Genomic DNA, 72,089 nt, shown 5'->3' on the forward strand with positions numbered 1-72,089 from the left:
AACTTGTTTTCATAGGAATATTACCAGGAGAAGATGGTCAAAAAATTTAAGTTTCTTTCACTCATTCTCTTTTAAAAAAAATAAGATAATACCTGCTCACTCTACCTCAAATAATGTGATATATTTTTCATATCATGAAACATGAAAATTTAAAGTCACTGTCTCCTTGAATTAATATTCTTTTTATTTTAAAACACTTTTTTCTCATGTTCAACCTCTTATTAGAGTTCATTTTTCTGAATTTATTGTAGGATTTTAAAATAACACGTCTTACATTTATTTCTCAAGTGAATATATTATGATTTTAATTCTGAAAAGAAAGATATGGGGGATTTCTAGTATTACTCATTTTGCATTATATTTTAGTGAATAAATACAAGTAAGCCTGGGGAAATGAGGATTTTTTATTCTTTCTTTCTTCTTCTTTTTTTAAATACGGAAAGCTTTTACTCCCCTGTCTTCTGCTTTCTGTGTAATGTAATGAATTTTTCCAATGAAGCCTACTGCATTCACACCATTTTCTAAGACCTGAGAATATGCTCTCTGCACCCTAAAAATAAGTTTCCTCACTATTTTCCAGACCTGGCATGTTTTAATGAAAATGCTTGCACAGAAGCTAGCCCGTTACTTTGCTTTACGCCTTTCATGACATTGATGCTTTTCTGCTCTATTTCCTAGGTCATCCCATGTGATTAACAGATTTCTTTTGGTTTCTTGTGTGCTACCTTTTTTTCTGTAAGTCACTGTGAACATTCATTTAATTATTTTTTGATAATCAGTGATCTACAATTATAAACATTTGCAATATAAATAACCTATTAATGACATCATTACCAGCAGTAGCTAGCAGTGAGTCCCCTCTGACTGTGTGATACACTGTGTGTTAGTTACTCCAGGAAACCCCAACCCCCACCCAGATTTAGGTCATAGCACTTGGATTTTGTGATTTGAACTTTTTAAAGAATGAGACTATGTGATTCAATGGGTAATCCAGGCAAAGGAAGTCTAGCATTTGATAATTGCATCTGCTTAATTGTGTTTATGTTATTTAATTGTGCTGTGCTTTCTTTCCATGCAATGTCCCCTTCTCCATGCCTTTTCCTGGTTGATTCTATTATAATTTATCTATACCTCTATTATGTTATCAGTATTTAGATAGTAGTAAATTGCTATAAGGTCCAACTCCCATTTTAAAATGTAGGTGGCCTCAAAAATCAACAGTGTCTTGGTCATCTTTGTTTATCCTGTGTATACTTAACATACATTTGCCAAATTACATTAAATTGATTGGAATAAGGAACTAAATAGGACATTCACTAACCTAGTCATGAGGTGGCTTGATAAAATGCTTTGGAAAATAATCATAATACTACAATACCCTTTCCTCTTTATTCACTTCCAAAACTCACCTCAGATAGATGTGTCAGGAATTTAACAGATCCTTTAAATTCTGAATATTTATTAAGACTGTACTCAATGTGACAGGGTATTGAAAATCTACATTTTGAGCTAATATTAGCGGAGTCATTATACCCTTCTGTATAAATACTCGCAAGTGAAATGAAAGATAACATGTAAACTCAATGTACATACCTTGCATGTTCCCAGACAGTTTTATTCCAAATTACTTTTTTCATGAATCTTGTAGCCCATTTTCAAAGTTTCTTTGTTCTTGATCTAGATTTTAGTGAGGAAAGATATTTGGCCTTTTTTCTCATTTAAGTGTTTAGGTTTTTAATTTAAAAACAGGATTTTTTCAGTTGTGTGATATCAATGGTATTTCTGACTCAGTAGAACCTTTCTATCCTTAATGGGACCATGAACCAATCTACTCCTGGTGGATGTTTGGTCACTTCTCCAGAGACAGTCATCAATACTAATGACTCATGGTCACCCCATTGTTTTTGTTTTTAGTGTTTGTTTGTTGGTTGGTTTGGAAAGCAGATGGACCTCCCATTAGGGAATGTCTTAGAAGTTTATCAATTTTCTGGGCCTGAACCTATGTTATAATCCTTATTGCTATTCTCCTTTTATTTAATCTCTGACTCATGATGACATTTAATGCAAATACAGATAATAATTTTTGTAGTAAGCAGTAAAGTTTGTGGGTAATTTATAAGGTAAGATAAATTTTGAAAAATTAAATATATAAAAAAGAAAAAAATTCATGGTACCCATAAATGCAATTTGATGAATAGAAAGATCTCAAAGCATATAACTGGGGAGTATATATATACACTTTTTTGTTTATGTATTATACTTTGGTTATTTTTTATATCAGTGGAGATAATGAGATTATTAAAATTAAGAGACAATGAGTCACAAATGGAAAAAGCACACATATACATTAAAAAATATATATATATTGCTTTAAGTCTTAGCCTTGATACTTACCAAATATATGGCCTTGGGAAAATCACTTGTTTGAGCTTCTCAATCCTAAACTGTTCAACACAGCTAAAGATAATATTCAAAAATTTGTTCTGTTGATTTGTTAAACCAAAATTAAGAATCGATACTCACATCATCATAAATAATGAAGTACCTCTCATATAGTCTCACTTCTCTTTATTTTTTATATTCTCCCTTATTTGTTTTGGCATGCAAATGTATTCCCATTAAAATGAGCCAGTTAAGATGGGAATACTAACAATGGTAGCTCCTTTAGTTGGGTGTTATGTATAATGCAACACAATCTATCTTTAGCTCTCATAAGAGCTCTTCAAAGTATAGTTGGATTTTCTCTGAAAAATGATAATTAATTACATGCTACTTCATGTCTAAGCACTAAACCAATTGAGAACTCAATAGAGGTGTCTCAGAGGGATTAAAATATCAGCTTTTTAGTTGGAAAGCAAAAGTGGATGATGCAACTACAAATGGGCCTTTTGGTATAGTACTTTACCTGCTGAATTTGGACCACATTCCCCACCTGCAGGTAAATAAAATACTCAGAAAAGACTCCTTGCCAGATGCATGAGAGAAACTCTGTCTCTCCTACACTCTGAACTCAGAACATCTCTAGATTCTAAATTTTGACTGCCTCAGGCCTCTAACTCTGCTGCTAGAAGAAAACCTTCAAACCAGATCAAGAGCATTAATGCATATAGGAAGAGAATGCTTTAGTTCTACACCCAAGATATTGTGGACAACAGATGGGAAGTTACTTTAATAACTTAACCCTTCCCAATAGAAGGATGTGACCAATGTTGTCAGAATCTTCCTACCTGTCTAATCAGATAAATCAATTTCTACCTCCTGCATGGAGATGTATATAGCACAAGGGGTATAGAGATAGATAATTCCAAGGTGTTGCTTCAACACTGTTCTTTCCTAGGGAGTAGAGTGGATATCAGCTGGTGGCAAGGGGAATGAGGGGCAAAGAGGAATGTGGTTCTCTCTAGTAGAAGTTATTATTTCTTCCAATTTACAGATAAGATCACCTGGCTTCAGAGTAGTTAAGTCACTTGCACAAGGTTTCACAGGGAGTGAATGATAGAGCAAAGATTCCAATCCAAATTTTCAGATTCCCATAATCCACATTCTTTAAAGGTAGCTAAAGAGACAGATACAACAAACTGATGTGAAAAAAAGTGTTTTGGGACATTGCAGCTGCATATCACCAATAACCAAGTGCAGATATTTATCTAATTTTGAGGATCATTATGCAAATCAAATGAGCTAATGCATATTAAAGTGATTTATAAACTTAAAGTTATGAACATATTACTGATTATTATCACAGTTAATGTCTCTCTACATCAACTTCTTTTCTATAGTATAAAGTTAATGATTCTTGCCTTGGCTGCATCTTGTATTGCTGTGAGGATTAAACATAATAATGTACCTGCAAGTTCTGTGGAAGCGGTAAAGCACTATACAAATGAAGGTTAGCATTATTGATTTGTATGTTAATTGTTAGTCCTCAAACAAGAGTTAGTTAATGCTTTAATGATGGGAATTTGAACTACAAAATCTGTTAGAAAATGCTGTTATAAAGTAAATAGAAGTTGAGACCATAATTTCAGGTGAACAAATATGGCCAGGAAACTGGTTAGACTAATTGAACATTGCATCTTATTGATTTTGTGATTTCTTTCTACTTTCTAGCTCAGAATGCAGAGAAGCTAAAAGGTGTAGACATTGGAAAATATCCATGTAAATCCAATTCATCAACCTGATGGCTCTCTTACTACTCAAAATGTGGTCCCTGGACCAGTAGCTAGTGAATATAGATCACAACCTAGCTTGTTAAAAATAAAAAATCTCAGATCCACTCTAGACCTACTGAATCAGAATTTTCAGAAACCCTACTCTATTGGAAGTAAAAACAAAAACAAAAACAAAAAACAATGACTCATTATACCACTAAAAGTACAAATGATTATTGGATTTCTGTAACACAATCAGGAAACTTTTCCTTTCATAGTATTTATGATATACTCAATATCCTTAATACTGTAATTGTCATGTACCATAGTAATAATTATTTAGGAGAACACAAATACTAGACATCTGGCCAGATTTTTTCTTTTATTTTATGTTGGCACTTTCTCTTAAAATAATATACTTATTTTCTCTTAAATAATAAACTTAGTTTCCAGTTATTCTTCAAATCTCCCTAAATTCACACATTCATTCCTTTTTCCAATAATCATTTTGAATGGTGATACCAAATATTCTACTATATTCTGAGTATATAATGGAAATTGAGATTGTATGGTCTCTTAATCTCATGGTGCCTATAGTTCAATGGTGGAAGATGGGGACAAATAAAGAAACACAAAAGTATAATGAGAAAAGAGCTATGAAGGTAACAGGATGGAGGGGCAGGTGCTACTTCGATGCAGTTGTCTGGGCAGGCCATCCAATGCAGTAGCATTGTGTCAGCTTTGAAGGATGAGAAGAAGGTAGCCAATCAATAATGAAGCAGTGGCAAGACTTCTAAAGCTTTAAGGATGAAAAGAACTTGATATGTTCCAGAAACTAAAGGGAGGCTAGCATCTCTGGAATGGGTTGGGTGAGATGGATAGTGGTCAGAGATGAGTTTAGAAAGATAGGCAGAGCCTAGATTAGATAGTCTTACAGGCCATGGTTAAGAGTTTGCAACTTGAAGTGAATAAGAAGTCATTGATGTGCTTGAAGTAGGTGGGAAAGTTGTGAAGGTGGACAGTTGCAATTGAAACAGTCCAATTTATATTTGAAAAAAAAATTCCTCTGGCTACTGTATGGATCATAAAGTGGATAGGGACATGTTGGGAGCCTGCAGGAGTAATACAGTCATCTTGGATGAAGGTTATAGGTAGATTTTAGGAATATTCATATTGGTGGTGTGCCCTCAAATCCATTGCTCATCCTTCCCCCTTTCTGTTCTGCATTTCAGATGGTTTCCTGCTGTATGTGGCTTCCACTGACACAGGCACTCGTTGGAGACTGGAAGGAAAGAGAATATTTCCGCAGGTGTAGCATTTTGCCCATGGTTCCAGCTAACTCCATACTGGCCACTTTGTTTCCAGCTTCTACCAGATGCTCCTAGCCTCTAGTTCCCATTGACACCACATCCCTCCTTGACTCTGCTGCTGATCTTTTTGTTGCATCACCAATTTCTGTTTAGCTTTTCAGCTCTTCTATTACCTGTGTAACCAATTCCTTGCATTGGATTTCCTTTGTTATAAGCACATATGTGATTTCTCCCTTAAGGTTTAACCCTACAGGATGTAGAGAAACAGAAGGGAAAGAATCAAGAATGTCACCCAGATTTTGATTTTGATTGATTAGGCCCAGAGATTGGGCATGGATTTGAAAAGGAGAGGTCAGTAATTCACTTTTGGACATGCTGGTCTTGATACATTCAAATGCAAACATCTAAGAGGTCTCAAATTCATACCAGATTGTGAGTTATGAATTTCTAAGTCATCAGATAGTGATGTTGCTTGTAGCCATGGGAATGGAGGGATTACCCAAGGGGGAAAACCACAGAGATAAGAGAAAAGGGATTTGGATTGAATCCTAAAGAATGTGGGGTTGGCTAGTAGAGAGAGAATCTGTAAAAGATATTAAGAAAGAGTTGAGGATTTCCTGGATTCAGGTTAGTAAAACATCTAGAATACACAGAATATCTCCAAATGTATCTTTCACATTATATAAATTATGCTGTCATATGAAATACCAACATATAATTGGCAACACAAAACCAGTAAAACTAGCTACAGTACCTGAAAAATAAAAGACAAACAACAATCTTTACAAGTGATTAATTCCATCTTGCATGTAAAATAACTTGGCACTCTTGGTTCTGATGTACATTTTGATTTTGATTTATGTGCCCTTGAACAATGGAAGGACTGAAGCCTGCAGTTCAGCAGCCTCCGTTGAAAGGCCCAATCTAGTCCAGAGGGTCCATACAGCTGAAATGCAGCCTATTCTCTTCTAGCCAAACTGTACACCCTGGTTCAGATCTATCTCTGCTGGAGTAAGGAGCCTTTCTGTAAACCTCTACCCAGATGGGAGAACGTTTTTCTAACACCCACAGAAATATCTGTGCATTAGCAGTGGCAGGGCCAAGTGTGCTGTACCAACCTCAATTGTAGGCTGAACCACCAGTGATGTCAAGTCTTAGCCAAAGTCTAGGCCACACTGCTGAGGAGAAGAGATTCTCAGTTTTTCTCAAGGTATGGTCTTAAGATTAACTGCACCAGAATCACCCAAGAAGGCAAATTCCAGGACCCACACTAAAACTCGAAGAATTCAAATATGTAGGAGTATGGTCCAGGTCTTCAATCTTTTACAGGCCTATCAGGGTGTTCTTACACATGTTACAAATAGAAAACAACTGCTCTGGGGATACCAGGATGTCCCAGTGATGCAGAATCAGTTTGTGGAAGATCTGCTTGTCTCTGGTTTTGAAGACGTGGTCATACACTTTTTGAAGACTGAAGAAAGAAACATATCACATTGGTTCTGCACCATTTTGAGGGTGGAGGTTGATACAAACTTTTAAGTCATCTTAAATTACTCCTTCAGCCTCCTGTCATCCTGTCAGATCCCTCCTGAAAGTTCTTACAGAGAGTTGTTAGGAAAGTGCACAGACTAAATCCATGCCTACTTACAGGTGAATTTAATGTATGATATTTAAGCACATTTTATTTATCTATTAATTATTTTTTAAGTTTTATTTGAATTCCAGTTAGTTAATATTCAGTGTAATATTAGTTTCAGGTGTACAATATAGTGATTCAACACTTCCATACAACACCTGGTGCCCATCACAAGTGCCCTCCTTCATCCCCATCACCTATTTAACCCATCCCTCCACCCGCTTCCCCTCTGGTAACCAGCAGTTTGTTTTCTATAGTCAAGAGTCTGTTTCTTGGTTTGCTTCTCTCTTTTTTTCCCCTTTGCTTGTTTGTTTTGTTTCTTAAATTCCACATATGAGGGAAATCATATAGTATTTGTCTTTCTCTGACTTATTTCACTTAGCATAACACTCTTTAGATCTATCCATATCATTGCAAATGGCAAGATTTCATTCTTTTTTATAGCTGAATAATATTCCATTGCACATATATACCACCCCTTCTTCATCCATTCATTAGTCAATGGACACTTTGGCTGTTTCCATATTTTTGGCTATTGTAGACATAAACTGTGATAAACATTGGGGTGCATGTATCCTTTGAATTAGTATTTTTGTATTCTTTGGGTAAATACCCAATAGTGTAATTGTTGGATCATAGGGTAGTTCAATTTTTAAGTTTTTGAGGAAACTCCGTACTGTTTTCCGGAGTGGTTATATCAGTTTACATTCCTACCAACAGCATAAGAGGGTTCCCTTTTCTATACATCTTTGCCAATACCTGTTATACCTTGTGTTGTTGATTTTAGCCATTCTGACAGGTGTGAGGTGATATCTCATTGTATTTCCCTGATAATCAGTGACATTGAGCATCATTTCATGTGTCTATTGGTCATCTGTACGTCTTCTTTGGAAAAATGTCTATTCATGTCTTCTGCCCATTTTTAATTGGATTATTTGTTTTTTGGGTGTTGAGTTTTATAAGTTCTTTATATATTCCTGGGTTGCAAGGGTGGTTCAATATTCTCAATCAATGTGATATACACATTAATAAAAGAAAGGATAAGAACCATATGATCATTTCAATAGATGCAGAATAAATATTTGAGAAAGTACAACATCCATTCATGATGAAAACCCTCAACAAAGTAGGTTTAGAGGGAACATACCTCAACATAATAAAGGCCATATATGAAAAATGCCAGGTAATTTCATCCTCAGTGGTGGAGAACTGAGAGCTTTTCCTCCACAGTCAGGAACAAGACAGGGATGTCCACTCTCACCACTGTTATTTAACATAGTACTGGAAGTCCCAGCTACAGCAATTAGACAACAAAAAGAAATAAAAGACATCCAAATCAGCGAGGAAGAAGTAGAACTTCACTATTTGCAGATGACATGATCCTCTATGTAAAAAACTTGAAATATTCCACCAAAAAACCTGCTAGAACTATTAAATGAATTCAGTAAAGTCTCAGGATACAAAATCAACATACAGAATATTGCATTTCTATATGCTAATCATGAAGCAGCAGAAAGAGAAACTAAGGAATCAATCCCATGTACAATTGTACCAAAAACAATAAGATACCTAGGAATAAACCTAACCAAAGAGGTAAAAGACTTGTACTCTGAAAACTATAAAACACCGATGAAAGAAATTGAAGATGACTCAAAGAAATGGAAAGACATTCCGTGCTTATGAATTGGAAGAACAAACATTGTTAAAATGTCTATACTACCTAAAGCAATCTACCCATTTAATGCAATCCCTATCAAAATGCCGCCAGCATTTTTCACAGAGCTAGAACAAACAATCCTAAAATCTGTATGGAATCTCAAAAGACCTCAAGTAGTCAAAACAACCTTGAAAAAGAAGAGCAAAGCTGGAAGCATCACAATTCTGGACTTCAAGTTATATTACAAAGCTATAGCGATTGAAATAGGATGTAACTGGCACAAAAATAGACACATAGATCAATGGAACAGACTGGAAAATCAAGAATGAACCCACAACTATACAGTCAATTAATCTTCGACAAAGGAGGAAAGAATGTCAAATGGGAAAAGAGCAGTCTCTTCAACAAATGATGTTGGGAAAACAGCACAGCAACCTGCAAAAGTATGAAATTGGACCATTTTCTTAGACCACACACAAACATAAATTCAAAGTGGATTAAAGGCCTAAATGTGAGACCTGAAACCATAAAAATCCTAAAGAACACAGGCAGTAACCTCTTTGACTTCAGCTGTAGCAACTTCTTTCTAGATATGTTTCCCGAGGAAGGGAAACAAAAGCAAAAATGCACTATTGGGACTTCATCAAAATAAAAACTTCTGCACAGTGAAGGAAACAATCAACAAAACTAAAAGGCAACCTACAGAATGGGAGAAGATATTTGCAAATGACATATATGATAAAGAGTTAGTATCCAAAATATATAAAGCACATTTTAGAGTAGAATTTTAAAAGAATGATTTGTTCACCCCCAAATGATCCCATTGCTAGTGCTTTCCTCCTGGACTCTTCTACACCCACCCACCATCCTGCATTTGATGAATAAGGGCTACCCCTTAGAGTTGCCCTGACTGATCAACCATGTTCCTGCTGCTCTTCTCCCTCCCTACCATAACATCTTGTTTGTGTCCTCCAGGACCCCAACTCCAGGCTGTAATTATCTTTGTCAGTTGTTTGTTTACTTTTGTTCTCTACTTGTCCCATTAGAATGTATTCAACATGAGAATATTAATCTCATTTCCCTTGTCAACCACCAAAAATCCAATGCCTGGCATGGAGTAGGCAGTCAGTGTATATTTGTTGTATGAATAAACACAGAGAAATAGACCTCTACAGGAAGAATTTAGAGTTGGGAGATTTACTTGTCCTCTTTCAATTTTGCTTCTGAAACAAAATGATTCTTAATAAGAGAGATGTAAGTTAAGCTTGCTTCAGTATTAGGAGAAAGTCGTGGGCAACTTTCAGAAGTCATTGTTAGTGCAGTAGTTCTGGGCATCTCCAGGAAGTTCTTCCAGTTAAAGAATTCAGAATGCAGGGGCTATAGAAATCACGATGATGAGTACCTTCTCTGATACTTCAAATATTAATTTGTAATGAAGACCCATGGAAGCAACCCTGATGTTTGCCCAGTTTCTCTGCACTCCTCAGAGAGCATATGCCTGCCTTCCTAAAGAAGATGCATGTCTGGAGGGAGGTGAGACAGCCATTAAACCCAGAAGGTATTTGTCCTCCTTTCTTTTGACATTTTATTGCCCTTTAACTCATTTGTGAAAGATATCAAAGCGGAATCAGACTAGGGAATAAAGGCCTTCTCATTGAAATGGCCGATCTGCATGGATCTCTTTGTTCTTCCCTGTAGAAGGTCTTTTTTGAACAGTACATGAAGAGACAATTTATGAAGAAAGAAAGTTTGGAAAATTTTACATCCACAGATAAAGTATCAGAGCAAAAATACACAGATTCCATTTAGGAAGATGAAATTATTTTCAAACCCAAATTATAAAATTATTCCTGGCTGAAAGTATTAGTAAAGCAAAAAATGGAATATGTCCATTAGTGGTGTGGTTGGTTATTTTAGAATGTAGGAGAAACAAAAGCATAGTTGTCAATGACCCTCTAATTGCTGTCGGGGGTGGGATGGGGGCAAATGCATCACTTACAGGGGCTTAAACCCCAGCTAGGGTACTTTGGCCATTATTTGTCTTTAACTTCCACTCTGCAGGGTAAGAGGAAATAGTAGATGCTCTTTCCCCCCATCAGTTTTTAAATCTCTGCCTTTTACAATGCTCCTTTCTGATACAGAACTTGGTAGTCATACATGTAAAAGACCTGTATTTATGAAACATGGAACAGGGTTTGGGATACCAGGAGGTTTTAAATATAACACATTTATAATTATAATTATATGTATTAAGTATTCTTGTTTAATTCATATTGTTAGGATATATTTCTATGGATTTTGAATTGCATTTCTTTTAGTAGCATTAGGTAGGAAGTTTACAAATAAAGAAAAATATGAAAAAGGAAAAAAAAAGGAAAAAAAAATCATGACCTATACTAACTTGAACCAGGAATAAACACTGCTGATATTTTAGCAAATTTCCTTATAGTATCTCTGCAGAGATATGTATGGTACATATGCATATATACATGCAAATGTCTATATAACTCACTTATATATTAAGCCCAAATGTCTAAGCACATCTTGTAGCACATGAGAATATAATGAGGTCACTTTCATATATTCAATAAATAAAATCAATGCCTAGTATGTCCAATGCATTGTCTTAGTCACTAGGGGCCTAACAGTGAACAGAATCCCCAAATCTCCGCCGTCAGGGAGTTGATCTAGGAAAAGAGTCATTAACTTTCAATACCAGCAGTTACAGTGTTTAAGCCTTAATTTTCGTCTTTCTTTACGAATTTTTCTGCAAGTCTGTCCTGTGCTCAGAGGAACAATCATTATACTTCTACAGCTCCAGCAGTCCTGGGGTTAGACACTCTGAGAAGGCCAGTGATTTGGTTCCTGGTGATCATTTCTAAATTGCTCAGCACTGCTCAAGGAGGTAACTGTACATATTATTTCAAGTGATGCAGCTCTGGCCCTGGAACAACGCTGGGGCCTGTTAGACTGGAAACCTGAAGAGCTGCCTAAAATCCTTTCCTTTAATCTGGCCCTTCTGCTACCATCCCTGGCCTTCAAAGAGGGGAGAGTGTTTATTCTTTGCTTTTCCAGCCCAAGAGCAGGACAGACTCTTTTCTTCATTCCTTATGGCTCTATAGTGATTTCACACATTACAAAATTCTACTTAGGTTCAGGAATACATGCCAGGAAGTAAAATATAGAGAATAACTTACAAAGTTCTATTAGATTAGGCTACTCTTGGGGTCTGCAGACTTAAGACCAAGGAAACCCTGGTCAGATACCTCTCTGCCCAGCTCCTGTTTGCCACTCTGCAATTCTCCTTCTTATAAAGGATTGTGCGCATGCAGGACTGTCCAAAGCCCAGAAAGCAAAAGAAATTCCTTTCTCATTGCCTAAAGTTTACCTTTACATCTCTAATTTCTTATGCTAGGATTTGCCATATCCTAAGATCCTCTTTCAGAGGATCTCATTTTGTAGACCTAGTTGGGTCCCAATTCTTTGACCAGACAGAACAATCAAATACCCCATGTAACACCAGTATGTATTGATTAGATAAAACTAAATATTTATAGAGCCCAGCACTCCACTGTGATTCCTTTGGTTAGTCTTATATCCTCCATGAATTGGTCATTCTTATATCTCTCTATATTCTTCCTCTGGTTTTCAAAATCTCAATTCCAGATTTTCCGGGAGCAACTGTTTAAACAAAAATATGTGTGCATATGCACATGGGCTCATACATGTGTGCGCACACTCATACACATGCACGCACTTTCTGTCCAGGAGAATAAACAAAATATCCAGGTATTGAATATTCTAAATCTTTAGACAGCTATGACACTTTAACAAAGAAACAAAAAAGCATTTAGAGACAAAACCACTTAAAAAATATACATAATTTACATCACATTCACAGTCAGGTAAATACCGTCTTCACACATTTCTCCAAGGTAATGACTGGGACGTATTTTACATTCATGAAACTAAAGTGGACTTCTAGAAAAAAAAACATACATTTTCAAAAAAATTGAAAGTTTTTATTGCATATGCATTACATTTTATTACATATACATATATTTTTAAGAAACTGTTGTTATATCCTATTGACTTTGTATAATAAACTTTTCATTAAACCTTATATGTGAGTATTTTCCCATGTCATTAATGATTTTCAAAAACTTCATTTTAGTGGCTACATCCATAATGTGGATGTACAACTTACTTTATCACCTTTCTTTTGTTTAGAGGAACTGTATTCGTTTCCATTTTTGTTTCCTACTACAAACAACATTGGAATGGTTATCTGTATACATTTGCTTGCTTCATTGATTATTTCCTTAAAATATATTCTTACGGGTGACGTTGTGTCACAGGATCTTAAGGTTGAACCTCAAGAAGATGAGTCCTTATTTCCTTGGCCCTACTACATAGTAATTTATTTTTTTCTGTGGAATTGATGAGACTAATAACTTATGCTCAATTACTAAGCAACGTTTGTCAAGGCTACAGTTAAGATCTTAAATGTTCATGCTTATGGTATCCCTTTAGGAAAGTGTTGTTTAAACAACTGGTATTTACTAATAACTAATTTAATTATTCATATACATTTATTTAATGTAATCACAATAAAAATTCTCATTTTCAGGTATAATGCAAAGTGAATCTAAATATCGAATTCTTAAAAGGGTAACATATAGTTGTCTGTGACTCTATACAGGTCTCAGAAAGTGTAAGCAGATAGCAGATTCTGCCTGGGGTCTATGCCTATGATTTCTGGATCATTATTGAAAGGACTCAGCTTCCATGAATGGTCTTCTTTTGACTCTGAAAGGGGTATTAACATCAGATGAAGTGAAGCCGGCTCCGTGAAGAGAGTCCAGCCCCGCGGTGCTGCAGTTGTAACACATTTCTTATGCAATGTCGTTCCGTGCTGATTACGGCGTGTTGATTACTCACATCTGGGACTTGTATTTGATTAGGCTCCCTGAATTTTGCTCTTCTTCCCATTTCTAATTGTCTCTTTCCTCAATCTTCTCTTTCTTTGTAGTCATTTAATTTCATTTTAGTCTGTAGTCCATTTGATGGCTTCTCTAAAGTAAATTTTTGATTTCTTTGAGTTCTTTTTCCAAGGTTCTTCTCTGCCCTTTCTGCTATGTTTGGACCTTTGATTGAGTAAGTAAACATTCGGAGATGTATATGATTCTATAGTCACTTGCTGTCACCAGGGAAATGTTTGTAATTGAACAGGTATGATTTTCATTTCATCTCTGAATACTTACTCCATCAGATTAGCTAGAGTGATCAAAATAAAGCTGTTTGACCTTTAGAAATTACACTTAGGTGTGGTGTCTTTCTCTGTCTCTGCATCTCTGTCTCTGTCTCAGTCTCTCTCTCTCTAAATAGATGATGGATAGCTACATAGATGATTGATAGGTAGATAGATAATCATAGGTATAGAGTGCCATATACCTAGTAAACACTAAGTATTCATGAGTTACTTCTGTATTCCAAAATTTTTACATTTTAATTTAGTAAAGTAAATTTTTTTTATATTTTAGTTTAGATATGTAAATTAAAGGCCCTAAAACTGAATTATCTCTGAAATACTTAAGTGAAAATTTTTATAGGTTATGAAACTCCATGTTAGTCAGTACCTTCATTTTACATATTTTTTTTATTTTGCATATTTAAACACAAATAATCTAGGTCAACTTTCATTGTAAATTAACACATTTTCTGTGCTTGCCTTTGGCTAAGTGATATAGATACACAATTTAAAATATTCCCTGCTTACCCAAGGAGTCCTGACTGAGGCTAACAATGAATTCTTACCAGTATGCTAAACTAGGGTGCTAGACAGTCTTTTGGAGTCTGAGAGGACACTGTTTTCCTTGTATAACAAATGACAATACAGTTCCCGTCTCACAACATAAACAGGACAAACTTTCATATTGTTAGTCACACACAGGTTACACTCTTTTTTTTTTTTTCTAAGATTTTATTTGACAGAGAGAGACACAGCAAGAGAGGGAACACAAGCAGGGGGAGTGGGAGAGGGAGAAGCAGACTTCCCGCTGAGCAGGGAGCCCGATGTGGGGCTCCATCCCAGGACCCTGGGATCATGACCTGAGTGGAAGGCAGATGCTTAACGACTGAGCCACCCTAGTGCCCCCATAGGCTACACTCTTACCTTGGTGTTTAAAGCTGGAATTTTAGAGAGTTTTAATGTTTTTTTGAGATACCACTTAAACACATTTAATAGTATAGCCCTTGAACGATGATTGGAGATCTGAGAAGAATAATGACTTAGCACCAGCCACCAGTCAACTGTCTTCTATTCAACAACTCATCCAATAAATATCTCTTGAGCATCCACTACTTGCCAGCCATCATTTTATGTTTTGGGGAGGTATCAGTAAATAAACAAAAATTCTTATGCTTGTGGCACTCTAATATTCAAAGTCAATTTTATCAAATGTCATCCAGTTAAAGGAATAGTTTACCTATTACTCCCTATTTGTACACATAATGTTGGGCCTTGCCAAAAAGATTATAAAGTGATTGTGTAACAGGGAAAGAAATATCTTGGGATAAAAAATTTGCAGATCACATAATCTACCATGTTACACATATCCAGTGAAAAATAGAGATTATAAAAATAGCAAAATTATAATTACTGTTAGGATTTTATACTTTATTAAGAAATTACTAATATCTTGAGAATACAGAAGGTCATTTGACTTGCCCAAGGACATGCAGAATGCCAGCTTTTTGTTAGGAATATTACATTCCAGGTTTTTTAGAGTCAGCACAATTATTTTTGCAAAGAGGGAATTGTCAGCTGATTTTCATGATATCATATTGTTTATTCTGCTATTAAGCTAAAGACTATTATTGTTAACGTGACAGGTGCTAGTCTGTTTTGTTTAAATTATACAAATGTCTTGAACGATGGAAATAATGCAAAATGTTTAAACAGGCACACACACATTCAATATATGGTTAATTAAAATAAAAAATAATGATGAGGGGCGCCTGGGTGGCTCAGTTGGTTAAGCGTCTGCCTTCGGCTCAGGTCATGATCCCGGGGTCCTGGGATGGGGCCCTGCTTCTCCCTCTTCCACTCCCCTGCTTGTGTTCCCTCTCTCGCTGTGTCTCTCTCTGTCAAATAAATGAATAAAATCTTTAAAAAAAAATAATGATGAAATTTATGAACTATGTCATTTTTCTATTTTGAAGAATAACTTTTTTTTTCCAGTGTAGGAAAGGTGTTATGCTATGAGAACTTGTGTTATTATAAAAACAACGATTGATTGAATTCAGACCTATCAGGGAAACAGTGGATGGGCTAAATTAAAAAAGAATAACATGAAAGCAAAACATTGCATTCATTTATGAAAACTTATGATTTAAATGGGAACTGAAGGTTTTAATTGAAACAATTTATTGGTTTAAAATGGTTTATGCAAGATTCTAATTTAGAAATTATTGTTTTTCTCTGTCACAACCATTTTTTCATAAGCTGACTTTAGCAGCAATGAAACATCTCATTAGATTGCAATGTTATGTTTCAAGAAATAATTATTTGGTTTATTATGAGTCCTTTCAAAAAGAACACAAATCTTTTTTTCAAAAAAATTTGTGTATACAAGCACACACACACACACACCTTTTGTATTTCCTAATTCTCCACAAACTCTCTTCTAAAAACAAATTAAGGACATAATTATTTTCATTAAGAACAAATATAATATTAGTCATAAACTTCCTTAAACTACTTCAAAATCTTGTGGAAGTGATTTGGGCTTAAAAAGTAAATAAAAAGTAAGCAAAGCATTTTGTTGCTTTTTCAGTTATCACAAAACTCAGAACTCAAGCAGATATTTCGATAGGTCTGCATTTGCATGAAGTCTTTAATTTAAAGAGTTAAATAAGTTTGACTATGCCAACTTTTTGATCCATAGTGCCCAGTATATTATTTCACATCATATAATTTTCTTCTGCAGCTAGATCCTTCCTCTTGGTTTTAAAGTTCTTTTTAAACTTCTTATTTGCTTTCCCATCATTAAACTTTTTCTCATATGTGGATTGCTTTTATTATTCTTGTTCACTTGATACCTCCCAGTCTCTTTGAAGAGTCTTTTAGATTCCAGTTCCATATTTATCTGAAACATCCTGTCATCATTTTTGAATCTTATTTACTTCTAAGGTCACTCACATGGCCATTAGTAGGCTTCAGAAGATCTTTCAAACTTACTCACCTGGGCCTCTCTACAGGGCCGCCTCACCACATGGCACTTGGGTTTCCCCAAAGTGAGCATTCGAAAAAAAGAATGAGAGAGCACTTCTAAGACAGAAGCCACAATCTTTTTATGTAAGCTATTTTTGAAAGTGACATACATTACTTCTGTTGTGTTCTCATTAGAGAAGAATCAAGGGGAAGTGATTACATAAATTAGGCATGAATACAGAAGGTAGGATCACTGGGGGGGTCGTTGTAAAGTCTACCTACTATAGAGGGATACATAATAATACTAAAATTTTGAATCATTTGTGCAGATGGTACGCTATGGCAGCCTGCTGGACTCACACCACACCATGACTCAACATTGTGGTCAACCTCCAAGTCCAGATCAGTGTGAAGATCCAAGTCCAAGTTCTCGTCCATCTCCAGATCTTCCTGGCAGTCCAGGTCCAGGTCTAGGTCCAGGACTCCTCCACCCATGGCCAAGAGGGAATCCAAGTCCAGGTCGCCACCTAGAGTCTTCCCAAATCTCCTGGGGAGGAAGGAGTGGTGTCCTCTTAAGCAAATGATGTGTTGACAAGCAACATAACTACCAGAAGGCTTGGGGTGAAAGGACCACATACTCATCCATTGGAAGAGTCCTTGGAACAAGCTACTGGCTATTGAAAAGGTTATTTTGTGACATTTTGTCTAATGTTTTACTTGTTTTAAGCTTTGCCTCAGGTAGCAAATTTCATTTTATGTGCCATTTTGTTGCTGTTATTCAAATTTCTTATAATTTAGTGAAGTGAATGACTTCAGATTTCATTATTGGCTTAGCTATTTGAGGTAAATTTTCCTTTTAGTTTATGTAGTCCTGCTTTTTTTGGTTTGAAATTTAACAGATTGGTAACCTAATTTGTGGCCTCCTTGACTTTTAGGGAAACATGTGCAGCCATTACACACAGCCTAAACCTGTCAAGAGGTTGATTCAACATTGCCTTCCTTCCTTAAAATTAAAAACCTACAAAAGTTGGTGTAGATTTGTTTATATATGTTATTTACCTTCAGATCTAAATGGTAATATAAATCCAAACTTGTGTAAAGACTTTTCAAGTGAAAAGACTAGACTTTTTTTTTTTTTTTTTTAAAGATTTTATTTATTTATTTGACAGGGACAGAGACAGCGAGAGAGGGAACACAAGCAGGGGGAGTGGGAGAGGGAGAAGCAGGCTTCCCGCGGAACAAGGAGCCCGATGCGGGGCTCGATCCCAGGACCCTGGGATCACGACCTGAGCCGAAGGCAGACACTTAACGACTGAGCCACCCAGGTGCCCCAAGACTAGACTTTTTGAAAGGATTGTTTACCAGATACAATTCTAATCTCTTCTCTTATGTATTTTTGTGCACTAGGTTCAGTTGTGTAGCAGATAAGTAAAGCTGGTTGGCTGTTAAGGTGGAGTGTTGCAGTGCAGAGTGCTTGGCAGTTTCTTCTTTTTTCCTGATTGCCCCTGTGTAAAGATGCCTTGTCATGCAGAAACAAATGGCTATCCAGTTTATTAAAATGCCTGACAACTGCACTTCCAGTCACCTGGGTCTTCATGTAAATAATGGAACATACAGTGAGCGCATCTAGCTGATGATAAATACACCTTTTATTCTGCCTTCCCCCTCAATGGTAAATCTGATCATCTTCATGTATGAACTTAAAATATGGAAAATGTTAAGGAAGTTAATAGTTTGTAACTTTGTGAGTACTTATAACATCGGGTATCTTTCTGCTCACATAATCATTGTTTCTGTAGTTTAATTAAAATGTTTCCTTGGTGTTAAAAATTTTTTTGACCCATTTAGGAGAAGTAAAGATAAAGGGAAATAAAAAGAAAACAGAAAGTGAGGTAGTAGAACTAAGCCTAATGTATTAGTAACCACGATAAAGTAAGAGGGAACTATTAAATATAAGAAATTATTTTCATTATATTAAAAATATAAATACTTATGTGAGGAGAAAAAGTTGGAAGGGATATAACTATTCTTATCTGTAGATAATATGATTATTTTCATAGAATATTCAAAATAATCTTCACATTCAGAATTTATTAGAGAGTTGATACTTTCTAGTAAGTTTTTAGGATTTGGGTTTCAGGATACAAACTCAACATACAAAAACCTTATAATACAGAGACAAAACTAATTGGAACATATAAAGTGTAAAACTTCAGTTCTCAATAGCAATAAAAATGATGTTTCCCAGGAATAGGCCTGACTAAAAATGTTCAAACCTCTGGGGACAAAATTACAAAATAATGATGAGGGCCATAAAATACGTACATAAATGGAAAAACCTGTATCTGTATTTGGATTGAAAAATATCAGTATCATCAAAATACTAGTTTTCTTCAAACTGGTATAGAAATTTAATTTAACTGCAATTACCAATGGTTTTTTGATAGAATTAGTAATGTCACCCCTGAAATTCATGTATTAAAAGAAATAGGCAGAAGAGATAGCAGTTTTGAAGAGCAAGATAAGAAGAGTTGGTCTACCAGATGTAGTATGCAGTCATACTATAGAACTATAATAATTAGAACTGCGGGATTAGGAAAATACACCAATGGCACAAAATAAAGTTTCCACAAACAGAGCCACCCATATAAAATGATTTAATATATGACAGTGTTAGCATTACAAAAAGAGGGGAAATAGTAAATTATGTTATACATAGTGACAGAAAAATAGAAAAAGTAAAATCAGATGTCTTTCTCACACCACACACATACATGATTTTCAGGTAGATTAAGGTGCTAAATATGAACAGTTAAATTTAGTTGAAGATCTCTAAATAGGACAGGATTTCTTAAATAAGATAAAGAAAAGTGCAAACAATAAAGAAAATAGATATACATTTAATCACAATTTCTAAAGGGGGAAGCCAAATAAGGAAAATAAGCCTATAGCCTTGCAATTATGAAAATAAATTAGTGGATATATCCACTAACACATACATAATGCAGTTGGTGAAAATAGAAACCACCATTTTGGAGATTAAGTGAACAGTAGCTGGGGCACCTGGGTGGCTCAGTCGTTAAGTGCCTGTCTTTGGCTCAGGTTATGATCCCGGGGTCCTGGGATCAGCCCAGCATCAGCTCTTGCTCAGTGGGAAGCCTGCTTCTCCCTCTCCCTCTGCCAGCCACTCCCCCTGCTTGGAACATCCATAGCGAAAATGCATAAAAACCTGTGTGAAATGAGATGCAAGAATGTTGGGGCATTGCTTTTAATAGCCTAAACTAAAAACATCACACATGGCTATCAATGAAGAATGTAAATCTAAATCATATTATAGTTTTAGCATAAAACTAACTATACAGTGTCTAAAAAGAAAAAGCATCATCTATCAACATGGTGAAATGTCAAATATATAGTTTTGGGGGAAAAGAATAAGTTGCAGAATAATATATACTGTTTTCTGCCATTTGTATAAAGTATAAAAACCAATAAAATGCTAAATTACAGCACTTTAAATATGTAAAAATATACATAGATTCATGTAATTGATAAAACTCAATTGTATATGTTCTTTGAAAAATTTTGGAAAAAAGATCAGAAGCAAATAAAAAATACTAGTAAGATTTGATAAAGCTGGGGTAGTGGGTGCATAGAGGCTCATTTTCTCACTTTTGTATTGGTATCTGTTCATTTGAAATAATTAACAATATATTTTTTAAAATAATTACCTTCCTTGTCCATTTACACTAACATTTCTGTAATCCAGAAATGTGTCAATTTATGCCTGGAATTCAGACACAGCCATACTGTCTACATTCTTCGCCTTTAATCTGATCTTCTGCCAGTCGATTCCAGCTTATCAGTTACTACCATCAGCAGGAACATCAAATTTCCTGCTACTATCATTTCATAATATCTATTATATCAAGTCTGAGCTTCTATTTCTGGCTTTCAAGGCCATCCAGAATCTGCCAAGACTGTTCATTTTTATAACCCTCTCTGTTCCACAGGAACCCTGTACTCCAGTTACATGTAACTATCCACTGTCCCTTCACTCAATTCCAAAGTAATTTCATCAAGGCACAGCTCAAGTGATATAATTTCCATAATGTTCCTTTTCTAACTACTTCAGCTCATTCAGGGTTTGCATTATCCATAAACTCAGTATTGTAGCATTTACCTCTTGAACAGTCTATTTTGTTTTTAGAATTTGGATTCAGACATTTAACTAATTTTATGAGGGCCAGTACTTGTCTTCCATTTTTTTTTTTATGTTAATCACAGGGCGAAACACAGGAATTCCCCCAACTACCTCTTGTTCCAGGATGATCTAATGGCTCTTAGGCCCTCAGTGTGAAAGCTGGACTAGTCTTGACTTTTCCTACTCTTTCCCCCCTCTTCAAATAGATGCCAAGTCTTGTTTTTCACTTTCATTAATATATTTCTATTCTGTGTGCTTATCTCTGTTTTCACTGAACAGCCTTTTCAGAGCCACTGTTACTTAATATAGGTAGCAGAAGTCTTAGAAAATTATAATATCAAAGATGACATATCTTCATGAAATTATCACCTGATACTTGCACAGTGGGGGAATTTTGCTGTTCTTCACTAATAGGAATCTATGTAACAACTCTGTTCTCCCTCTGTATCCCATAATGAAGCCAGAGTAATCTTTATAAAATCTAATTTAGTCATTCTTTTGCTTAGAGACTTTTAATGTCCTTTCATTGTCCTTATGAAATCCCAAATACTTCATATGACCCATAGAGCCTTGTGTGACCTGTCACTGCCTCCTTCTCCAGCCTCATCTACTGCCACCCATGCCTAAGCTGTAGACATATTGCCTTCTTTCAGTTCCTCCAGATGCCATGTGCTTGCTTTATCCCCTCACCTCAGGGCTTTCACACAGGTTAATCTGTTGTTCTAGAACCCATTTCCTAGAACCTTTTCTTCACATGGGCAATATACTTATTCTTCAAGTCTTAGTTTAATTTATAATTTTCTTAATGAATCTTTCCTTAACTCTCCCCCTTACCCATCCCACTCAAACTGTTATAATTTCAGTAGCTCTTTTTATTTATTTTTATGACACTTATCAAAATGTAATTAATTTCCATTTTTTTTCCCATGAGCCTATAAGCTCCATAGTGAGTGGGACTCTATTTTCCCCCTACTTTATCTCCAGTGGATGACATTGCCTTGTATATAGTGGACACTGTATACATAGTCAGTGAATGTATTAATGGACTCTACAGGAATATTTATTAGTTGCTTTTGACTGATTAAAATATATAGTAAATGTTGGGGCGCCTGGGTGGCTCAGTCGTTAAGCGTCTGCCTTCGGCTCAGGTCATGATCCCAGGGTCCTGGGATAGAGTCCCGCACTGGGCTCCCTGCTCAGCGGGAAGCCTGCTTCTCCCTCTCCCACTCCCTCTGCTTGTGTTCCCTCTCTCACTGTGTCTCTCCCTGTCAAAATAAATAAATAAAATCTTTAAAAATATATATATATATATATATATATGGTAAATGTATTTTTTTTACATATGTCTACTTACCTCAATTTCCCCTCATTTGTTGTCATTCTATTCTTAAAGATTGGAAGAAGATAAAGTGAACAAAATCAGAACATTTCTACAAAATCTAGGGGAAATTAGAGTTAAACAGACCAAAAATCTGAGCATATTCAATAATTTTTTTCATTGTTCCAACGTTGGAAAAATAGAAGCAAACCCTTCATAAGTAATGATTCCCCCCCGCTTTTTTCAAGTGCAACTCAACTTATTAGGGTGGTCATTGACTATTTTTTAAATAGGAATTCCTGGAGTTTAAGGAGGAACTAGAATGTCTACTAGAATATCATTTAATATTAACAAAACAAAATAAACACATAACCCCAATGTTTGGCACTTTCAAACCAAGCATTCCTACTTGGTCTTGTTCTTTAATACTTTCTTTAATCATTTGTTCTGTTTGCATCTGTGCTTTCAATGTTGCAATAGTCCTACACAATGTTTGGAAACTATAACACAATCCCACTCTCAAAATAGAAAGGGAGAAAAAAAAAAGATAATCTACATTTCACACCCTGCCATGTTCTGGCTGCTCTAGGTGATTAATGATAATGGCCATTTGCCCAAAATATAGACTAAGTTCACAAATGGGATTGGAAAAAACTTTATGATAAATGTGGGGAATATATTATTCTTTTTCTATGGCATATACCTTTCTTTATATATAAAATGGAAGGCATTCTTAAATTCTATTTGCACATAATAATGCATGAAATTACAGCTTTTATAATGCCATGTATTGAAAGAAGTTGGATTGATTTGGTCAACCAAAGAACGCAATCTGTTTTCTTCAGAACTGTGAGAATTACGTTTATTGATAACTTATCACCTGCAGAGTTCTTCTAAAGGAAATATTACATACTACAGATTTATGGTTTATTTTATGGAGACTCTGTACTTGACACAGAAGAGACCAGTTTGGAGTTTCCATCCTTATGTTTGGCTGGCCAGTACCTACTTACTTACATAAAGGTTATGATGATGAGCTTTAGAACAAAAAAGTTAGCTGGGTGGAAGGGAAAATCATCAATGAAGAATTAGGTCCCTGCGGAAGTGATGCATTTCTCTTACTCCTTTAAATTGTGTTTTAGCTTCTCTCGGTGAAGAGAGGTGAAGGAATGGCTCCCCGTGACCCATTTCGTAAATGATAAAATGTCCTAAGCCTTTATTCAGGTAATGGGGGAAGCTTGTTCCCAGTATTATGCATCTGATTGTTCCTCTAATAAACTAAATGTAATTAAAAACAGAGCAAGGCCATTGCATTTTAATAGCTTGGATTCTTCCCTGTGGAAGAGTCAGCAAACATTGAGAGAATATGAAGATTCAGCTCCCCAGCACCTGCCAGCCAGCCTTTCTCAAGATTAACAGCATCACACCAGGTTATTAGAGGAAACATAAATACTTTTGAAGCTCTGTGGGTAGTTACGATATCACGTTTTATTATCTTCTCCTAAAATGGAATTACTCACTGTAATTGCTTGCCAGTCACAGGCCAAAAACATGACAGAAGAAATCCTACATATTGGGGAGAGGGGTTATAATGCAAAAGCATCTGGCCTAGAAAATGTTTTTAGGGACACATTATTATGTATTTATAATAATTATAATTAAAATTTTATGGCACTTTACAGTTTCTAAGATAGGCACATATTTGTGCCTTGCAATTTGAAGTGGGCTTAGAAGTTATTCGAATTCCTATTTGGATAAGGAAATAGGGGTGTAAAGATGTTGAGAGATTTGTCCAAGAATCCTGATGTCAGTAGATGCAGAGGTGAGAATGAGCCCAATCTCCCAACTTCATAGTCTGTGTTCTTTCTGCCATTTTGCATGGCCTCACTTAGTTCAAAAGCAAACACATAATATTTGCAGTTCCCTTCTGAACCACACCTTTCTTGGAGGAGGTTCGTTTTCAAGAAACTAAAATTCTCCAGATGAATGATGAAGGATAACCTAAAATGGAAATTACAATTTAATAAGTGGCCTTACAGAAGCTGAGAGATTTTATATCAGGCATGGGATATTTGAAAGTACATGGGAAGTCACTCTCTCTGTGAGTAAGAAGAGAAAAGTGATGCATTAGGAGACACTTTACGTTTTTATTATTTTTGTTTTTGTTGACTTTACTTCTAAAATGAACTTGATTATAAAAAGATGGGATGAGTCTAAAGATGGGATGAGACTAATACAGAGACAAATACAGACTGGAAGATGATATTTTTGTAAAGCATTATTGGATAAAGGATGGCTATCCAAAATATACAAAGAACTCTTAAAACTCAACAAAAAGTTAATAAACAACCCAATTAAAAATGGGCAGAAGATCTGAACAGATGCCTCAACAAAGGAGATATACAGATGGCAAATAAGCATTTGAAAAAGTTCTCCACATCATATGTCATTAGGAAATTGCAAACTAACACAACAATGAGACACCACTACTCACCTAATAGAATCGCTAAAATCCAAAATACATGACAAATACTGATGAGGATGTAGAGCAATAAGAAGTCTCATTCATTGCTGGGAGAAATGCAAAATATTCCCTTTGGAATACAGTTTGGCACTTTCTTACAAAACTAAACATACTCTTACCATATGAACTAGCAATTGTGTTCCCTGGTATTTATCCCAAAAGTTCAAAACTTATGTTCACACAAAAACCTGCACATGGATGTATATAGCAGCTTTTTCATAATTGTCAAAACTTGGAAGCAACCAACATGTCTTTCAATTGGTGAATGGAGATTAAACTGTGTTACATCCACACAATGGAATATTATTTAGTGTTAGAAAGAAATGAGCTATCAAACCATGAAAAGACATGAAGGAAACTCAAATGCATATTACTAACTGAATGAAACTCATCTGAAAAGTCTACATATTGTATGATTCCAACTCTAGGACATTTCAGAATAGGCGAAGATACGGAAACAGCAAAAAGATTGGTGCTTGCCAAGGGATGGGAGGGAGGAAGGGATTAATGGGCAAAACACAAAGGATTTTTAGAGCAGTGAAACTATTCTATATGATACTACAATGGTGGATAAATCTCTTTATACATTTGTCAGAACTGACATAGTGTATAACATCAAGAATGAAACCTCATGTAAACTACGGACTTTGGGTGATAATGATAAGTCAATGTAAGTTCACTGATTATAAGAAATGTATCTCTCGGGAGTGAGATTTTGATATTGGGTGAGGCTGTGCATGTATGGGGACATGGAGTATATGGGAACTGTCTGTACCGTCCTCTTGATCTTGCTGTGAACCTAAAGCTGTTCTAAAAATAAGGTTTGTCTTATTTTAATAGCTTTTTGTAAATTAAAAAAATGTAGTATGGAGAATAAGACATCTATATGGGGGAATAGTAGTTATACTCAACAGCACAATGTGTGGCCAGGGGGAAGTGAGTCAGTGATAACATGTTTTGAAATCCATTTGAGGTCTGAAGGAAATACGGAGAACTTTAAGTCAAGACTCCTGGACCCCATATTTTACTAGACCAAATGAATATCAAAAGTTCTGTTGTATATTGTACCAGTACATGGAGGTTCATCCCATTTATTACCATATCAACCTTTGCTGCCTGGGATACCCGAGGTCCTAGACTATCCAGAGAGGAATGATTCGTAATAGTCCAGTTAGTTCAATAGAGTGTCATCAAGAATGTGTTCAAAATACAGGGAAAGCAGTCCCTGTTATATTTCAGAGAAAAATGAAACATTTTGTGTGCTCAAATCCTTTATTTGATAAGATTACATGCTGGAATCCCATGTGGGGTTTCTCAGCTATAACCTCAGCTACACCTTGATTGAAGCTTATCTAGGGATTAATACAATTTTAATTGTTTTCTTGCTTCTTATTTTCTCTATATTTTTAAATTTGAAGTTTCCTGATAATATTTAAGTTAGATATGTTGAGTTCTGAGTATTTTAGTGCTTTAAGTTCTCTGATCTTTTCTTAATGGAGTATTGCCGTAAGTTAATGTCTGACTATTTTCCTTTGCTTATTTTCTTTCTCAAGCCATAATTTGAAGACTCTTTAGCAAAAACCATTCACCCTCAGATTTTCTAGCTTGTCCTCTGGCTGAATCCCCAAACTTCCATTTATTTTATAGTAACCAATGTGTCACCAATTTTTACCTCAATCTGCCTATTGCTGATGAAAAGTTCTTGAATTCTTACAGTGTTATTTCTGGTAGTCCTTGGGCATATTCGTTTTGGATTCATGAAGAGTATTTCTATTATCACATAATCCATTATACTCCCCCATGCTAGTTCCAATTCCTGACCACCGCTAACAAGATCAGCTGTGGTCCACTGATGACGACCACCACAGCTAGTATTCTCTAGGAAATCACTGAAATTGTTGGCAAGTGTGTTGTCTCCTGACACATTCTCTGGGCACTAAAGCCTTGTAGTGCATCAACACTCGGAGCACATTTTTACTTGGTCAGCAAAGCAATTTATTCCAGGGTGAAGAGAGACCTCTTCTTGCAGCCCCATAGAGTTCAGATAGGAATCCTTGGACCTGAGCCAACATACTAGCTCCCAGTCAAACATTTTATCTTCCTTACTGTCTTCAGCTCTCATCATTAACCTCTGTCTGTTGTAAATGTCACTGTTGATTCCAGTAGTGGACAAAGCCTGTATCCTCACTATACATGTCACTCTCTTGGTTTGGTTATATTTTATATGAAAAGATTTCCTTTCTGAACATATTTTATGCCTAAAGATTTCCCTTTTAAAATAGATTTTGCACTTTGAATGATTCACTAACCCTGTGCAAGCTGAAGATTGACACTGGAAGAGCAATGTTTGAGGAGAAGGGAGAAAAAGTAGCAGCAACTATAGCCCCATGAGTGATGTTTTTCAGGAGTCCTTTAAAATACATTCTACAATGGTGACATAAGAATACGCAACTTAGGCTTTTGAACTGTGTTCATACTCTAACTGTTCTAATTCTTACTGTCTGTATTGCAACTGCATATCTGATGAAATAGCAGAATGTGAAGTGGATCCAGAACCTTGTAAACATTGCTAAAATAAATAGTAAAGAGCATGAATAACTATGTCACCCTTTAATCTGCTACCCTATGTTTCATTCATTGTCCTAGTGAACATCATGGATTTAACTATATAGTTTCTGCTTAAGGTCACTAGTTCAGCACACATTAATGGGGAAGTCCCTATGTGCCAGGTAATATGAAGATGTGGGAAATTAAAGATGTCACTGTCTAGCATGAAAACATATTTCTTTTGTTTCATTATTTAAAAAAAATAAAGATTTTATTTATTTATTTTGAGAGAGAGAGAGAGAGAGAAAGGGGGAAGGGCAGAGACAGAGGGAGAGAGAGAATCCCAAGCAGACTCTACGCTGAGTGTGGAGCCCTACATGGGGCTCGACCTCACAACCCTGAGATCATGATCTGAGCCGAGATCAAGAGTCGGATGCTTAACTGACTGAGCCACTCAGGTACCTGTACTTTAATATTTATAATATTACAGGAGGCATACATATTTGTGCAAATTTCCTTTAAGCTCTTGAAACAATAGGTTTTGTTATATAACAATTTTGATTCAAACACTGAGCTGACTCACCAAATTAGGGTTTTAAGTCCAAATCTGACTGCCTTTTCGGGACTGGCTTAGTAACTCCAGATGCCATTTCTGGTGTTTTTTGACTCTATGTTCATTAAGAGCTTTTATTACAGATTCAGTAGCTTTCAAGCTAAAATGCATTAATGCTCTGGATCTGATTTCTAACTTAAGTTAAATGAATAAACAAGTGCTGAATATCTCCTCCAAAAATTTGGTTCTGTTTGGTTAGTCGGTTTTTTTTTTTTTTTTTTATGTTTCCCAGACTTGGTAAGCTATATTTAATAATGTTTTATTTTTAAATGTCTTATTTTCCTTGCTTATAATCTGTCCTTGAATTCTTCTAATGTACATTGTAAATACATATGCTTACACATAATATGTGTATATGTCAGTTGAGTTTTGTCTCTATGGAATGGTAGAGAATAAGCCAGACAAGCAGCCCCTAACCAGAGCAAGTGAGCTAACAGATGGAGTGCACAGTACGAAATTAGAGAATAATTGGCAGGATTTTTTTTTTTTTAATGATCCATCTGGAATCCAAGGGTCAAGATCATCCATTCTGACACTTACACAGGATCACAGTCTCATTTTACACTTAATTTCTAAAGTTACTTACTTTCTTTTTTTTTTTAAAGTCTTCACTATTAACAAATTTATTTAGAAAATGAACAGTAAGAATAAGTTACAACTTGCCACAGATTAAATGCTACACTGTCACAGAATAATGGTTTACATATAAAGAAATAGCATATTGTAAATTACTATGGTTAATCACGTTAATGATTCTAAGTATTCTATGCCACAGTACTGCAAATGAATGTGTTAGGGTAAGTTAGGTTGATGATGGTCAATCAGCACAAAGCTGGGAAGCAACTGGGAAGCTGAAACTTGTAAATGTCTTGGAGCCATGTAAACAAATAATTCTATCACTCTGGAGGAGGAAAGGACAGATCTGGGGAAAGAGCTAGGAGTCTGCCCCATAATAGGGTGATAGTGTCTAGTATTTCTTTCATCTGTTTTGCAGTTTAAGTAAAGCAGGTAATTTAAATAGGAAATTCAGCTCCAGGGCCAGCTGGCTCTGGAACCTGTGTCCTCACTCTCTCTATATGCTGTCTTTTCATTATATATTGATATATTGGGGCGGGGATTTTTCAATACTGAAAATAGGTCAGCATGCAAATGATTAGTTACCTCTTTTATTGCATGAAGACATAATTTACAAAGCACATTTTTCTTATAAAAATCTACCAATAATTCGTCCATTTATGAGCTTTACTTACTCTTCCAAGATGAATACAAGTTTAATTTTAATATTTGTACTTTGTACTAGTGATCAACTCTATGAACTCATTATATGATTTTTCTTTTATTTATTATTATTTATTAAGTTGATTTTGTCTGATGCAAGAATAGCTACCCCTGCTCTCTTTTGGTTTCCATTTGCATGGAATATTTCCAACCCCCACTTAACTTTAAGCCTATGTGTGTCCTGAAAGCTGAAGTGAATCTCTGGTGGGCAGCACACAGTTCAGTCTAGTTTTTGTATCCAATCAGCCACTCTATTCCTTTTGATTCGAGAATTTAATCCATTTACATTTAAAGTAATAATTGACAAATAAGGACTTAATGCTATCTTATTGTTTTCTGGCTGTTTTGTAGTTCCCTATTCCTTTCTTTCTCTTTTGCTTTCTTTGTGAATTAATGGTTTTCCAAAGTGGTATGCTTTGGTTCTCTTCTCTGTCTTATGTGTTTCTACTGTACTCTGCTGAGAGATTTCTTTTTGAAAGTAGCAACACTGGGGTGGCTGGGTGGCTCAGTCATTTAAGCATCCAACTCTTGATTTCAGCTCTCAGGTTGTGATCTCAGGGTCATGATCTCAAGATGGTGAGATCAAGCCCAGGGTCCAACTACCCACCCAGCGGAGAGTCTGCTTGAGACTCTCTCTCTTTTTCTCTCTCTCAAATAGATAAATCTCTAAAAAGGAAAAAAAAAAACCACACTATTAATGCTACAAAATTGATTTGGTTTCTTTCTTTTTTTTTTTCTGATTTCTTAAACTAGGAAGTGCTAGTACAAGGAAAAAATCCTTTGTAGACACTGCACTAACTTTAAAATGGATGGCAGTGCACTACTGCAAAGAAGTAAACTAGCCTATAATTGTTAGCTTACATTAATTTGAAGGGAAAGGAATCCATATAGTCCATGTGCAGGAGCATTAGGACAAAAGCTGTAGAAGCTGTGTGTGTGTGTGTGTGTGTGTGTGTGTATGTGTGTGTTGGAGTTGGAACTTTTAAAGTTTTAGAAAACAGGTTGATAAATTATGGGCAAGAAGAAATCTGGAGTTTAACAGAACCATGATGACTATCTAAGATGTTTATATACCAATCAATGAAACATAAGAAATAGTAAGAAAAATTTGGAAAGTTAATTTGTGATCATATAAACATGTGAAGACATCCTGAGTCTTACTTGCCAAACACAAGTGCTTAGATAATGCCACAGTCCTTTATTAGTCAGGGGTGGAGGCTGAAGCACTCTCATACCTTGGGATTGCATAAGAGTTATGAAGGTAGTAAGATTACTAATAAGCAAGGCAAGAGCTCTTTCATATTTAGTATATCCCACTGATAACATCCTTCCTCTCTAAGCCCTTGTGGTCCCACACAATTCAGCAACTCTGTTTCTATTATTCTGGCATAGGCATCTTTGCAGACATTCTGAGCCCTGGGACCAGAATCTAGCTCACCTGGATTCTGCACATAGCCATCTCCTTTGGTCCTGAGACTGACTTCCTCAGGGCTATCTCTGATGGGCTACAAGATACCTATATTTTACTCCACCTAATTCTGTTCCTTACTCAGACTTCAGAATCTTTCCCATTTCTCTTACATTATTTCTTCCTTTCCTTCCCCTTTCTACCTTCTGCTTTCCTGACCTAACCCTGACACACCAACCAAGTGTGTTTTTTTTGAAGACCTACCACACACAAACTTCTCCGAGAGGGGCCTGACTGTCTTATTGGAGAAAGAAATGAGAAGGGATTACATCAGAAATGCAGGAAAATCAATATCTCATTAAATTATTCTTCTATGATTGTGTAATCAAAACAGTAGGGAGAAAAAAAAAATAGGGGAAAGCTTATTGTCTGTGTTTTTTCGAAATCATTCCCTGAAATTCTTCTTCATTTCCTCTGAAACAAAAACTGCTGAAATTTTAAAACTTTACTGGTAAGTTATCAATTAAATAAGGAAGTTATTTTCTAGTTATTTTCATCAAGGATGGAGCTCATACACACCTGTTCACTGAATCTCAGTATGTAGCATTGTGATAATTTGTTTCTAGTACTTTGCTAAAACATATTTAGAGGCAGAAATATCCGTTAGGTAGAATAAAAAGGCTGTATTCCATTAACGTTTTCTTTCCTGACTGAAATATTACTGACTATATTAAAGGAACCAGGTAAACTATCTACTTGAAATGATCTCTATATAAATATTTTATGTTATTTTGTTATAAATGAACCTTTAATGGAAGAAGATGCAGACATTTCACTAGAGAATTAGCAACAAAATACTTCAAAGCCTTTCTTTGATGGGATGATTAGTGATTATTTTGATTGTTATTATTTTTTAATTTTACAATATGTGCTTTCCTTTATACTTCAACTTTTTTTTTTGTCTGAATATCAGCATGTTTGCCTAGCTGTATTTTATGGTATATTTTAGCATTCTTCCATTTGGCATGTGGCTAATAGTAAGTATTTGTTCTGTGGCTCATATATAAAAACTGAGCCTCAAGGAAAAGCTTCTTTATGTGTGTGTTGGAGTTGGAACTTTTAAAGTTCCAAGATTTAAAGATCTCACACAATGTGAGAGATCTTGCCAAGTTGAAAAAACCAATTAGAGTAATAATAAAATACAGAGATAAAATCATAAAGATGTGTTTCTAGAAAGAGGGAGGATAAGTTTCGATCAAGGAGAGGGAGTAATATTAGCAAAGTGGCATTCAAACAGGACAGTTTATGGCAGTGGAAATACATTTTTCTCAAGGAAGGCTTTGACCTGCCTGAGGCAGTTTATCAGAATGTGACTAGATCTAAGATTCTATAAGGCAATGGTTGGCCACACAGAAAAATGAAGGTCAATGTTTAAATGGATAAATAGGAATTACATCTATTTTTTAACCTGTAGGTATATTGTTACGTATCTTCCCCAGTGTAACAAATGAGGGAATTCTAACTATATAAGATTGTGAAGCTATATAACCAGAGGGTCTTGTTATAGTCTATTATTTTATTTAACCATTGCTGATGTTTCATATTTGTATATCTGGAGTTGGGATGTCCTGGAGAATTAGTCTTATTTAATTTCTGTTCTCCTTCCCACCTCCTATTCTACCAATCTCAACACACACACACACACACACACACACACCCTCAAAATAGGTTATTTCATTCAAATGCTTTTGTTTTGTTTTGCTTTTGCAAATAGAAAGTGCATACTAAATTCTTATTTAAATATTAGATCACTCTGATACCTACTGCTATGCTTTTTTTCATATAAAATTTCTGGTAACAATAAAATAGTATAATTTCCATTTTATGGACTCACGTAGAGAGATTAAATTTCTTGCTCAGGATCAGTAATTTTTCATATAGGCTAACTGAAGTAATCTCTTAGCTCTTCTCCTTCATGTTAGAAGTAGATTAAGATTCAACCTTCTAACTTTCAAGATCCATTCTCAACACAAGTTATTACTGTTGATGTTGATCTTGATTAAGGTCATGTTTGATAGGATTCTCCATTGTTAAGTTAAAATTCTTCCTTTTCAATATTCTGTTTGTTAGAAGGGAATCACTAAGTCTAGCTCACACTCAAGGGGATGGAAATTAAGCTGCACCCTCTGCAGGCAAGACTATAAAAGAATTTGTGGTCAAGTGCTAAAATCACCGCAGTAATTAATGTATTTGGGGGAAGGTACTTTAAAGCTAAGTAAATTATCCTAAAGTTTTGCACATTAATTTTGGCCTTCACCTGTGGATCTTGCCTGAGGAAATGATTACTGTGGCATCCTAATGGTGATTTTCCACTTCCTTCATTCCTCACACAGTTACTAATTGTAGCTCTTCTCTAAAGAGGACTTATCCTTTTCCTTCTATTTTTAAAATTAAATTAAATTAAAAATTTTATTTTCCCTCTTTTATTTATTTAATCATTTATTTACACCAATATAGACTCATGGATACTTACTGTATTCTTTCAGTTATAATCCAGTGATATGGTTATTTATTAAAGTGTTCAAATTATTCCAGCTTTAGCCTTTGGGAACTACTGAAGTTGACTCCTTTGATTATTTGAGCATTTCCTTGCTTTCTGGCACAACTAGATGCTCCGGGTTACAGCACTAGAATCAATTACTTTTCCAAGAAGCCCTGATTCATTTTGTTGAAGAATGGTATTCAGAAATTAAGCTTTGGGTATATTTTGTAATGTTTTTTTAAAGATTTTATTTATTTATTTGACAGAGAGAGAGACAGTGAGAGCAGGAACACAAGCACGGGGAGTGGGAGAGGAAGAAGCAGGCTTCCCGCCGAGCAGGGAGCCCGATGCGGGGCTCGATCCCAGGACCCTGGGATCATGACCTGAGCCGAAGGCAGATGCTTAATGACTGAGCCACCCAAGTGCCCCATATTTTGTAATTTTTAATGAATTGAATTTTCTCTTTTTTTATGGAAATATTTGATTTTTATGTAGTCAGATGTATTCACTTATTAGTTTTTACCTTTGGTTTAATGCTTAGAGAGACTTTCCTCAACCAACTATATAAAAATAGTACCAATAGTCCTTGAGTAATAATATTAATCCTACAGAACTCTGATGTTAATTAATAATAAGAAGTCTAAGGCAATCCTTGTTCCCCTCTTTCATGGCTAGGGAAAATGGCAAGTTATGATGTCTAACTCAGCAGCAAGCTCCACAACTATGTTGGTCACACATACCTCCAAACCTTGTGTTTAATTATAGCAACTCTGCAAAGGAAGGTTAAGGGTAGAATGGTGATATGTTTGTATTTCTCCCAAATAGTACTGTATTTAAGATTTTTGAAATTTGGCATGGGACACCAATGAGTGTGGTTCCAGCTTACTATGAATAGTAATGGATATGATCAGATCTCTTGAGCCAAAGGTAATAGCAAACTGCCTCTCCCTGGTGCTGATGAAGCTCTTTTCACCATCTACTTTCCACCATATAGTTCTTTATGAGAAAGTCATGGAATTATATTGAGGAGTTAATGCATGTAGTATGAAAGGACTTGGCATTCACAAAATATTTGCTTGGAGTCAAGGTGGTTCAGGGCACCAGATTATATGTGGTGGTGGTGGGGTAGTGGTGGGTGACTTATATACCATGGGAGGTGAGTCCATCGGCCAGTAAGGTTCTCTAAGATTTTTCTAGTCAAACAGTGTCTACTTATGGCTAATGTAATTAAGCACACATTTAAAGTAATACAAGTACAAAAATTATGTTACAGATTATAAGATCACCAATCCTTTCAGGTAAGAACTATCAAGGTAGCTACACACTTAAAAACATTCCCTGAAAAATATAGGAAGACATGAGTTCGAGCTCCATGTTGGATGTGGAGCCTACTTAAAAAAAAAAAAAAAAAAATATATATATATATATATATATACATATATATAGATAGATATAGATATAGATATAAATAGATATGTATATTTGAAGAAGTGGATAAACTAATGTCTTCTTGGCTGACTTCTGGCACTACCTTCCCAGATATTCTAAATCATAGCCAGAAGAACTGTAATCATACAATAGATTTTTGTACTGTTATCAGTATTTTTTTACTTATGTGTGTGTGTGCATGTGTGTGTATGTATACTTCATTTCACTCAACAATATGGAGTCAGAGACATTTTCCTGTTAATATCTATAGTTTTGATTGTTCTTAAATGCCCCAATTTAACCCATTCTCTAGTTTTTGACTTTAGATTTTCTCTAAATTTTTGCTTTCAAAACAATGCTATTATGAACATATTTTGAAAATGCCTCTTTGTGCTTGTAGCACTATTGCTTTAGGTTATTCATCAAATTTTGCAAGTGTATAGTCAAAAGAATGTATATTTGAACTTAACAGATAGAATGGTACTACTCTCCACAGTGTTAAACCAGTGTTAAACGGTTCTCCTCCCTGCTTGCCAAAACTTGAAATAGTCAAATATTTACACTATGGCTAAACTGAGAAGGAAAAATTATATCTCATTGTTTTGCTCTTCATTTGCATATTTCTTCTCTGATTAAGCACTTGTCACTTGTTTAAAAGCCATTTGTATTTTCTTTTTCTTTTTCGGGGAGGGAATTGTTTGTCTCTATCCTTCTCTTTCTTTCTATTAGATTGTTGTTATTTGTAAGAATTACTGATGTCTGAAGAATATTACCCCTTTATCGCATATATTGCAATCTCTTAGTCACTTATTAGTCATCTTTACGGTACTTTTAGACATGTTAGAGCTTTACTTGTATAGTCGGATGTGTTACTCTTTTCACTTATACCTTTGTATTTTATGGCTATTCTGTTTTCACAATCTATTTGTCTTTTATTGTGTCAATACCACAATGTTTTAAATACTTAAGACTTATAGTGTATTTTAACATATGGCTGGGTAATGATATTCTCTTTGTTTCTTTTCCAAAAATATTCTTGGCTACTCTTACTTTTTTAAATCTATTTCGGTTTTAATTATCGATACCAATTTCTCTCTTGGCTGTTATTTTCCCAGGCCTTTCAGTTCAAAACACATTTCATTTATTTTCAACTTTCCTTGTTTTTTAATGAGTGTATTTAAGATGGTACGTTTCCCTGGCTTTGACTGCATCTCATAGGTTTTGATAGGGTTGCATTGCAATACCCGTTGATTATTATCTGGAAATGGTGAGAACTACAAAATGACTCCAACTATGGTAACTAACTGCTCTGTTGGTTGATTCTGCAGCTCCTTTGTATCCTAGCTTCTGCCCCTCTCTGACATGAGCAGCACTGAGGCTCTTGCTCCTACTTCTGTGACACAGAAGTTTCTTGTGAGCCTCGTAGGTGCTGCTTTCCTCTGCTCTTTCCCTTGTGTTTCTATCCTTTTGGAAGGATTACTCACAGTTTACGGCTCAATAACTATTCATTTTATTTTTGTTTGGTTGGTTTTTTAGGCAGTGTGTGTGTGTGTGTGTGTGTGTGTGTGTGTGTGTATTTGGCAGTAGAAAGATTTGGTGCAGGTACTCAGTCTGTCATCTTGAAACTAGAGTCCTTATTTTCTAGATGTCAGAAATAAGGTAGACATAGAATTCTGTGGACACCAACTATGAACTAAGAATAAGTTCCCCATAGTTCTCTTATTTGTTGTGAACAGACTACTTTTTGTGTGCTTTCTAAAGTAAAGCACTTTTGGATGAAGGTTTGCCTTTTCGTCATCTGACCCTCTGAATAAACTTGGGTACATTCTGCACTGCTACCCCACACCGACGGACTAGTTCCTCCGAGGTCATCTTTATTAATTCTCCCAGTTGGTTTTCCTTTCCTGGTGGTGGTGATTCACTCAGCCATTTCCCAATTTTGTCTCACTTGAATTGTGTCTTGCTATAATTCCTTGAAATCCTAGTTTCCAGAGTTGATATAGATGTCCCTATCTAAATACATCTTTGGGAATTTAATGATGGAAAGGATTTAAATATATCAAATGTAATAGGAATCTAAAACTAGGAATCCCAGCAGTGTTTTATAAGCCAATCTGGCCTGGTTAATCTTTTTGACTCCTAAAGTCATTAGTGAAACTAACAGGCATGTAAGCAAAAGAACAGAGTATACTATTGAAAAACAACTGCGTAGTGGAGCTGACATAATTTCTTTGTTAAAAACTTTAACCTGAAAGATGATGGCCTTTTTATTATTCTTATCTTCTTAGCACTCTCTGTGTTCTACGTGCCACATTGATGAGACTGGATGACATGAACTCAAGTTTTAGATCTAACATTCAGTGAGTTTGTAGATATGATGTATATAAGTAGGTTAGCATGAAAATACTCAATAAATTCATTTAAGCAATGAGATGGCCAGAGAAAAACTTCTGTATTCTTGCAGGAGGTGTTTTAAATAGTTCCATTATTATCAGTTCAACCCATGAGATCTCATTTTGTGAGTGAGTCCTGGAATTTTGATTAATACAGGCCTGATTTCAATTAGACTGATAGGAAATCACCTTGCTTCAGCTGTGTATACCCTAACTAATAGATAATTTTGTGATATAAGTACATAAAATGTGGATAAGGATAGAGAAAACTTCAAAATATATTCCTGTTTTTAATTGCTAACTTAAGTCTGGATAAGAGCAGATAAGGCCATCCTAAAACAGCCTGTGCTCTCTTTTTTTTTTTTTTAAGATTTATTTATTTGAGAGAGAGAGTGAGCGAAAGAGAGCATGAGCAGGGTGAGAGGCAGAGGGAGAAGCATACTCCCCACTGAGCAGGGAGCCCTATGCCGGGCTGGATCCCAGGACCCTGAGATCATGACCTGAGTCAAAGGCAGACACTTAACCGACTGAGCCACCCAGGCGCCCCAGCCTGTGCTCTTGATACTTAAAATGTGATCTCAGGACAAAAGAATGAGTGTCACCTGGAATCTTAGAAATGTAGACTGTCAAGCCACTCCCCAGATTTATTGAATGAAAATTGGCATATTAATATGATCCCCAGATGATGCGTACTCATATCACAGTTTAAAAAACACTGCTGGGGTACTTTATGAGACTCTCTTTTATTGTCAAAAATGAAAGGATACAATAACTAAGAAAACTGACATGTTTTCTCTCTCAATTTCTTCCAACTGTACACTTCCAGTACTTCTGAAAATGTGAACTATTTTTTCAACTTGGCCAGTAACTATAAAGATAATGATCTTGTTCCTGGATTCTTTATGTTTATTTGAGGCAAAGGCAGACCTACTCTTTCATTCTTTAGGTCTAGGCTAATAACAAAAGCTTCCTATCTAGGATCATTGCTTTCAGGATTAGCCTTTTCAGATGACCTTTCATACAGCTACTGGATAGATTTATCTGCAATAAAAACCCAATCCTATCACACTTCTGCTATGATTCTGTAAGAAACCTGTACCCCTTTACCAAAGTAATACCCAGATATTATGAGTCATTGTAGGTAGTGTCCAAGGGATCCCAAAATACCTCCATGGTTCTGTTATTAGAGTGGATGTAAATGTAGTCCAAGTAATAAACAGAATATGGCCCAACTCCATCTCTCTGATCCCTGAATGCATAATCAGGATGAATATTCATAGCAACTGTTAGAACTCTTTGAGTTTCTGAGCTGTGGAATAAGAGTGTATGATGGAAGAACCACATACAAACTATTGAAACTACCCTTATGCTCCAAAAAATAAATCAGAAGCAATATTGCAAGTATATTAGAATTGTAGAGATTAATGCTATTTTGAAAGATTTGAAAGGTTACAGAGGGAGTAATGCTTATTTAATCAATTCATTTGTTTCTTTGCAACCATACTTACCAATACTGCTCTGGACTATTTAATGAATGACATGGAAGCCTGATAATTTGGGATTAAGTTTCAAGCGAGGGAGGCCTTTGCAGCATTTATGGACTGTGGTGCAAACTGCTACTTGAGCCATCTGACCGGTCAGATCTAATGGTGTTACAGGTGTCCATGGAAGATACACTGTATGGAGTCTCTGGCAAGTCCAAACAGGAGAGATATAACATAGGTCCCTGTGGTTTTAGTGCAAAAACATATATTCTAAAGTAGCCAATCACTTCTTGTTTGAAAAGAAGCTCCTGGTATGCTTTTAGGAAGAGCAGAGACTGAGCGTCTGACCTCATACCATCAATTGATATTGCAGCCAAAGCCATCTGTCACTGACCTTGGTATCTATAAGCAATAATTTATGAGCAATAGCGGGTACCACAAAACAATCTATCAAAGGAGAGAAATGGTATATTTGGAATCAAGCCTAAGCTCGTCCAGAAGACTCAAGTTACACAAATAGGTGGCATAGGCTCCTATATCACCTATTTGTGTTACCCTGACAACTCTCCCTAGCTTATACTTATGGATTTATGAAGAGTTTTATATAACTAGCTGATGGAAGAAGAGACAGTTGAGCTACTTTGTAGATGGATCTCTGGGTATGTTGTCATTGAAAAGGAACAGTTGCTACGTGATAGTCCACTTAGGCGTGGCCATAGATGTAAGTGGTGAGCAGAAATCCTCTCAGGAGTCAGAAATCAAAACAGTACATTGGATCTTCAACTTTGAAAGGAGAAGGGGTCTGTGGTAAGGACATACATGGTTAATGAGCAGTGGTAAATAGTTTGGCTGGTCATAGAAGCCTGGAGAGAGTGACATTGGGAGCGCGAATATGGTCTCAGGAAAAGGCATATGGATGAACCTATGAGATTGGGTTCAAGTCGTGTATATCTTTTGTTTCTGACCTGAAAGAAAGCATTTTTTTTTTTTTTTTTGTAGAGAATGCACTGGACAATTGGTTGTTAGGATGGCTTTTTTAGTCAAGGTTAGTGAGCCTTTCGGACTTCAACCCTTGCTTGCACAACAGGCCCATGAACAGAGTATAAGCAGTGCCAGGAATGGAAGCTATACATCAGCTCAGCAGCATGGACTCTCTCATGAAGGTTTATCCAACTACTGTTGCTGCTGCATGTTCAACCTGCCAGAAACAGACCAACCCTGAGTTCTAGGTGGGGTACCTGGAGGAGACTCATGACAAGTTACATACGACCCCTTTATACTAGAGGGGGCAGTGATTCATCATTATTGGGACTGATACTATTCCAAGAATGAGTTTATCTTCTTTGTCTTTAGTGTCTTTGTCAGCATCACTATCTAAGAGTTCACAGATTATTTAATTTGCAACATGAGGTTTTACATAATATCCCCTTAAATCAAGCGATACATTTTAAGCAAAGTGGGTATAACAATGAGTACAGAATCATAGGATCAACTGGTTCTACCATACGCTGTATCTTTTAGAAATTGTCAGCATAGAAGAATTTGGAAATAGTCTCTTAAAGTCTCAGTCAAGGTACCAGCTTGCAGATAACTTCTTGTATGTTCTCTAGGATGCATTATATACATTAAACAACAGGCATTACAACGTCTTGTTTTCCCAATAGCTAAAATACATGGGTCCAGGAACCAATGGGTAGAAGTAGCAGTGGCCCTTCTCACCATCAGTCCAAATGATCCAGGTGCGGAATTTGTGTTTCCTGCCCCTATGAATTCCCCAGCTTCTGCTGGACTATGGGATGTGGTCTCTGGGGTAACATTTTCTTCAGGGGCATAGGAGGTAACAAGAAGCTACATTTTATATCCTCATGCTAAGAGACCAGTGGACAAAACAGTAGTTTCTATACTGGAAGGTTAACTAACTCCAATGATTATGAAGAACTAGGATGGGTGCTACATAATGATGTTAGAGAGTAGTGTGATTGAAACTCAGGGATCCACTGGAGTGCCTCTTTACTGCTTCTACATCTAGTAATAACACACAATGGGTAATTGCACCAGCCATGGCTTGAAGAGGGCAGGTGACCAGGGACTTGAACTCCTTGGAAATAAAGTTCTCTTCATCCCACTGAGCAAGTTAATCTAGACAAGTGGATGTACTCTGCAAGGTGAAGGAAATTTAGATTGGGTCCAGTTATGCTCACAAGATGAGTTGCAGCAGTAAGAGATGTAACCAGTTTCATTAATCATTTGCTTTAAGTTTCATTTTTTTTTTTCAAGAGATTTTGACTGGTCACAATGCTGAGATGATGTAACAGAGAGGATTCCATGTGAGGCATGAGAAAACTGAGAAACACAAGGGTATTTTTTTTTTAATCATTTTAGTTATTTGACAAAGAGAGAGACAGCGAGAGCAGGAACACAAGCAGGGGGAGTGGGAGAGGGAGAAGCAGGCTTCCTGCTGAGCAGGGAGCCCGATGCGGGGCTCGATCCCAGGACCCTGGGATCATGACCTGAGCCGAAGGCAGACGCTTAACGACTGAGCCACCCAGGTGCACTGACACGAGGGTATTTTGAAGCAGCTGCCACCCCACATTCCTTCACTTCACCCAAGTTCCCTGAAGCTCTGGTGCCAGCAAGCTGAGAGCTTCCTATTTTAAGTACTTGACTCTCACTTCTCTGCTCAAGGGTTATCCTGAACTTGCTTCTCTGCACTTAGACGACGCAGAAGTATGTGGATGTGTGGGGTGGGAAGAATTCATGGCCCTGGGACAACCCTCAATAATGGCAGACGAGAGTCCCATCATTCAGTGAGAATCCTGATACCTAATTATACCTGGTTTCCTGGATGGACCCTATTGAATTTAACACTGGTAGCTTAAAATAGCAAATTGTTCATGAACACACCTTTGTTGTTGTCCTTGTTTCTCTCCCTTTACCATCACATTTCCCCTTTGCTCATCTGTGCCTCCCAAATTCTTTCCTCAGTGTCTGATTTGGTGAGGACCGAAACTAAGGCAATGAGATTCCCATTATTCCTTAAACTCATCACCTTCATATTCAAAATGCCCACATGCTTGTTGGGAAGGAGCTAAGTGTGACTACCAGAGTAAAAGTTTCTTGGGTTTTCTCTTAAGGGACCTCCCAAGGAGATAGTTATTACTCTGCTGAATTTACTATGCTAAAATTCTGTCCCTCAGCCTTTAAGCATAGAGTCCTGATTTTGTGAACTAAGAAGCATGTATCTGTCAAACTTTGTTCTTGGCATCTTTGGCCTACATTTCCAGGGAAGATCAAAACCTTCTTTCTTTATGTATACTAACAATTTCAAGGAAAATACAAGCAATTTTTCTTGAGAATCATTTAGTTTTCTTTGAATACTTTGGCTTTCTAGGCCGCCTTTTTTATTTTTTTAAAGATGTTATTTATTTGTCACACAGAGGGAGAGAGAGAGAGCAACCAGGGAGAGCAGCAGAGGGAGAAGCAGGTTCCCAGCAGGGAGCCCAGAGTGGGTCTCGATCCCAGGAGCCTGGGATCATGACCTGAGCTGAAGGCAGCCGCTTAACGACTGAGCCACCCAGGGGTCCCCACCCCCCACTTTTTAAAAAAAGATTTATTTATTTAGAGGGGGGTAGGGGCATGGGGAGAGGGAGAGAGAGAATCTCAAGCAGATGGAGAGCCTAATCTTGCAACTCTGAGATCATGAGTCAGACACTTAACCAACTGAGCCACCCAGGCACCCCTATAGACCCCTTTAAGTTTTAACTTTATAGTTTGACTCTTGCAGGGAAAATTTATTTCCTCTCTTTCTAAATTCCTACAGGACACTAGCATAGCAATTTCTAAGTAGTAAATCCTCCACTGTATTTTTTCAAGTTTCCATGCTTTTCTTCATGATGTCCCATACTAGAAGGTTCTTCCCTGACCTTCCACCTTGCTAACTTAGACTCATAGGGTGGAGATAAATTTCAGGAACTTTCTTTGATCATCAGGTAAAATTAAATCCCCGTTTTGCATCTTTATTACAGGAAGAATGTCATTTAATTGCAGTTTTCTGTGTGAATGCCCTTGAGGTCAGAAACTATGTCTTATTTATCTTTGTATCCACAAGATATAATAAGCACTTATTGTATGTTTGTGGAATGAATAATTAAGTGCATTCTAAGAAGATGTAGTAGCAAAGAACTTGCAGAGGCCTATGATACTCTAGCAGGACTTTGATGTTGAACTGGTTTAAACCATTTTGAAGCCTCTCCACAATTCAGAATTAACATTCCCCCAATCAGAATGGCTTCTTGACCAATAGTTTCTTGGTGAGTTCACAGAGGAAAAAAAAAAGTCTATTAACCTGGAATGCACTATATGCATTGTTCAACTTTTCAATGGTATAATTGTTCAGGCCATGAGGGTAGCATCCAGCTGATTCTTTCATGTGAATTATTCTTTATTTTTTGCATAAAAAATAGCCAAGATAATGTGCTCAACACTTTCTGCAATGAGGGAAATAGTTCACTTGAAGAAAAAAGCATCTGAAAGATGTATAGGTAATACAGATTTATAGCTTATGAATGGAATGTGAGAGCTCCTTAGGTGGTTTCCTTACTGACCCCCACACTGATACACAGGGTTATCTAAAGTGCTGACCATTTGATCTTGCCAAAAAACACTTGAGGATGAATAAAACCCCGAAGTATATCATAAAAGTATCATCTGACATAGGGTAACTATATTAGATATTGTTTTCTTAGTAATATATGCGTTAAGAAAGTGATTAATGTTGAACAACAACAACAATAGAAACAAAGTAAAGTGTCAACATAATTTAATACTCAAAGATTTTTTTAGGAGAGTATCCCAACATAGATAACCTTTATTATAAAGCTAAAAAATTACTTATTAATTAATTTAGTAACTTTTTAATGAGCACCTACTGTGAATCAGGTACTATAATATGTATTCAGTGTGGAAGGATAGAGAATGCAGAGAAAATAACAGCAAAATAATATAATTATTCATAGATAGCCACTGTTAAAAATATGATCTCTCTCTCCTTCATGCACGTGTTTGCACACACCCACACAGAGTTTTCAATACCCCAAAGTAAAAGGAGCCCATTTGCCTGCCTATTACAATTGCCATAATGCAGCCACACTTATAAATAAGACTTATAAATTTTGTTTAAAGGATAATTTATCCTAATTGATGTACACACACACACACACACACACACACACACACACACCAGGTGTAACAACTCCTATTGGTTGGTTACTTGTCTAGTCATAATCCCCCATCTTTGCTTTTTAAGAAAACTCCAATTTTTTTTTTTTTTCCAGATTTGGGAGAGCATGTGCTGTAGGAGAGGATAGGCTCTTCCTTAGTCCTAGGAATTCAATCTTGATTAATAAAAGTCAATTTTGGCACTCCTGTTTCCCTTGCTAGTGTTGGAACTAAGCATGCAAGTGAGGTTCAAATATATTAAATGAAACAAAGACTTTCAAGAATCTTTTGGAAAAGATTTTGTTACTTCTACAAGGGGCATGAGGATGAGGTATGCTTTCATTGTGGGAATTCTAGTGTTTTTCTACTCACTGCCCTTCTGTTCCAGACTATTTCTTAAGGAATTTGTATAGTGAATAGCCTTCAAGGATAGAAATAGTTTTGGCACACAGGACAGGTTTGCTTACTGTCCAGAATAATAAAGATAATGTCTCCTTCTAACACAAAAGTCAAGCAGGTTTGCTTATAGCTCATAATAAAAGACTAGAATTTCCTAATATTGGGGTTCCTCTCCTGTAAAACACTCCACAGAGTATGAAGGCATCACCAGAACTCTGTCATATTGCCCTTGTGGGAATTGTGCCTTTGGGAAATAGCTCAAAGAAGTGATAACATTATGGCCATTGTTTTTGTTATGAGTAATAAACTGTCTGTCTCTGACTTACTCAGGGGTCTTATGTCTTTGGTCAACATCCATGAAACTGTGTCAGACTAATTTGTTAGCCTGAAAGTAATGTTAAATCTCAGATCTTACATAATTCTTGGACATTCTCTTTCTCATTTCTGGCCATCGCACAATGTCCTGTGAAATTGTGAGGGCAGAGCTGTGGCAGCCACCTTGTGTTATGAGGATACAAGTCTGAGGACAAAAATCAATGCTGAGTGTGATAGCAAAAGTAAATATGGAGAAAATCTGGGTTATTAAAGATGTTGTTAAGACTATGATAAAAACTTTTGAAATTATTATAACTTCTAGATTCATTTTGTCTATTTTTAAAATCATTTGAGTCAGATTTTCTGTTAACTGTGGAAAAAACATTTTATCTTAATCATTGAGGAATACAAAACTGTCCTGAAGGCCTATTTATTGCCAATAAATACAATAACATCCAATATTTATTTAGTACTTACTCTCTGCAAGCTTAATAATAAATATTTTGGTTATATTTTAAAATTCAGTCCTTAAGCAACATCCCTGCATGGTTGTTATTATTTTAAACACAAAGAATCTGAACCGCCAGAATTTAAGTAATAAGCCTAAGATAATTCAGCTAATAAGTGACAGAACCAGGATCAAATCCAGGTCCTCCTGGCAACAAGGCCCATGTGCCTAATCCTGATATGGTATCTCCCAAATAGTCATGATACCCAGCATTTGTTGAGGCTTCTTTTGGTCTTGATTCTGTGCTAAGCACTTAACAACGAATTATTCTTATATAAGTGGGGCATGAATTTGGACCAATTATATAAGTCTCTGTGCAAATGAATACCAAGAAACATTCTGCCTGAAAATGAACTTTTAATTTGTCCCCAAACAGTAATTTTATCAGAAGTCTGCTTGGGTTGTCAGATCAGAACTGAAAATTAGATGCTTACTAGCTTTTGCTAAAAGTAAACTTGCACCGCTTGTGGTGGACTAATTTCGTCTACATATATGATCCTTGTAATTGGAAAAGATATTTTGGTGTATCAATAGATAACCAAAAGAGAGATTAGCATACTTCCTCTCAATCCGTTACTCAGTAATCCTTTATTACTCCAAAACTGCTCTGACCGAAACCTGAAACCACAGTAAGAAACAACCCGCAAGACTGTTGCATTCTAACCTTTAGGCTGCCAGGAACTGGGTTTCACTAATTCAAATCACTGTCACCTAGGCTGGTGTCTACACTTAACTACTTTCATGAATGGATAAACTAATGAACAAAATCCAAAGAATTAAAAATACATTTCTTCAGTTTGATTCATAATGTTCCTTAGGGGCATGGCAACAGTATTCCCTGAGATTCTGGGTAAATAAATAAATAAATAAAACCTGGGTGCAATAGAACATTTCTTAGTATAAAATTTGCTTTTTGAACAGTAGTGACTTGTATTTGGTGACTCAGGATAATCCCTAGATGATTTTCTATTATAGTTGGTGAGTGTGACAGATTGGTAACCTATCTAGCTTCTTAGGGTAGTCAAAAAGGGTAGAGATGGGATGCCTGGGTGGCTCAGTTGGTTAAGTATCTGCCTTCAGCTCAGGTCATGATCCCAGAGTCCTGGGATCGAGTTCTACATTGGGCTCCCTGCTCTGCCGGGAGTCTGCTTCTCCCTCTCCCTCTACCTGCTGCTCACCCTGCTTGTGCTCTCTCTCACTATCTCTCTCTCTGTGTCAAATAAATAAATAAAATCTTAAAAAAAAAAAGGGGTGGATGGAGATACTCGATGAAGATTTTAAAGTGTTGGAGAGTATGATTTGAAATTAAAAAAAAAAAATGACTGAAATAGTCTGAAGTTTTCCTTTCTGTGTCCATAGTGCCAGGAGTGACATCAGAATATAACCCACTTCTACACTGTAATATGATTTTTAATATAAAAGTTATTTGTTATCACTCACTACCATGGCCCAGAAGTGAAACATAATCCAAATACATTATCCATTGTAATATAGCTTTGACGTGTATTTCCCTCATGCAGTTGTTTTCCAGGGGACCTAGTCCTAATTATTTAAACTTTCAAAGTCAATAAATTATTGGAGGCTAGCAAAAGGCCTGTTGTGGGTGAAATTTCTCTGTGAAATGAGAGCTGTCTCGTGAAGTGAGAAGCTGCAAGAAGGTATCATTTAATAATAGCAAGTAATATTTTTAAATTACTGTTTAGAAATGTATTACCTGATATTAAAATGACTTTATATAAATGCTGTGTCCTCAATTTAAAAGGACATTGGTAAACCCCTAGGACTCAACAGGCCTTTTCTCTACCTAATTAAATTAAGTTCAGTGTACAGTGCCTCTCTGCAAAGATTAACAGAATGCATTCCTTGTCAGTTTAAGTGTTGCCTGTGGCGGTATTTTTTTCTAATTTAATTAAAAGCTGTTCTTTTATGAAGAACAAGCTTGCAGCATAATTTCTCTTATGTTTACATTTCTAAAGGCTATTTGGAAAAAAGTGGAGAGTGAAAAGAAGAGAAAAGACAAAAAGAGGAGAGGGGACTAAGCTGTGGGTATATCAGAGGAAGTTCACAATATTTCCTCTATTGTTTAGGAAGATTTCATTTCAACAGTGAAAATGAGTGCAGATAAACCAGGTGTCTGGGAAGACAACAGTTTTCATTGTTGGGTGGGTTAGACCATATCTCTAGCTTATGCCCAGTCAACACCCTTGATAAAAATACAGGGCATTTGTCAAAGAGGTAATTATACCACAAACTCTCATATATTCAAATACTTGTTGTGCTCTTGTTTTTCTTCCAAAGTGTGTGACTAGCTGTGGAGGCTGAAGTAGATTTTTCAGTCTGTTACCACACGCAAAACTAGGTATGGGTCAACAGCGCCATGTCGGGAAGCCAGTTGGCACTCCAGCACAGGTACAGAGACCATTCAGAAATATCCTGAAGGTATATAAGGGTCCTGAGAGCCAAGTTAGACTGTCCCCCATGTGTCGACAGTTTCTTAATCAGAATTTAACAACATACAACCCACTGATCTCTTCATATTTTTGTTATGAACTTAAAATATCTATGTATATTACTAAATATTTATCACCTCAGTATTAGAAGTCTATGTCTTTTGAGTTTAAGCAAAGTGGAGAGAATAGAAATTAGAGAAGAAGAAACCTTTTGATAAAGGAGTATCCAATAAAAATTAGGAACGTAGGAAAAGCAGGAGGGACTAGGAATATCCTGTAATAAGATACCTATGTGGCCTATGAGGCTGTATAGAGTTATTTGTAAGTGGATTCAGATTAGTTAAAGGGGCGCCTGGGTGGCTGACTTGGTTAAGCATCTGACTCTTGATTTCGGCTCAGGTCATGATCTCAGGGTTGTGAGATTGAACCCCACACTGGGGCCTGGAGCCTGCTTAAGATTCTCTCTCTCTCTCTCTTTCTCTCTAAAAGAAGAAAGAAAGAAAGAAGAAAGAAAGAAGAAAGAAAGAAAAGAAGAAAGAAAGAACAACAGAAAGAAAGACACTGATTACTTAAAAATGTACATTGGAAATTCTAGAGCAATCACTAAAATAATTTTTTAAAAGGAAATATAATTTATAAGTTAAGAGAGTAGAAAAATAAAATTGTGTGAAATGTTCAGTTGAGACCAGAAAAAGGTAGGAAAAGAGGAGAAAAAAGAATCAAAGAGTAGGGGCACCTGGGTGGCTCAGATGGTTGGGTGTCTGCCTTCGGCTCGGGTCGTGATCTCCAGGTCCTGGGATCGAGCCCCATGTCAGGCTCCCTGCTCAGAGGGGAGTCTGCTTCTCCCTCTCCCTCTGCCTCTGCCTCTCCCCCTGCTTGTGCTCTCTCTCTCTCAAGTGAAGAAATAAAATCTTTAAAAGAAAAAAAAAGAATCAAGGAGCAAAATCAACAAATAAAAAACAGTTACAAACATGTTATATATTAATCCAACTATATCAATAATTACTTTGAATATGATGGTCTAAATACACCAATTAAAAGACAAAGAATATCAGAGTGGATTAAAAGACTCAACTATATATTGTCTACAAAAACATTAAAAGTAAAGGGATGGAGAAAGATATACCATGCGAACCCTACTCAGAAGAAAGCTAAAATACCTAGATTAATTTCAGATGAAGCTGACTACAGAATAAGAAAAATTATCAAAGGTAAAGAGAGGCACTACATAATGATAAAGGACTCAATTTTCCAAGAAGTTATACAATCAATCCTAAATGAGTATGCACCTAAATGAAACATCAACATAGATCAGGCAAAAACTGATAAAACTGAAAAGATAAATATAAAAAATCACTATTATAGTCAAAGACTTCAACATTCCTTCTTCAGTAACTGACAGATTCAGCAGGCAAACATTCAGTAAGAATATAGTTGACTTGAAGAGTGCTATCAATCAACTTAATCTAGTTGGGGTTTATTAAAATACTCTAACCAGAAACACCAGTATGTGTTGCTTTCTCAAGCTTGTATGGAACTTTCAAGAGAATTTTAAAAATATTTTGACTAAAGAAAATGAAAATACAACTTGTCAAAATTTTGGGGATGAAGAAAAAGCAGTGCTTAGAGGGAAATTGATATGTGTGTGTGTGTGTGTGTGTGTCACACATATATATATCAGAAAAAGTAAAGCTATAAAAGCAGTAACCTAAGCTTCCATGGTAAGAAACTAAACAAAGAAGAACAATTTAATTCCAAAGCAAAAGGAAGAATAGAAATAATAAAAATTAAAGCAGAAATCAATGAAATTGAAAACAGGAACAGTAGAGATAATCAGTGAAACCAAAAGCTATTTCTTTTAACAGATCCATAAAATTGGTAAACCTCTGTGTCAGTGAGCATTCTCCAGAGAAACAGATCAATAGGAGGCTTGGTAGAAAGTCCAAAATCTGATGAGGAGGCTGGTAGACAGGAGACTTAAGAAAGAGTTGCAGGTCAAGTCCAAAAACAGTGTGCTGTAGAATCACAAAGAGCCTGATGTAGACAAAGTCTGAAGGCAGTCTAATGGAGGATTCCCTCTTCTTTTTTTTTTTTTATTATTTTAAAGATTTTTATTTATTCATTTGACAGAGAGAGAGTCAGCGAAAGAGGGAACACAAGCAGGGGGAGTGGGAGAGGGAGGAGCAGGCTTCCTGTGGCGCAGGGCCCGATGCGGGGCTCGATCCCAGGATCCTGGGATCATGACCTGAGCTGAAGGCAGATGCTTAATGACTGAGCCACCCAGGCGCCCCGGATTCCCTCTTCTTAATAGGAGGTCAGTCTTTTGTTCTACTTAAACTTTCCACTGATTGGATGAGGTCTACCCACATTATGGTGGACAATCTGCTTTACTCAAAGTCTACCAATTTAAATGTAAATATCATACAAAAACAACCTCACAGAACATCCAGAACAATGCCTCACCAAATATCAGGGCACCGTAGCCCAAACAAATTGACACATGAAATGAACCATCTCAATTTCTACTGGGATTGAGAAAGGGAGGAGGGAGGGAAGTAGTGACAGAAAGAATACAAAGTAGCAATATAAACAAAGAAGGGTCATCATATTGAACCCATAGACATTAAAATGATAATAAAGGAATACTGTAAGCAACTCTAGTCCCACAAATTTGACAACTTAAATGCAATGAACCAAGTCCTTAGAAGACACAAACTACCAAAACCCACGCCAGGTAATCTGAATAGGTCTATATCTGTTAAAGAAACTAATCAATAATTAATAGCCTTCTAAAAATTAAAGCACCAGGCCTGGATGGTGAATTCTATGAAATATTTAAGTAAGAAATGACACCAATTTTCCACAATACCTTCCAGAAAACAGAAGCAGAGGGAATACTACCAAACTCATTCTGTAAAGCTAGTGATACCCTAATACCAAAATCAGATACATATATTACAAGAAAGAAAAACTGCAGACCAACATCTCTCATGAACACAGACCCAAAAATCCTCAACAAAATATTAGCAAATTGAATCCACAAAAATTATACACCAGGACCATGTGGGATTTATTCCAAATATGTAAGGCTTGTTATATATTCAAAAATCAATCAATGTAAAACTCAATAATAAGAAAATAAAGAACTCAATTTAAAAATGGGTAAAAGACCCGAATAGACACCTCACCATAAAAGATAGACAGATGGCAAATAAACATATGAAAAGGTTCTCAACATCATGTGTCATTAAGGAATTGCTAACTAAAATAATTGCTAACTAAAACTATACACCTATTAGAATTGCCAAAATTCAAAACACTGACAACAGCAAATGCTGGCAAGGATGTGAAGAAACAGGAACTGTTACTTATTGCTGGTGGGAAAATGGTATAGCCATTTGGAAGTGAGTCTGGAAGTCTTTTACAAAACTAAACACTCTTACCATATGACCCAGCAATTGTACTCCTTGATATTCACCCAAAGGAGTTGAAAACTTATGTCCATACAAAAATCTGCATAAGGATGTTTATAGTAGCTTTATTCATAATTGCCAAAACTTAGAAGCAACCAGCATGCCCCCTTCAGTAGGTGAAGGTATAAAAATAAGCTATAATACATCCAGACAATGGAATATTATTTACCACTAAAAAGAAATGAGCTATCAAGCCATGAAAAGACATACAGGAAACTCAAATGCATATGGCTAAGTGAAAGAAGCCAATCTGAAAAGGCTACATACCATATAATTCCATACTATATGAGATCCTGGAAAAGGCAAAACTATGGGGACAGCAAAATTACCAGTGGTTGCCAGAGGTTGTGGGGAGAGAGGGATGAACAGACTGAGCACAGGGGATTTTTAGGTCAGTGAAACTACTATGCACAGTACTATAGTGGTACACACATGTCATTATACATATGTCAAAATCCCTGAAGTAAATCCTAACCCAACAAAAAGGGTAAGACCTATTGTAATCTATTGACTTTGGGTGATAATGATGTGTCAATGTAAGCTCATCAATTCTAACAAACATAGCACTCAGGTACAGGATATTGATGGTGGGGGAGACTGTATGTATATGGGGTATATGGGAACTTTCTGTACATTCCTCTCATTTTTGCTGTGAACCTAAAAGTGCTATAAAATATAAAGTCTACTTTAAAAAGGAAAAAGTAATCCACACATCAACAGGATTATAAAAAAGACATATCAATTGATACAGGGGGAAAAAAAACCTGACAAAATCTAACACTCAATCATGATAAAAAACTTAGCAAGTAGGAATTGTAGGTAATATCCTCAACTTGATAACATAAGCCTACAAAAAACCTATAACTAACATCATACATATTTTTTTTAACATTATACATATTGATAAGGAACTGAACAATTTTCTCTTAAGACTGGGAATAAGGCAATGATGTCTTCTCTTGCCAGTCTATTCAACATTGTACTGGAAGTCTTAGGTAGTTCAATAGAAAGAAAAAAAAATGCAATGCATACAAAGTGGGAATAAAACTCTATTTGTAGATAATATGGTTGTCTATGTAGACTATCCCAAAGAATTAAAAAAAAGAACTCTTAGAAATAATAAGCAAGTATAACAAGGTTGCAGAATACAAGATCAATATACAAAGGTCAATTTTTTCCTATATAATATCAATGAATAATTGGACTTGATAACTTAAGAATGATATATATTTATATACATTTATAACAGCACCTAAAAGGAAATAGTTTGGTATAAATCTAGTAAAGTTTACTCTAGATATATATACAGGAAACTATTAAATTTTGATGAAAGAAGTCAAAGATCTACATAAATGGAGAGATATTCTGTGATCAAGAATTGGAATACTCAGTATTGTTAAGATGTCAATTCTTCCCAACTTGATCTGTAAAATCATTGCAATCCCCATCAAAATCCCAGCAAGTTATTGTGTAGATATCAATAAACTAATGCTCAAGTTTGTATGAAAATGCAAAAGATCTAAAAAGCCAATACTAAAAAATAAAACCAAGGTTGAAGGACTCACGCTACCCAGTTTTGAAACTTACTATAAAGCTACAGTAAACAAGACAGCATAGTATTGATTAAAAAAAATAAATCAATAGACGATAGAAAGATAGATCTGTGGAACAAGATAGAGAGCCCAGAAATAGATTCACACAAATATAGTCAACTGATAATTCACAAAGGAGCAAAAGCAATTCAGTGAAGAAATGATTCTTTTCAGCAAATATTTTTTGAACAATTGTATGTCTATATGTAAAAAGATGAATCTAGACATAGGCCTTATACTTTTCACAAAAATTAACTCAAAATGTATCATAGATCTTAATGTAAAATGCGAACTATAAAACTTTGAGAAGGAAATATATGTGACCTAGGAGTTATTGATGAGTTTTTAAATGCAAAATCTAAACCCATGAAAGAAGAAAATGGATACATTAGACTTTATTAAAATTAAAAATTTCTGCCCAACTAAAGACTTTGTTATAAGAAAGAAAAGATAAGCCACAGACTGGGAGAAAATATTTGCAAAGCATATATCAGATTAGGGACTTATATGTGAAATATACAAAGAACTCTTAAAACTTAACAATCAGAAAACAAAGAATCCAACTAAAAAATGGGTAAAATACCGAAAAGAATATACACATAGCAAATAAACACATGAATAGATGCTCAAAATCATTTGTCATTATGGATTGGCAAATTAAAACAATAATAAAATGCCACTTTATACCTACTAGAATGGCTAAAATCTAAAAAACCTGATACTACCACTTATTGGTGACCATGTGGAACAACAGGATCTCTTATACTTTGTTGGTGAGGGTGCAAAATGATATGTCCACTTTGGAAGACAGTTTGGAAGTTTCTTATAAAGCTAAGAATAGTCTTACCATAGGATCCAGTGATTTCATTCCATAGGTAGTTTTACCCAATTATTTTGAACAATTATATCCACCTAAACACCCACACACAAATATTTGTAACACTTTTTTTTGTAATCATCAAAAACTGGAAGCAATCAAGATATCCTACATTAGGTGGATGGATGGACAAAATATGCTATGTCTATACAATGGAATATTATTCAGTGATAAGAAGTGATGTATCAAGCCACACAAAATGTGAGTGAAGTTTAAGTGCATGTTGCTAAGTGAAAGAAACCAGTCCAAAAAATCTGTATGGTCTATTATTCCTGTGTCGTTATTAGTTAACAATTCTGACACTACTATGTGCTAATGCTGGAATTGTGCAAGTAAGTAAATGGATGATAGATGGTGAAAGTCAGGTTTTTCACTGTTGGTAACAGATAAGCTAGGTGAAGTGGCTAGATTGATCCATGTGGTAATGGATTAGAGTTGAAGACATCAGTATGAATTCATAGTTAGCTTATAATGAATAGATAGTTATAGATAGAAACACAGATATATGCTTATATACTGGTTAGTATACACACAAATATGTCCTCAATGAGAGGATCTAGAAGTAATGACTTCTTCTAATAACATCCATATCTTGTGTGCTGATATCATTTAATAAAAGGAATCAGGGTTTCTTGGAAAAATGGTTGATTCTAGGACTGGGACAGGAAATGTACAACATAAGCCTGGAGCATCTTGTAGTGCCAGCAAGTGAGGAAGTGCTATAAAATAAAAAAAGAAAGAGAAAAATAATAAAGGGATGTGTCAAAAGGCTGCAGCTGAGAAACCCCCTAATGACCAAACCTGCAGCAATTTGAGCAACAAAATGAATAAAGTTGTATTGGATTATATCCCAAGGTATAAAAGAAATATCCATGAACCCATGCTGACATAAATCATTGAGTAATTAAATAAATGGAGGAGAACTGAAAAATGTTTCATGTAGAAGAATTCCAAATTATTTATGTAGGTATTCTCCTTGATGGAGGTGGAGCATAACTCTCCATTTTTTTAAATATGGTTTGTGGACAGTGACTTCCTTCCTAAAAGTACAGTGTAGAAAGAGGGAAATGAGTAACTTTACAGTGAAGAAACCTGACAAACACTACCTCAGACAGAGGATCAAGGTTAACCAACAGTCATAATTAATATTAATAGTATGTACTCTTGATATCATGTGAGGAAAACAGTACTTACCTTTGAGTTTTTCCTTACAAAAATAAATAACTCCAATTTAATTCCTTGTGACTAATGAGGAATAATACAACAGACAAATACCAACTTTGAAGGACATTCTATATAATATCTAACCTGTGCTCAAAATTGTCAAGGCCATCAAAAAACAAGGAAAATTTGAGAAACTCACAGTCGAGAAGAGCCTTAGGAGGAATGATCATTTAATATAATGTGGTATCCAGGTTGGTATTCTGGAATAGAAAACAACTTTAGGTAAAAACTAAGGACATTTGAATCAAGTATAGATTTTAATTAAAATAATGTATCAATAATAGTTCATTAACTATAACAAATATACCATGCTAATGTAAGATTTTTAAAGATTTTATTTATTTATTTGAGAGAGAGAGAGAGAGAGATAGTGCATGAGGGAGCTGGGGAGGGGGAAGGAGAAGGACAATCAGACTCTGTGCTGAGCAAGAGCCCAATGACCCTGAGACCATGACCTGAGCCGAAATCAGGAATTGGATGCTTAACCAACTGAGCCACCCACGTGCCCCTGTAAGATGTTAATAAAAGTGGAAATTGGGCATGGGGAATATGGGAACTCTGTACTCACTTCATAATTTTCCTGTAAATCTAAAACTGTTATAAAATTTTAAAAAATTCAAAATGGATTAAAGACCTAAATTTGAGACCTGAAATCATAAAAATCCCGGAGGAGAACATAGGCAGTAACTTCTTTGACATCAGCCATAGCAGCTTCTTTTTAGATATGTCTCCTGAGGCAAGGGAAACAAAAACAAAACTGAACTATTGGGACTTTGTTAAGATAAAAAAGCTGCTACACAGTGAAGGAAACAATCAACAAAACTAAAAGGCAACCTACGGAATGGGTGAAGATATTTGCAAATGACATAGCTGGTGAAGGATTAGTATCCAAAATTTATAAAGAACTTATAAAACTCAACACCCAAAAAAAGAATAATCCAACTAAAAAACTGGGCAGAAGACATGAACAGGCTTCTTTTTTCCAAAGAAGACATCCAGATGGTCAACAGACACATGAAAAGATGTTCAACATCACTGATCATCAGGGAAATACAAATTAAAACTACAATGAGATATCACCTCACACCTGTGAGAATGGCTAAAATCAACAACACAATAAACAAAAGGTATTGGCAAGAATGCGGAAAAGGGGGATGCTCTTACACTGTTGGTGAGAATGCAAACTGGTGCAACCACTCTGGAGAACAGTACGGAGTTTCCTCAGAAAGTTAAAACTAAAGCTACCCTATAATCTAGCAATTGCACTACTAGGTATTTACCCAAAGAAAACAAAAATACTAACTCAAAGGAATACATGCACCCCCATGTTTATAGCAGTTTACCTATAATAGGCAAAATATGGAAGCAGCTCCAGTGTTCATTGACTGATGAATGAGTAAAAAAAGATGTGATATATACATATATAGATAGATAGATATCTCACACCTTCTTTATTATTATATCTTGTATGTATATATATATATACACACACATACAACGGAATATTACTCAGCCACAAAAAAGAATGAAATCTTGCCATTTGCAATGACATGGATGGAGCTAGAGAATATTATGCTAAGTAAAATAGTCAGTCAGAGAAAGAAAAATATCACACGATTTCCCTCATATGTGGAATTTAAGAAACACAACAAACGAACAAAGGCAAAAACAAAGAGAGAGACAAACCAAGAAACAGACTCTTAACTATAGAGAACAAACTGATGGTTGCCAGAGGGGCAGTGGGCAGGGGATGGGTGAAATAGGTGATGGGGATTAAGGAGTGCAGTTGTTGTGATGAGCACCGGGTGTTGTACAGAAGTGTTGAGTCACTATATTGTACACTATATTGTATAAACTAATATTACACTGTATGTTAACTAAGTAAAATTTAAATTTTAAAAAAGATTACCAAATCAGATATAATAGCCAAAAGTCATAAACAGTTAATAAAGAAGAAATACAAATATATTTAATCTTACAGTTAAAAAAATGGAAGGAAATATAACAAGATATCATTTTTTTTCCTCCTCAGATTGTTGAGGTTGGAACAACAATAAAAAAGAACCTTAAATAAAATAAAATAAAAACTTTATTTTAAAGAACAAAGTTAAAAATGTGGAAAGTCGAAGTTCTTTAAAGACTTAGAGAAAATGTTTGGCCAATATAGTGTCAGTTAAGAGATACAACTAATAAACTTTCTATCATTTGGTAGTCAGAAACCTGCTAGATGGGAACATGGTAGAGATGAGGAAAAAAGAGAAGGAAAAAAATGGTTCAGCACCCTGGTTTTCTTAATCCCATTCTTCTGACCCGGCTTCTGGTTCAGTGGCATAAATGAGTAACAGATGTGGGACTCAGAAGTCTTCCAGCATTAAGGGGTGTGTGGTGCTCCGTGGTGCTCAACACAGATTCCAGAAAACAATTCTTCCAGTTGGCCAAAAACATCACCAGAGACAGTCCCAAAACAAGGAGATTGCTTCAGCACATAGGAAAGGGGCCATATAGATAAAGGAAAGCCATCACAACGCTCAAACCAAGAAGATGAAAAATTCACTTTTGGAGCCTAGTGTAACCACAGATCATAAGATAAGTCATCTGTCTGTGGTATATATTTTGAGGCAGAGCTACAGATATGGCATTTGAATTTTAAGCGTTAATATATTTTTCTGAAATAAGAAAATGTCACCCATGAAACTTTTTTTTTTAAGATATTATGATGAATTTCTGCCTGGTGTTATAGTTTTATAATGACAGCATTTTTTTCTGTTTTGGTTCCACAGTTGCCTGCCGTAACAGTTTAAAGGAGGAAGATTAGTGCAGTAATTTTGCTGCGATAAAGGCCACCTTGTGGAAGGTCGGTTCACTTGCTTGCTTCTTGTTTTTCAACACAAGACACTTCAAGCAACGAGAATAAGGCTGCTGGAACAGTTGGACAAAGTAGTCCGGGAAACGTAACTTTCTACATGTTACTGGATATGGTCTTGTGCATAGAATCTGGGTAGCTTTTTGTTAAAATGGCTACTGGACGCAGATTGCTTCCTAGGGTTCATATACTGTGAGGTTTTTGTTCTGTCTTAAGGAAAACAAAACAAAACAAAAAGATAGCCATCATATGTGTGTTCTCTCAACAATTTGTGGAGCCACAAAATAAACTACAGTATTTTCTTCATCTTAAGAAATTTCTTTTAAGTTGTGGAATTAATCGAAGTATCTTTCTTAAGATTGGCAATCATTTCAAAATGGGCTTTACATTTTGTAAATTGAATCAACAGCTTACTAGAGGTTTTGATGCTTCTGAAAAGCTTAACTCTTGCAAAATTGCAATTCTTAAGAAAAGTACCAGAATTTATTGAGTATTCTCTATGTGACTGGCACTTTTAAAGTGTTGTTTCACTTAGTTCTCACAAAAGCTTTATGAAATAGTCTTACAATTTACAAATGAGAAAACTGAGGCCAAGACTAATTAACATCTTTTCAAGATCACGTAGCTATGAGGATATGGTTCCATGCTTGAATTTGACTCAGAGCCAAAAAAAAAAAAAAGTACAAATGTATGTACATTATATATATATTTATTTATTTATACATATATAAAAATATTATTTACCTGCTATATACTGTATACTTTATATATGTGTATATATGCATATATAATGTAGAGTATAATATATAGTATATATTATATATATTTAATATTTAATATATATTAATACATTATATATTTAATATATAAGTATATATTTAATTTATTTACACACATAATATGTAGTATGTATTAAATATTTTATATATTTTAATATATATTTAATATGCAATAGATATTTATATATTTATTTATACATATTTACAATATATATTATTTACTTCCTGTATACTACATACTTAATACATATGTGTGTGTATACATACATACATATATATATACACACACACACAAAATATACATGTATATAGAATATACATATTCCTAATATATATTAGTTACCTTAAATTATTTAAGGTAACAGGCCAATCTGGCTTCCAAATTAGCCCAAATAAGAAGTGTTTCTAGTTGAAAGATCTAAATTTCTTGAGGGCATGGACCCTGACTTATCTGTGACTCCTCCAACTAGCCCAGGGCCTGGAAAATAGTAGTCCTTAAATTATAGTCATTGACTGATTGAAAAATGCTTAGAAATCAAGTTTCTTATCAATTAACAATTTGCTGATATTCAACCAGAGGAGGCAGTTATGTTAAAAATTTGCTGGTAGCTCAACAGTTTAAAATATTTCTCACGTGGTCTCATCTCAATTTAGACATGATCTTTCAAGTTAAAAATTAGAATTTGGCTCTATCCGTACCTCCTCTGTTCTTACTTTTGTCATAGAAGCTTGCTTTTGTCTAAACTAGGGAGCTAGATTAGGTGCCCAGGGTGCAGAGGACTTAATCATATTTTCAATGTCAGGTAATGCGTGTGTGTGTGTGTGTGTGTGTGTGTGTGTGTGTGTGATGTTTTGTCCCAACTTTTTTCTCTTTTGTCAAAGGTTAGTTTTATTTTACTTTGTTTTTTGCTTGTTTACTTTGTAGAAGACTGAGAATAGTTTAGGATAACCCAGAATGAGTTACAAACCTTTCCTCAGAGCCGCTGTGGAGGATTTCTGCTGCTCACCTCCTCCACCTCCCCAACAAGTGTGATAACGGCAAAATGGCATTCCAAGTTCTTTCTAAAGGAAATCCTTAATCCAGAAGATTTATTTTGAGGTAAGAGACTGAAAATTTCTCAGTTGGAAGGGATGCATATAAATGAATGATTTAGGCTACCAGAAAGAACTGCAAACACGTGGTACTTGCGGATGTGTTATGTGTTGAAACCACAAAGATGTGTTGAAAGCACAGCTGCCTGTGCTGAAGGAGTTTTGCGTTCTTGTGATGTAACAACTTAAAGCAATTAAAAAAATTTTGAACCTCAATTCAGTCCTGCATGTTACAAATCATATGTTTTTCTCTCTCTAATGTATCTCTGCTATTACAGCTTGTAATGGAATCAAGGACAATAGTTACTTCAATATGGGTTTGTTGCATGCTACATAGCTTAAGGGAAAAAGGATAAAGATAGTACTCCTCTGTTTCTATCTCCAACTAGCAAGGGGACTTGGCTAGGTCATATTAACCTCTCTGTGTCTAAGTTTCTCACAGTAAATTAAGGATTTGTTTTGCACTGATATTTGAAATTGCTTCTATGCTTGAGCCAGAAGGTCTGCATTAAAGTCTATAATGCATATAACGCACTTAGCAAAGTTCCTAATGCATATGTAATAAAGGAAATATCTGCTTACATTTTAACTCAGTTAACCTTCACAATTAAGTGGCCTTAAGCAATCCATCTTTTTCTGTGTATTACACAAGGTATTGTGGTCTATTGAACCCAATATAGCAGAATGGGGTTTGATTCTCAGCACCACTACTCCCAAGATCAATGGTGTTGCACATATTACTTCTAAGAAACTCCTATTACTATTTGAAGAATGATGATTAAAAATATGGGTGTTAAATAAAACGAATTCTATGTTTCTCCTAATTTAATGCTCCGAACATATTTTTAAAGACTTCCTAGTGCAGACATGCTTTATTGCTTAGGCATTTTGACCACAGTAGTCACCATATGGCTGCCTGATGGAACAAACCAATGTTGTGCTGGAGGAAATCATTGGTCCCCAAACATTTCAGACAGTATTCAATACATGTTAGTCTCTATACTCTTGCCCCTCTTCCTTTCCTTTTCAAACACGTTGGTCTCTATGATTTACTCAACTCAACACTGCCAACTTGCAGTAATGAATATCTATCTAAATGAAAGGGTATAGAAAAAGGCTACTTTACCTTCATTTCAGAACCCCAAGTTGAAGATGTAATGCAACTGACAGTATTCGGTCTTTACTGCCAGACTGAAGCTTCCTCAGTGCTACCAATATGCCATTTATAGTCCCCAAAATGTATCAACATGTATCAACTTTTAAATGCCATCACTGGGGCGCCTGGGTGGCTCAGTCAGTTAAGCATCTGCCTTCTGCTCAGGTCATGATCCCAGGGTCCTGGGATCCAGTGCTGCCTCTGGCTTCTTGCTCAGCAGGGAGCCTGCTTCTCTCTCTCCCTCTGCCTGCCACTCCCCCTGCTTGTGCTCTCCCTCTCTCTCTCTCTATCAAATAAATAAAATCTTAAAAAAAATTAAATGCCATCACTGATGGCAATATTCCAAATTCTGGAATATTCTTCAATACTGACTATAACTGTACTCTGTGATGTTTCTTGTCTGTCTCCTGCCCAGACACCATTTCTGTAGTTGCGCATAGGGGGAGTGGAGATTTGAAACCATAAAAAATAATTCTGAAGAGGCTGGTTGACATCCACTTTTCACACTGCAGAGATCTCAAAAAGCTCTTGTCTTTTAGTAGAGGTTGCAGTGTCTTATGCCCAGGGACACTTGAGTATCCTGTTGTGGCTTGGCATTAAAACAGATTCATGGATATTCTTCTGTGGGACTACCAGCTGGCCTTTTGTTTATTATTGTTATATTTTATTTGTATAGATATACCGCCATGCTCTGCGCTATAAATAGTGATGTTTTTATTGTTAGTACCGTATACTTAATAAAGCTGCAGTTTTCCTGGCAATTAATTGTGCTGACAATCAATGCATGGCTGCAGGCAGTGTGTTTGTGTGCTGAGCTTTTGATGAGTGAAGCCCTAAGAAGTCGGGTTGTCAAAACTAAATACATTGCTCAGACATAAAGTTACATTCTGCTCTTGGTTTGACCAAATGATAGTTGATTGTAGGCTGAGCCTAGACCTGGTTTTGCTTGTAAAGTAGAGACTATTTGGTAATCTTTAAGCAATAAGTTTAGATACGTACTTAGGACAAAGTAACAGGATAAAATTAGTCACGTCTGCTTTTTCTCAGGGCTCAGTCTATTTTTGATACAATTTTCTTCTTTTGAAATAAGTATCCTAGCAGGATTTGGGAAGCTTTTTGTTTTCCACCGAACTTTAAGATTAAATACATATATGTGTTTGGTACTTTGGTAGATATTTCCAATTTACTCAGATAATTGCCCTGATTAAATATGGCTGATGACTTTGTATTTTTGTCTACACTTTTTTCTTCCATGTACTGAACAAGTCTTCTGTGACATTTGATTTTATGTCCTGACTCATTGGATGTTTAATCTTTGTCCAATAATGATGACAGTGTCAGGTCAAAAGCCATTTGATGATTGTAACAGGAGAAAAGTCATTCAGCAAATAACTTTGAGTAACTTTTTATTTTGTTATCTAGTATCAAATTCATTCACAAATGTAAATGTACACTATTATTTTAATAATTAATTCTCAAATTATCTAGAAGCTCTTTTTGTTGCTTTCCTCAAAGTATCAGTTAAGTTATAGTTAATACAACTCTAAGTCTTTGCTTCTTCTCACTTTACAAGAAATGAACATGTAAAACTTAATTCATAATTTCCACAATTTCATTTATCAAACATGGATTTGAGTCAAATGAACCATGTTGGACCGATAAGTCCATATTTTAATGTTAGAAATCATGTTGAGGTTTTGTTCCCCTCTTTTTGTTATAGCTCTTAAAATATTTTCATATACATAATCTTAGATTTATAGAGGTTATTTATATGTCCTAGAGAGTTGTTAGGACAGTCCTTGTTCAGAAGAGACACCAAGCACTCAGTTACTGACTGACCTAACAAACAAGTAAAGAATCATCTTATAATAGTAAAAACTATTGGTGTGTAGTATAACTTTTCCTTTATAGAATTTAATGTGACACTTAAAAATAATAGATATGGGACATCTGGTTTCCATTTAGGGAAGCTGAGGGTTGACAAGGACATTATCTCCAACCATACAACAAAAAACAACCTGACAAACCTCGGGCTCAGGACCTTTCTTGAACCCATGCAGTATTGAAGTCAACAAGGCAATCAAATGGCTCAAAATATAAAGAGAGACAAGCACCTACAGGAAGAAGTGAAGCATAACTTCTTGTTTACTTGGGCCAGATGCAGCCAGACACTGGTAAGTAGAAATCCCCTGAAACGATTGGCAAATTGCTAGAGGGCAGTCAAGTATGCACTGGAAAGATAGCTGAAAATAAAGATTGTCCTTACCCTCTTGCAAGTTTTCCCTGCATGAAATCCACCAGGTGACCACACACACACACACACACACACACACACACACACACACAAACACACACAGAAATGTCTTGAGAAAGTTTCCCTAACAGTGGAAACTTGAGAGAGGGGACAGCTGTGAGAGGGGCACAGAACCCCACTGGAGCACATTCACTTTTACTGCCCCTAAGAAACAAAATTCTTCATATGAAGGGAGGGGTAAACAAATACTCTTGTCCTACAGGCACTGGAAAAAATCTGTTGCAGCTAGAAAAAAGGAACAGGGGAAAACTCCTCATCACTAGAAGAGAGATAGGAATACATGCTTGGCCAATGGAGGGAAAGAGCACAGAGAAAACCAAACCCTCAAGACCCACAGGACAAGAACCACATAGAATCCACATAGAATGCTCTCCTGTTTGCCACCCACTGCCAGGATAATATCAAATAACAAGTAACTTGTACAAAACATACCTTTCCCGTGGTACAGTGCAAAGGGTAGATTAAAGCTGAGTGTGGACCAGATTTTTTAAAAACAAATAAATGAAAACAAAACAAAAAAGAAGTCACCAGCTTAAACACAACGTATTGCTAAGAGAAAACTGAAGTTTGTAACGTACTCAATATGAACACAGGCAGAGCATACTTCAAAGACAGTCTGCCTCCTATTTATATTAACTCAAACCCCCGCATTAAAGACCTATCTGAAATAGTGGTGAGCCCATTTCCCAGAAAGAATATTTTTGCTTCAGTGTTTCTGCTAGTAAATTACTAAACTCAAGGGAGTGTTTGGGAAATCCCTGAACTTGCAGTTGGTGTCAGAAGTGAGAGTTATCTTGTGGTGGACTGTGCTCACAAACTGCACAGTTTCACCAATTCTGGGGAGTTGTGTACAAAAACCCCACTTTGAACATAGAGCCATAGATAAGTCAAAAGTGAAAGTATGAAAAAATATACCGTGCCAACATTGAACAGAAGAAATTTGGATTAACTATATTAATATCAAAGTAGACTTTCTTTTTTTTAAAGATTTTATTTATTTATTCAAGAGAGAGAGAGAGCACGAGCAGGGGGAGGGGCAGAGAGAGAGAGGAGAAGCAGACTCCCCACTGGGGTGAGCCCAATGCCAGATTATGACCTGAGCAACACAGGTGCCCCCAAAGTAGACTTTCAATAAGAAATATCATCAGGAGTAAAGACAATATTACATATTGACAAAGGGCTCAATTCTCAAGGATACATAACAGTCTTTAATGTGTATTCATCTAATAGAAAATATTCTGAGTTCATGAAGCAAAATATAAGAGAATTAAAATTATAAATACATAAATCCACAATTTTAGTTGAGGATTTCAGTGTCCTTCTCCAAGTTATAGAATAAGTAGGAAGAAATGCAGTAGGGCTATAAATGACTTGAACAACACTACAACCAAATTGACCTAACTGAAATTTATAGACCACTTCACTAAACAGCAATAAAAATACATTATTTTCAAGTGCACATGGGAATTTCACCAAAATAGACCACATTCGGGGCCACAAAACAATCTTTAGGAAATTTTAAAAATCTGTCTTTTTCATTAATATATTAATAAAAACTTATGTACTCCATGTCATTTAATGCTCACTGAATAAACATTTGTTAGTAATTGTATCCACATAGAAAATGATTTAAATTATAATAGAATTGGGGCTCCTGGGTGGCTCAGTCATTAAGTGTCTGCCTTCAGCTCAGGTCATGATCCCAGAGTCCTGGGATCGAGCCCCGCAAAGGGCTCCCTGCTCAGCCAGGAGCCTGCTTCTCCCTCTCCCACTCCCCCTGCTTGTGTTCCCTCTCTAGCTGTCTCTCTCTTTGTGTCAAGTAAATAAATAAAAAATCTTTTAAATTATAATAGGATTGCTATATGAAAAGTTCTGGTTCTTGAAACAAAAATGTAAAATTAAGCAAGGTCTCTAAGCAGGAAATAAGAGAAAATACATACAGAGAAAAATAAGAATGTGTGAGATGACACAGTCAATAATGTAGAGGAAATTTGATAATTATCATTAAATGCTGTATTTTGTGTTGATTGCAACAGAACAAGTTATCTTGGTCTTGACCACATTGGAAATACCCACTCCATTTGGACCAGACTTTCTTCTAAGCATGCTGATGGATTTATAATTTATGAGGCACACTGGCATTCTGAATGGATATTGCTCAAATAAGTTCTTTAGCTATGCCACTAGTAAATTATGACGATGGCTATGCCATTATACTAAGCAGTATCTGGTATTCCCTAGGGTAACTTGCACCACACACATAATTAGGGATCATCTGTCACTCTAAAGCCAAAATGTGTTTTCGTGTGGAAAGGGCACGTTGGGAAAGCTGAGTTGGCTGGTACAGCGACAGATGCTGCATTTGATGGCTGTTGTTTTTTTCTTGTATCTTTTGCTAATTATTAGTAAAACCTAGTGTGGCTTATAATGTGTATTTCATGAACGTCTGTTTGATAATCCAGTCTTTTGTGATGATACAGAGTGATTTTAAAATTTTAATATAAAATTTGATATAGTAGAATAATATCATAGTCAATATTGAAAAATCTGTAAATAACCACTTTTTTTTTTTGAGAGAAAGAGTGCGTGCGTGAGCAGGTTGTAGGGGCGGACGGTAAAGAGGCAGAGGGAGAGAGAAGGAATCTTAAGCAGGCTCCATGCCCATTGTGAACCCCTACCCGGAGCTCCATCTCATGACCCTGAGATTGTGACCTGAGCTGAAACCAAGAGTTCGATGCTTAAAGAATGAACCACCCAGGTGCCACTCAAATCATTACTTTTAAAATAACAGCATTTTTATTTAATTTTATGAATGAGCTTATCGAAGATGCTCAAGTCATAGATAATTTTTATACTGTTAAAGCTGCCCTACAGCATAGAAAAAAAAATGGAAATTTCATTATTCCTTCTACAAAGTTATCATTATTTTGGAATGAAAATATGACAAAGAGTGTATGTAGGAAGAAAACTATCAAAAATAGACACAGGTACACTAAATAAAATTCTAGCTCAGACAATCACCAATAACCATTTAAAAAATATACCATATGTATATTCCATACACAAGAATGGAAAGTATACCATTCTTAATAAGTACAAAAACATAAAAATACAGGAAAAAATTTGGGCAAGATATAGATAGGATATTTGTCAGAAAAATTCAGCATTTTTCTGAATTACATAAAACAGTTGAATAAATAGAAAGATACCATATCCTGCATACTAACGCTGAGAAATGGAAAATTACATTTCTCCAAAATATATATCGAAGCAATAAAATTCTAATCAAAATACCAGTAGGATTTTGGGAGTTACTCAACAACATGAACCAAAAAGTCATCTATAAGCATGAGAACGAAAGGTTAGCAAAAGAAATTACGCAACTAAAGAATAATGAAGTGAGGGGAGAGGAGTGATACTGTGCTAGATATTAAACAAAAGTATAGATTTCTAGAATGAACAGGGTGTGAGAAGACTGGTATGAGAAAAGAGAATTCATTGCAACAATAGGAAGTCATTGTAAATAAAATATACAACTATGTATATTGTATTTATGATCTGATAGTCCTATTATTTCAGATAAATGAGAACAAGAATATTTATAATGTTAAATAATGATGAGATAATTGATTAACTTTTTGGAAATATTCTTTTTAAGGATCCTAACTTCACTTCTTATAACAAAATTATTTTTAGATGCTTTAGTATTACAAGTTCTAAAAGATAATTTTAGGGCAACCATCTTGGGTCCCCTCCCTCTTTGGAAGCTTTGTACTCTCAATAAATTTTGCTTTACTCTCACTCAATAAACCTTGCTTTTGCTGCCCACCAAAAAAATAAAAAATAAAGTAAAATAAATAAATAATAAATAAATAATAAATAAATACAAAGTTTAATGTTGAACATTTGATCTTAAAAGGGGCTGTGGTTATCTAATTAAAATCTTTTCTTAAATAAAAGGAAATGATAGGATTGACTAAAGAGAAAAGATACTACTACATTAAAAAGTACTTCTGTTGATCAGAAAATGCCACTAATAATATTCAAAAGAAAATAAAATCCTGGGGGGAGAATTTTTGTGACATATATGATAAAAGATTGGATATTTTTTCCGATTATATCAAGAATTTTTACAAATCAAAATAGCAACAGTAAAATTTAATTCCTGTGTAATTTCTTTGTAAGCAGACTAATAACACATGTTCTAACAAACATATTAATGACATTTACTGGTGGGTGAGTCCACGGAATGTTTTTGGCAGGATGTGCATAGTCTAGGACTACTTTTTAAGGGGATCAAACCTAGAATCTATGCATTTATGGGGCATAGCTCTCTAGAAAATTAGTTATATAAATGAATATAAATTGGGAGTGTTTCAGAGCCAAAATTGTTTCCTGTTGTGTAAGTAATATCCTGGTTGCATAACTTAGAGACCTCCTATATTACATCTGGGTGAGGGCACAATGTACTTGAACAAAGAAGGACCTGGAAAGTAGCACTGATGGTTCTAGACTCCTTTATCCTTTGCCAGCGCCTTGCAATTACTTGCATCCTTGATATTATTAATAAAGCTTAATAATGGATAGAATCACTGACTTTTGTGTGTCTGAATTGACAATTGTGCCTCAACGAGAACAATAACGTGAATAGAAATTTAACAACAACCAAAAAGATTGGAGATCTATATACTAATAATAATTAACTTTTTTGATCACTTTCTATATGCTAGACAATGTATTAAAAGTTTCTCATTGGGATGCCTGGGTGGCTCAGTCTGTTAAGCATCTGACTCTTGATCCCTGCTCAGGTCTTGATCTCGGCTCAGGTCTTGATCTCCAGGTTGAGCTCCATGCTGGTTGTGAAGCCTACTTAAAAACAAAGCAAAACAAAACAAAAACAGCCCAGCCCAGAGTCTTAAAGACTTTAAGTGACTGGCTCCAAGTCACAAAACTAAATGTCATAACCAGAGCTGAAATTTAGGTTTGAAAGACTCCAGAGTCCATTCTCTTTTTCTCCCCCTCATATTAGAAGCAGCATAATTGAGAAAAAAAGTTCACTAAGGAAATAAATAAATATAAATAAAAACACAAAAACATGTTGTCTATAAAACTGAAAAAAAAATGAAAATATTATTAAAGATCAGGATAATACTTAGATGATTTAAATTGGCAGAACTTTTTTAGCAATATACATTCCTGGTCCTATACATCAAGAGCCTAAAAAAATTTATAAAGAAATTTGATCTAGAATTCTAGAAGTTCAACCGGAGGGAAACATCAAAGATGTTTGTGTAAAAATATATTTTGTAGAATTGTTTATTATTTATTTTTAAATAAAGAAACTTAAATTTGCAACACTACAGAATTTGTTAAATGAATCATACTACTTCTGATACTTCTAATCATTACATTTCAACAAATGTTAATAAAACTTTGCTTAACAAAATATCAGTTAACAGCCTATAGTATGTGTAAAACAGGGAAACTTCTGTTCATAAATGTTACATTTTTATAGTTACATGTTTATATATTGTGTATTTATGTAGGCATAGAAAAATATAATCTGTTTATATGGTAAATATCAATACTAATTAACCATGTTCAGGGATTATGAGTTATTTTCTACTTAGGGCTTAAGGATTTTCTAGTTACCCTATGGTGAAAATGAACTCTTTTTTTAATTAAAAAATCTCTTACATATGTACTTTAAAAATCCAAATTTGTGAAGAGAAAGCTTTGGCCATAGCGTTAAAACTTGAAATTAATTTTGGTTCTAATCAATTTTGTAAATAAAATAAAGATTTAAAGCACGAATTGAGAAGTTGCATCCTATTGTCAGATTTTATGGCATAAACTTTTAGGTAGCATAAAAATTTAGAAAAGAAAAAACAATTTTGTCTTGGAATTATAAGTAAATATTTCATGGAGAAGATGAAGATTTATTTTTGTGGAAAACGAAGGAGAACATTTATGGAAGTAGTGAGGACACTCGTTCATTTCCTCTTAGGGTCAGAGTGAAGACTAGTCATGTTGAAACAAGTTTTTTAAAAAGAGTATTCCCTTTTTTTTTTTTTTAACTGTGTAAGGACATTGGAAGGCAATGCAATTGGGACTGCTTCCGATTGAAAGAGTGTGGGAAGGAGGTGACACATGGGATGCTGGATCAAAGTGCAACACTTTTTCAATTGACAAATTGTGTCATTTCTGTCCTCTGAGAAGCAAATGCCAAGACTGGACTAGATATGTGAGAGATTTATCAGGGAATTTCTTCTGCTCATAAAGTAGGCGGGAGGGCCTTCAGACCAGGATGCAGGTCTGAATCTGAAAGGAGGAAAGTAAGAAAGCATTGCGTAGAAAGTGTTACGTCATGAAGGACGGTTCTGTGAAAGTTTTGTCCAAGCGAATCAGGAGTGCCTGAATGAAAGTTGCCCATTAATCCATGTGGGGCAGGCATGACCTGGTTCCAGTACATTCCTCAGGGCTCCGTCATTGGCTGGGACCACCCAGGGGAAGTGTGGATGAGCATTCAAAGCTGTGGCAGCTGAAGTCTCTCAACCAGCTATGCTCCCACAGCAAGTTTCCTTGAAGAGAGAGCTGAGCAGGACACCGACAAGGTCCCCTTCGGCTGCAGAGATCCACTTCTCCACGTAGATGTGGGCATTTATTTCATGGTTCTGGTGGCCCATTATTCTTGCAAGGAAACTTCAAAGAGGGATGTTTAGTAGTTAGCAAGATGCATTGCCACCCTCCAGATTGTGAATTCCCTTCACCCTTGCCTGTTACCCGGGCAGGTCTTGATAGCCTATCTGGAGATAACGACCCAAAGCTTCATTCCTGAGGAGTCTGAGCCTTTGGCAATCATACTTTTCTCAGTACCAGATTGCTTCATATGTCTATTTCCATAACAACTGAACAAAGAAGTATCTAGAAGCACCAGGAAACCATGACCCAGTTTCAAATTATTCCTCCTTTCCTCTAGTGTATAAAAGCAGCCCTATCTCCTCTTGCTGCCTATTCAATTTACCCTGCCAACGTGGTAACTATTTCTTGCCTACTGGTCCCTAATGTAAGGAGTCCAAAGTGCCCTGGCAGTGGTTGTAGCTTGTAATTCAATGAAACTCTTGCTATATCCCCTGGCAAGAGTGTATTCCTCTTGATGACCAAGGCTTCTAATCCTGCAAAGCTTAGAGTTATGCCCAAAGTCCCCAGGGGGTCACTGGGAGTGATGGTCAGTCCATCACTCACCCTAATCCTGAAACCACCTGTTTCAGTTTGGGCTTTTCAAGAATCAGTACCAAGACTGTACTCGACGTGCCAGAGATTATTAGGTAAATGACTGTGGAGGAAAGGAGCTGGAGAAGGCAGAGAGAGGCTTCACATCTCAATTGTAAATTAGTAAAGGAAGAATCAGATAAGAAGAGCTTCAGAATGCAGTGTCGTTTTGAGAGTTTTTAGGCAGGCTGATGGCAAATCCTGTAGCCAAAACTGCAGGTTAGAGGAATCCCCTTTCCCGTCGGAATGCTCGGGTGGGTGAGGATTGTGCTACTTGCCTCCACTCCTGCCATGCTCAGTCACTGACTGGAGCAGCAGGCTGGGAGTGGCCTGGCGCACACTGGTAGGTACAAAGTCGCAGTATTTGGGCGCTCTCAGTCACCTCTGCTTGCCAGGCAGGTTTTCTTAAAGGGATATCTGGGCACTCTACTTTGATGATTTCTCCCCTACCCCCCCCCCAAAAAAATCTGCGTTAATCCAGGAGAAATCCAATCTTAAATATGTACAGTTTCACTGGTGGAGGGAAGAAGACAACTGGAGATACATTGACATTGTGTGAAAGAATCCTACGTTGGAGGTTTAATCCCTACTCCATTGTGAAGGTAATGCTTTGATGTATACTTGTTAATGTCATTTTACGGCAGACACAAACAGGAAAATGTGTGAGGTAGCCTGAAGGCTTTTTACAGTTTTATTCTCTCTGTGTCAAGTATTTTAGTATCAGAATTAATATTGAAATGTAAATATTTAGAATAAAATCTTACTGTTTTGTAGGTATTTTATTTACTCTAAAAGTATTTTATTTTCTCTGGGGATATTCTTTAGCATTTTCATTTTTTATTGACAGTCAACACCTACCAAAAAGACCACTAACTGTATTTGTCAGTGTTTCTGCAAATACTTTGTCGGTAGAGAAGCTTATCTAAAATGTTACAAAAATCGTGTGGAAGCTTGACATATTGTATGTACTGACTGATTGACGGATATTTACACTTGGATATATTTATATGCGACGAGTCAAGAATGTTTTAATATTAGTATGCTGATGCTAATCTACAGAACGGCTCATAATTGAATTCTTATAGACCCAGCATCTTTAGAAATTTCACTCACTCACAACCCTGATGAACTATCATAATAATTGATTTTATTAACAGAAATAAATAGCCCAAATTTGGCTCACTCTCAAAACAACCCTGTTTCAACTGACACAGATGAGGAGTGAGGTTATTTCACATTTGACCCAGTCAGGTCAAGGCTCAAGAAAAGCCTTGGCTTGTGCCTTTAATTTGATCCTGCAGACAAGGGGATGAGTCGGCTTTGTCAGTCTCTTTCTGTTTGGCATGGATGCCAATAACCTTGCTTCACTCTCATGTTTCTCCTAGAGGGAAGGAATTTTGGCAGAATACTGCTTACTTTTACAGTTACGGAAGTTACACGGTTTAAGAAGTGAACAGTAATTACATGCCATTAAACTCGGAAGGCCATTGGCATGGGTGAGCATTCTGAAGAGGACACAGCCTTCAAGTTCAGTAAAGGATGATTACCGAGCATTTTAGTAGAGAGCTGGTGAAGGAGAGGAAGGAATAACTCTGGAAATGTGCTAAGGCAGCAAACCTATGAAAACGCAGTTAGACACGGCCGTGACCACATTGATTATGCCAGCAATGATTTAGCAGAGGTGTTTCACACTTGCCATTAAACGAAGTGCCATAATAGGATTTAAAATGTACTCAGATTCTACTTGCTACATCTAGCTTAAACCATAGAAGTGTCACTTACATTATTACTTCATGTTGGTTTGTGGGAAGATCCCTAGCTTTTTGTGACCGGACTGCTCTGGATTCCTCAAT

The sequence above is a fragment of the Halichoerus grypus genome, chromosome 4 (genome assembly GCF_964656455.1).
Source record: "Halichoerus grypus chromosome 4, mHalGry1.hap1.1, whole genome shotgun sequence".
NCBI lineage: Eukaryota > Metazoa > Chordata > Mammalia > Carnivora > Phocidae > Halichoerus > Halichoerus grypus.